Source organism: Glycine soja, chromosome 8 (assembly GCF_004193775.1).
Source record: "Glycine soja cultivar W05 chromosome 8, ASM419377v2, whole genome shotgun sequence".
NCBI lineage: Eukaryota > Viridiplantae > Streptophyta > Magnoliopsida > Fabales > Fabaceae > Glycine > Glycine soja.
In genome coordinates, this window is record NC_041009.1 from 40,975,980 (window position 1) to 41,048,068 (window position 72,089).

General features: G+C 33.2%; 5 protein-coding genes across 14 annotated transcripts in view; 1 reads left to right on the forward strand and 4 right to left on the reverse strand.

Moving 5' to 3' along the window:
- The window catches only part of LOC114423212 (formin-like protein 8), a 3,358-nt gene extending 2,995 nt beyond the window's left edge, over positions 1-363 (forward strand). The window contains exon 2 of the mRNA XM_028389876.1: positions 1-363. This exon is cut by the window's left edge and continues 1,323 nt beyond it. The gene's annotated coding sequence lies outside the window, so the exon portion shown is untranslated.
- Positions 364-875: 512 nt separating this feature from the next.
- LOC114423213 (protein WVD2-like 7) lies at positions 876-6,375 on the reverse strand. Of its 3 annotated transcripts, none has more exons than XM_028389879.1 (9): positions 6,212-6,375; positions 5,456-5,541; positions 4,542-5,219; positions 3,989-4,405; positions 3,818-3,882; positions 2,906-3,002; positions 2,706-2,777; positions 2,432-2,518; positions 876-1,221 (listed from the first exon to the last, which is right to left on the reverse strand). In XM_028389879.1, exons 3-9 carry the CDS (start codon positions 5,217-5,219, stop codon positions 1,192-1,194), a joined length of 1,446 nt encoding a protein of 481 aa, XP_028245680.1. In that variant the 5' UTR covers positions 5,456-5,541; positions 6,212-6,375; the 3' UTR covers positions 876-1,191. The 3 variants fall into 3 exon arrangements, with proteins under 3 accessions (XP_028245680.1, XP_028245679.1, XP_028245678.1); XM_028389878.1 differs by lacking the exon at positions 6,212-6,375 and adding an exon at positions 5,761-6,191; XM_028389877.1 differs by lacking the exon at positions 5,456-5,541 and having other exon boundaries at positions 6,212-6,353.
- Positions 6,376-15,511: 9,136 nt separating this feature from the next.
- Positions 15,512-20,662, reverse strand: LOC114424188. Its single transcript, XM_028391041.1, has 6 exons — positions 20,471-20,662; positions 16,579-16,752; positions 16,384-16,498; positions 16,172-16,239; positions 15,909-15,949; positions 15,512-15,740 (listed from the first exon to the last, which is right to left on the reverse strand). The coding sequence occupies exons 1-6, from the start codon at positions 20,660-20,662 to the stop codon at positions 15,512-15,514; spliced, it is 819 nt and encodes a 272-aa protein (XP_028246842.1).
- Positions 20,663-22,148: 1,486 nt separating this feature from the next.
- Positions 22,149-32,735, reverse strand: LOC114423215 (pyruvate dehydrogenase E1 component subunit alpha, mitochondrial-like). Its single transcript, XM_028389880.1, has 8 exons — positions 31,857-32,735; positions 31,312-31,391; positions 25,568-25,645; positions 25,350-25,445; positions 25,181-25,252; positions 23,480-23,533; positions 23,282-23,347; positions 22,149-22,631 (listed from the first exon to the last, which is right to left on the reverse strand). The coding sequence occupies exons 1-8, from the start codon at positions 32,548-32,550 to the stop codon at positions 22,587-22,589; spliced, it is 1,185 nt and encodes a 394-aa protein (XP_028245681.1). The 5' UTR covers positions 32,551-32,735; the 3' UTR covers positions 22,149-22,586.
- Positions 32,736-44,333: 11,598 nt separating this feature from the next.
- LOC114423216 (paired amphipathic helix protein Sin3-like 4) lies at positions 44,334-56,839 on the reverse strand. Of its 8 annotated transcripts, none has more exons than XR_003668810.1 (27): positions 56,641-56,838; positions 56,460-56,497; positions 56,273-56,358; positions 56,048-56,133; positions 55,335-55,487; positions 55,016-55,202; positions 54,812-54,910; positions 54,535-54,699; positions 54,179-54,455; positions 53,617-53,753; positions 52,316-52,391; positions 52,201-52,230; positions 51,817-52,064; positions 51,550-51,704; positions 51,250-51,377; positions 50,881-51,135; positions 49,835-50,515; positions 49,254-49,324; positions 47,524-48,156; positions 47,298-47,398; positions 47,066-47,204; positions 46,825-46,977; positions 46,551-46,717; positions 46,358-46,463; positions 46,010-46,190; positions 45,586-45,807; positions 44,334-44,649 (listed from the first exon to the last, which is right to left on the reverse strand). XR_003668810.1 is itself a non-coding variant. In XM_028389883.1 (26 exons), the coding sequence occupies exons 4-25, from the start codon at positions 56,119-56,121 to the stop codon at positions 46,038-46,040; spliced, it is 4,188 nt and encodes a 1,395-aa protein (XP_028245684.1). In that variant the 5' UTR covers positions 56,122-56,123; positions 56,273-56,358; positions 56,460-56,497; positions 56,641-56,838; the 3' UTR covers positions 45,365-45,807; positions 46,010-46,037. The 8 variants fall into 8 exon arrangements, 6 of the variants coding, with proteins under 6 accessions (XP_028245684.1, XP_028245687.1, XP_028245682.1 ...); XR_003668811.1 differs by having other exon boundaries at positions 44,334-44,657; XM_028389883.1 differs by lacking the exon at positions 44,334-44,649 and having other exon boundaries at positions 45,365-45,807; positions 56,048-56,123.
- Between the last annotated feature and the right edge of the window lie 15,250 nt (positions 56,840-72,089).

Sequence of the window (72,089 nt, forward strand, 5' to 3'; positions counted from 1 at the left end):
GAGATTTGTTGTTTCATCATTCAAAGTCTGAAGAGTTAAAAGAATGGGCTTCAACTCAAGTCTAGTGTTCCTAAACATTGGATGTTCAGAAATATTGTGGAAGCAAAGCAAGCAGGCTATGCTTTTACAATTCAAAAGCTGAAACCATCTTTATGGCTTTAACATTTTTCCAGTATTAATTAAACGTCCAAATGTACGTGTCAATAGTTCTAAGTAAATTTCAAATCTGATGTATATCATTGTTGGATTCCTTTAGCATGAACTAGAACTTGGTCGTATTCTTCCACCATTTCCTGCTGTATATACTCTATGTAATTTGTAATTTTCGATAAACGAGATTTTATTTAATTTTTTTCCAGATAAGATTCCAAAGTTGACTTCACATAGATCACAGGTCACAAGAGAACAAGTCTAGTGCAAAACAAAAAGTTGACTTCATGAGCCAACGAAAATCATGTCATAAACAATGTTATTTTACTTTTTGCACCAGGAAATTGAATCAGATTGCTACCAACCTCACCAAATCAGATTTGCTGTCAACAACTCCTCTATATGAAACAGTAAATTTGGAATAACCACCCACATCTCCTATATATTCATAAAATAAATTCTAATTCATAATTGCATTTTAGTACATCCAGCAATCCTACACACCTGCACACTCATAAGTCCACGCTGTAGATTTTCTCTTTTAAGTTTATCCATAAAAACAATCAAGAAAACAAAAACACCTGAAACTAAACTCAGATGGAACCAATGTGAGAATTGTGAAGTGTAAAAGTTATTTCTTGTGTAGGTAATCCCCATTTTGTGTTCCCCCCTCTTGGGTCCCAAGAGTATCTCCCTTGATCCCACCCAAAATAAATACAAAGATCTCATAGAATGTAAATGATGCAATTAATTATTAGAAATGCATACATTTCTCATATTAGACATTATAGTTATACAATATTATTTCTCACAAGAAATTTATTATGAATAACTGAAGCTTTAGTCCTTCCTCCTCCTCCTCACATTGTTCATATGCTCCTATAGTCTTATATAACTAGATAATTTTTCCCCTGTTGCAGACTAGAGTCTAAACTAAAATATCATCATAGTGTGACTTGAGTTGTAGCCATAAGCATTTCCTCTGAACATATAGATCTTAGACGCCCACTGATGTATTCAATCCCATCTCTTGATTTTAGGCTACCTCCATTTCTCAATCTTAACATCCCCCTGCACAAGTAGACAAGACAGAATAGCAGTTATTTTAGCAGAGACTTTCTCCAGAGTATGAAAAGATTTAACACGATATGGTTGGTGAACTACAATTTGAATTATTGAGAAAATGCTTCCTTTGCCAAGCTTTATGCTGTTTTTTTTCACTTATTTTTACTGGTAGGTATATTTGAATATAATTATTAATTATTAATATAGTTACAATGAGGGCATATTTTATGAGAGGAAACATCTTATATAAGAGTAAGAGAATTAAATCTAGACCATATAACCATTCATGGAGTGTTAAGATTTAATGTCTAAAACTCACATGACTTTTTAAATGATCATATGACATTAAATTTTGACCGTCCATATTTGGTTATACGGTCCATATTTAATCATTTCACTCTCATAAGATATCTTCATTTGATATGATATATCCTCTAGTTACTGTAGTGATATTTTGAAACTCTCCTAATTAATTTAATCCAAGGGGCTCTAGAGGAATCGACACAAAACATCCCCAAAGAAACATGGATATTATGTTAGGTTTCGCAGCTCATGTAATGGAGCATAATAAATACGATTTTAGAATGGAAAATAGGCTGTAGTCTAAATGACTTATATCAAGGGAAATTTAATCTGAATGGAAAATAACTCCAATGCCTCCCAGATACTCCATTAGATTTTAGATTTGCCATTTGTCACACAATGGCATAGTTTAATTTAAGTATCTGACCCACCTAGGGGGAAAAGACAATTTTTGCTGTACTGAATTTAAGAAAATATAATGGTATTATTAGACAACTTGATGAGAAGGTAAAACATATTACCAAACAAAACATTAATATTCTACAGGTGTAGTCCTTGAAATGATATTAAAATGTGGAACGTGGACCATATGAACTTTCATCATTATCTCTTGTGAGACCCACCACCAACTACTGATCACTATGCTCATTTGGCAGAAAAATAGGTTTGCTTTTTAGAGCAAAATAAGACAGCCAGATTACACTGTTGCTCCCTTACTTTCCTACAATCACCAGACTATTAAGTTGTAGAACACAAGTTGACTTCAAATAAAATTGAAGTATTAAGCATAAAGAAAAAATTCCCAGATAAAGTTTAACAAACTAATATTCATATATGAAAAATTCACTATACTTGGTCTTCACCCTACCTTTTAACCTGGTAATGAGAAAATTTACAGTGCACAGTAGCATACCTTTTCTGGATGACTTTTTGATGCTTTCTGACCCCAGTGAAAAGCTGGCAAGTGTGTGGCTTTGGAAATATGTTTTATCTTTTCCCCCTGTGTCAAGAAAACAATGTTAAGACATGCCGCTTACGTATGTTATATAGCATCAAAAGAGCTCATAACTTATGATAACACCCATTCTATAGAGTTATCATTTGGTTATCTTTAAACAATTATATCTAAATGCACTATAAAATATATTCAGACACACTTAAGCAATGGCAAGAGAAGGAAAGAGTACCTTTGATTTCAGTTGAAGATGCGTTCTTTCTACCTCTTTTGAATTAAATTTTTCATCTATTTTTCTCGGAAACTGATTAAAATACAAAGAAAGAAAGCATATTTTGGTCAGTAAAAATAAAACAGTAGTTTCAAAATCTATGAGAACCCTAGATATCAGGTGCTGGATTGTATAGACATGCAGCAAGAGTCAAGCCACACCTCTTTTCCTTTCTCTGCTTTAACGTCACCTTTTAGGCCGAAAGCAGTTCGAACAGCATTCACACTTCTTCTATCCATACTGTCAACCTTAGGTGACCTATTTAATAATAACGTCAACAGCATCAGCTTACAGGCAATTGAACTCCTTATAAATTCATCAAAATATAGTTTATGGTAAATGTTCTGATAAGGAAGGAAGGAGGGTGGGTGGGTGACAATCAATGGCCTTCTTGAATGAGTATGGTTGATGATTTTCATGTTCTCTCAATCACATAAACCAATTCTCTCCCTTCCCCACTAACAATTCTCCAACCAAGGTTTAATTTGTTCCATATTTTTACTACATTATCAAAGACTCAAAGTTTTACTTAAATAGTCCGAAGAGTGCATAGGTTCAAACTAAGCAATGCAGTCCACAGTCCACACCCCCTTACTTGTGGGGCCTCTAGCAGGATTCCCCTGGACCCATCTTTGTGGACCCTCATTTAGACCGAAAAATTTAAAAAAAAAAAAAAACATATTTTACTTCAACAATATAAATTATGCTATGAAGAATGGTGGAAGGGGAGCCGTGGCATAATGGTTGGAATTGTTGCCTTGTGACCTGAAGGTCACATGTTCCAACAACACTCACATAGTGGGTTCAACTTCTCATATGATGATTAACTATTCGTGCTTCCTCATTTATTCACATGTATTTACTGTTTCCATCATTAACATTCTCTCACCGAAAACCAACAAAAAATTGGTCGCTAATCAGATGATTATTTTAAGCATGCAACCATATTCAAGATCATGTAGAGATTCATTATCAGTATGAAAGAAATTAAAAACAAAGTACCCAAATTACACGGAGGAAATGAAATTGATGCAAATAAGAAACAAATTAATAATGCAGATTCGAAATCTTACTGTCCATCTTCCTTTCTCAAGGTTATAGATGTTGGATTCCTTGACTCTGTCACCTTTGAAGGAACCTGCACCAGAAAAATATAAGCAAATATTCTCAAATGAAAGTCATTTTCTAGTGGTACACATAGCCATTTATCAACAATAAACAGTTATCCATGCTTTTCCAAATACCTTTTCTTTTACCAAAGATTTGTTTTCACCAGAAGTTTTTGGCTGATTGAAATTGTTCTGGAAAGTCTTGAATGCTCGTTTGACTATGTCCTTATCCCCCATTTTCTCCATAATCAAAGATTTCCTCATTGTAGTATGCGAAGCAGGATCAGGTTGGCTTGGAGCCAAGCTAAGGGACATGTGCAAAGATTTATTTGGAACTTTTCTGTTCTCTGAAGTGGAATTAATTTTCCTCCCAGATATGGATGGAGAAATTCCCCTTTTAGTTGAAGAGGCAGATGCCAATGTCTTGGTGGGAGTTGATGTAGGCTTTGAACTTCTAGGGGTAGAAAATTGGGATGCCTTAGGCTTAGAAGTAGATAGCATCGATTTCTTCTTCGCCTTTGTTGCATTGCTTTCTCTGTTCACAGGGGTAACCTGTCCAAAGTAGATGGTGAAAAATAGAATGATGGGAAGCAAAATAACCAAATTTTAAGTGGTGTTAATGATTTAACCACTAAAATTTTCCAATGATCATAAACTTGTTGAATTGAATACAGGAATTAATGCATACCTTCTTAGATACCTTTGGATGATCCAATGTCACATATTTTGCTTCATTTTCTGAAGTCTTTGCAGGCTCATTGTTCACATTGTGTGAAATTTCCTTCACATCTTCAGCTTCAGTGTTAGGACTTTCTTCTTTACTTCCTCCTTGTTCAACGCAGACAACTTCTTCATGTTTATCTATCTGGGAACTACCTAATCTGCTTTCCAGTTCTTCATTCTCTTTCTCTCCCTCAACTGATGAACCTTGATAATCTATTGAAACTGCAACATCCTCCATTAAATTACTCACATCAGTCCTAACAATCTCACCAATTGAATTGGTTTCTTGCTTAACCCCTTCACTAGAACCCTGAGTAGAGGACATATCACATTCTGCATCAGTCCCACAAGTGTTACAACTCAGATCTTCACCATTTTGACGTTGTGATCTAGGAGAATCTTTCTCCATCTGTTTCGCTTGTGCCAGCAATTCGGCTTTCCGAGCCGCAATGTTCTTGTAATGAGCTTCAAAGTAAGCTTTCTTCTGAGCAACTGATCCAGGAGTGGCACACTTCTCAACTTCTTCCAAGTACTTATTTGGGGAGAAAGCAGACCATTTCTCCCAAGACAAGGAATCATTCTCAAATCTACCAAATGAAACAGACACTTGCAAAGCAGGATTGGAAGCTGCTGTCTTCCCCATCTGCTTACACAGCAGAGACAAAAGGAAAAAACAATAAAAAGGCAAGAACAAAAAATTGGGTGCATAAATAAAAGGAGCCAACATAAAGACAATTCACAACAACACCCAAAACACAGGATTTTAACAAGCATAAATTGGGGAAACAATAAATCAGATAGATTTGAAAGAAAAACAATAATAACAATAAAAAGAATCAATCTTTACTCTCAAACAACCTAAAGGACAAATGGGTTTACCTTTTCTTCAAAAATTGATTACAACAACAACAAATTGCTGCTCAGCCAAAAACCCTATATAACCCCCAAAGATACACAGGCATGCCCTGGAAAGAAGCAGCAGTGGGAAAAACAATCATTCTGTGGATCTCAATGGAAATGGAAAGAGGAGTAAAAAAAGGCCACAATGGGACAAAAAGAAGACTTGTAAAAAATTGCAGCAAATGATGAGTAAAGGTATAAGAGGGACATGTGCATGTGGTGTGAGAGTGAGAGAGCACTCATTCTCAGATTCTCTCCTTAACTTCAGTTCCCACCCCACTCACCTTTCCGCAGTAAGGGGCATCATTTATCTGCTTTTTGTACTTTGTGCAAACTCCTAAGTCCTAAATGATAACCCCCAATCATCAAAAGACAAAGCAAGAAAACAAGAGTGATAAAAAGTCCAGGGGTTGTAGATAGATAGATCACACCCACACCACCTGTATCATACTTCAAAAGATCACTTAACTTTTAATGGCATTTAAGTACCACTACTACTCCTTTTCCAGTGAGGGCCAAAGTGGAATGAAGCAGACAGAGTTAAGAGTTAGAGTTCATAAAATAATTGAGAAGGAAGGAAAAGCACAAAAAGAAAAAAGAAAAGACTTCTCAGCAAAAGAATAATTTAATGGGGTTAGCTGGCACAAGTTATGAAGCTTCCACCAAACAAAAAACAAAGTGTGTCCAAACTCCAAACCAAACTTCATTTTCCACTCACTAACTAACTAACCATACCATTACCAATGGACTATGACTTGTGTTGTGTCTCACTGAAGGGTTCAGAGAGAGAGAGCCAAGACGGCAGTGATGATGATGAGATTGAGATTAGATCAACCAATAAGCAATGCATGACATGAAATAGAAGGCAAGGAATTAAGGTCCACGTGAATGCACAGTGTGCTAAGGAGTGTGTGTGGACTGTAGAGGATATATATATATAAGTTTAATGGAATTAGGCTGTACGGTTTTACCAGGTTAGGACAGAAGTTACCTCACAACAAACTAATATAATTTTCACATTCATATTCTTATGAGATAAAAGTTTATTTTTTACCAACAACATCGTTTTCTTGATATGTGGAGGATACATAATACATGTGTCATGGGACGGGTCTGGCTACTAGTATTAATTATCAACCTCACTTGGCTACGTGTGGACCACTACACTATTGGTTTGGTTCACCTATAAGATACATGGGACGTATTTGTAAGGATTAATACATAAACTATTCAATAACTTTGATTTTTTTTAGGAAAATTGTTGAAAATTTTTAAGAGAAAAGGGTTATGCATTTAAAGTATAAAATAATATTATTATATACTCATTCAATTACAATTTATGATATATGATAAGTTTATTAACTTTTTATTAAAATTATCTTAAAGTCATATATACAATTTGTTAATATAATTAATAACATTAAATTTATTGACAATTTGTATTATTTTGTCTAATTAACCTTAAGTTTATTGGACTAATTTTTATATTTTCACTTAATTGCTTTCAGACCTAATTAATTAATGTGTGTTAGTCTTTTTATTGAATTCTTATGAAAGAGATAATGCATTTATCTTTTAAATATATAACACTTATAGTGAATTAATAAAGGATATTTGGATAAATAAAAAAATAATTAATGTTTAAAAGACAATTTGAAAAAAGTCTCATTAAAAGGGATAAATAAAACTGAAAAAATAGTTTTATATTTAGGAACCAAGGGAGTAATTTATATATTGATGTTAAATATATAACACTTATAGTGAAGTAATAAAGGATATTTGGATAAATAAAAAAATAATTAATGTTTAAAAGACAATTTGAAAAAAGTCTCATTAAAAGGACAAATAAAACTGAAAAAATAGTTTTATATTTAGGAACCAAGGGAGTAATTTATATATTGATGTTAAAATTGTCTTTCATGCAATATTTTTTTTTAAAATATGCCATTAACATTAATGGGAGCCTAACCATCTTCTCCAATATTCATAGGATAGAGAAAATGACAATTCAAAGTAGCATTTAGTTAAAGATTAAAATAAATAAGGATATTTTAGTCAATAAATAATTAATGCACAGGAGAGATGAAATAAAGTCTTATAATAAAAAACACAAAAATTTTATGACTATATCTTATAAATAAACACCACATAGTATTTGTAAGGTTTAATACATATCTAGATTCAAGAACTTGTTGATTTTTTATTGTAGGAAACTTGTTGAAAAATCATAAGAGAAAAAAGTTATGTATTGGTTGGGACATATCTAGGAGTGCATCAAATATGAGAATCAATTTTTTTAAATATCTAACTCCTAATAAATAATAAGTTTAACAAAAATATTTATTACCAATTTCATTTATAAAACTAAAGAAATGCTTTATGACTAGAAAAAATTAACTAAATATTAACTTAAAAATTGATTTTTTTCTTATATATTTTCATTTATTCATATTTTTTAATTTACTTTTCCTTTTTTCATATATATATATATATATGGTCCTAAGGGAGAAGGGTTAAGGCCGTGCATGCCCCCTCCTCCTCCCTTAGATCCTTCTATGCTTATTGATAGTGTAAAATAATATTATATATTCACTCAAAGACAATTTATTATGTATGATAAGTTTATTAATTTTTTATAATAACTATCAAAAACTTATATAAATGATAATTTGTGATTAAATGATAATATAAAATTGGTTTAATCGTTAATATATAATCATTAAACTCAATTTTAATAAGAGTTTTAAACTAAAAATATTGTAATCAAATTTTAATCTTATAAAAAAACTTCATTGAATCTCTAAAGTTAATTTATGGTGGCTCGAAACTGAAAAAGAAATGGGGTAGTTTTATTAATTCCAGGACTCAATTATAAAATTTATAAAAATATTAAGAAATTCTGTCAAAAAAATATTAAGAAACCAATTATAATTTTTTTTAGTTTGAAGAACTAACTAAAATTACCTAAATAATTCAGAGACCTCATGATATAGCAAACCTATTTGTAATTGAATTGACCTAGTTCAAATAGAATAGCTCTTATCATTCCCATCACCGAAAAAAAAAAAACATCGTTGAAAACCCAAAAGATTAACACAATGACGTAAGATCAGGTTGAGTGTAAATGAAAATGTCTATTTAGCGAGAGAATGTATATTCAATTTTCATTATGTGTAAAAAAAAATCGATCAACAACAGTCACACACCACAAGTGAAATTAGTTTCTGATGCAGTGAATTAAGATATGTTAGTAGTCTCCTATCCAAGAAAAGAAAAAAAAAGGGTTGCATTGAGAGTGCCGTTACACAAATGGACACCCAATAGTTTTCAAAAAATGTCAAAAATACCCTTTTCGGTTATAAATAACATTTGTTTTTCATTTCTGAAGCACCTTTTTTTTCCGCCAAATCTCACTCCCTTATTGTAAGAGTCTTCCGTTAGCTTACGTTAGGCTCCTTTTCTAAATGTTTTTGGTCTTCAGTGGTGTACGTGCGTTGTTCAGAAGTATACAATGAAGTTGGATCGCTATTCATCGCCGAAGAAGAAGAGGTACGTGAAAATTTTTTAGAAGCATACGGATTGGCAATCCGTATGGTTCATATAGATCAGCAATCCGTATAACCCATACGAATTGTCAATTAGTATGACCATACATATGAGTCATACGGATCAACAATCTGTAGGTTTAAATTTTTTTTAAAATTGTAAATTAAATTTTTTGAATTATATATTTAATTTGTTTTGCAGTGTAATTTTTTTGTAATAGTTTTAGCAATTTTAGAAATTTTGATTTGGTGATATTATTTTATAGTGGTATAGAAAAACTAAAAAAATGTATTTAGTAATTAGATTGGTAAAAAAAATGATAATATATATAAACTTTTAAAAATTGCTAAAACTAACATTAGATTGCTTAAAAATTATTTTAGTAATTAATTGAAAATAATTTAGTAATTAGATTGGTAAAAGTAATATTAGATTGCTAAAACAATTTTGTGTATACATTTAACTGAATTATGTATTTACATGTTTAACTCAATTATGTATTTTAATGTTTATTACAATGATTAATAATTAAACAAATTTGATATTTTATTGAATGATGTATTTATTAGAATTTATATGATATTTATTGAATGATATTTTAATGAAGATATGTAGTAAAAATGTAGTTTGTGGTTATATGATATACAATACATTTTTATTTTATTTTTGTATAGAGTTATATTTGTGTCAACAATAAATGAGGTGATTGTATAATTTTTTTAAGTTGTATTTTTTTTATTATTGAATTTGTTAAAAAAATTTCAAATGGATGAAGAATAGTGGATGTATGATAGTATCATGTCTGAAGAAGTTGATGTGGATGTTGAAAATGAGGAAGATGTTGACGTGAAAGTAGAACATGTTGATTGCTCTGATGCCTTTAATACTTCTCAGGTATTTGTCTAATTTATTGTTGGTACATTAATTATATTACATAAATATTTATTGATCTCAGATCTTTTTTTAATTGTGTTATAGTTGTTTGCTAGTTGTGATGAAGTTTTACATTGGGCTTGATCGGTGGCTCATGACATTGGATTTGTTGTCGTGATAATGAGGTCAGACAACAATACTGGTGTTAGAGGAAGGGCCTCATTTATGTTAATAGCTTGTGAAAGGAATGGTGAGTATAGGCCTAAGAATAATGATTTGGTAAGAACATGCACTGGCAGTAGAAAATGTGAATGCCTATTTAAGTTGTATATGAAGCCAGTTTTGGGAGGAGAAAGACAGACGGTGAAGTTAATTTATGAGGTTCACAACCATTAAATGACAAAGTCATTAATTGGGCATCTATATGCGGGTCGACTGACTAAAGATGAGAAGATTGTTGTTGTTGATATGACGAAGTCCATGGTGAAGCCAATAAATATTCTCTTGCCGTTGAAGGAGCACAATACCAACAGTTATACAACAATCAAACAAATTTACAATGTCAGACATGTTTATTGTTCTTCCATAAGAGGGAGTAACACTGAAATGCAACAGCTCAAGATGCTGGTTGATCGAGATCAATATATTCACTGGCATAGGATGAAGGATGATAATGTTGTACATGACTTGTTCCGGAGTCATCCTGATGCAATAAAATTAACCAATTCTTGTAATTTGATTTTCTTGATTAACAGTACCTACAAAACAAATAGGTACAAACTTTTGTTGCTTGATATTGTTAGTGTTACACCAACAGAAATGACATTCTCCGCTGCTTTTTCTTACTTGGAAGAAGAACGTCTTAATAATGTTGTTTGGGCTCTATAGCGATTTTGGGATCTTTAAATGAAAGTTGATGCACTTCCTGGGGTTATTGTTAACGGCAGAGATTTTTCTTTGATGAATGCAGTGAAAACTGTATTCCCGAATGCTACGAACTTGTTGTGTCGGTTTCACATTGACAAGAATGTAAAGGCAAAGTGCAAACCCCTAGTTGCTCAAAAGAATGCATGGGATTATGTGATGGAGGCTTGGGGGAGTTTGGTTGACTGTCCATGTGAGAGTTCTTTTGATGAATATCTTAAAAACTTTGAAATGACTTGCTCTCCGTGACCTATGTTTATGGACTATGTGTGTCAAACATGGGTGATTTCGTGCAAAGAAAAATTTGTGAAAGCATGAACCAACAAAGTGATGCATGTAGGAAATACAACCACTAACAGGTATGAATATTATTTTTTGTTTGTGTTGATTTGTTTAAGTGTTGACTTAAATGAAAATGTTGTAGTTGTTTATATGTTGTTGTATATTTCATTTTTAGGGTTGAGAGTGCTCATTGATCATTAAAGAGACTCCTACAAAACTCCCTTGGTGACATATGCAGAGTTTGGGAATGAACAACATGATAACACTTCAACACACTCAGATTAAAGCATCTTTTGAGACAAGCATGCACATGGTTGGACATGTGTTTAAAGTTACCTTGTACAAAAAATTACTTGCATGGTATCAAGGTACGCTTTAAATGAAACTGTTGTTGAGTATGAGCATGTACCTTATCCAGGAAAAAACACTTCACGTTGTGGATGTGTCATGAAGAGTACCCACGGTATTCCATGTACATGTGAGTTGTCTAAATATGTTGTTGGCTCCATACCACTAAAGACAATCCACATTTTTTGGCAGAGATTTAGTTTTTCAGATCAAGGGTTATGTGAGGTACAAGTAACCATAACTGAGGAGATGGAAATCATATCGAAACGATTTGAGCATCTCGATGTTTGTGGCAAAGTACATTTGAAGACAAAGCTACAAAAAATTGCTTATCTTGATCTAAACTCCATGTGTCCTCCTCCAGAAAAGGTGAAGACCAAGGGTGCTCCAAAAAAACCGTTGATTAAACAACAAAAGTCAACAAAATGTGATTCGTCTTATTGGGAGTATGTTGATGTGTTACACTCTATGCAAAATAGTAATTTTTCAGTAAAACGTAATGCATCATCATCTGAGAAACCAATACAGAGATAAAATATTCCAATGTTGGATCAATTTCATCTGTGCATCCAGGATTCTATTGAAAACATTATTGATGTCAAAGCGGATAGTAACTGTGGTTATCGGACAATAGCTGCCTTATTGGGTTTGGGTGAAGAATCAAGCTCATTGGTACGCAACCATATGCATAAAGAACTGATAAGCTAGTCGAAATAGTATATCAACCTGCTTGATGGCATAGAGAGATTTGAGGAATTAAAGTGTTCCCTACTTGTTGACGGATTAACTATGGTGCGTAAGTTCATTGTTAAGTCAGTTTTTCTTAAAATAACATTTAAGTAACCACTATTTGTTGTCTTTTACATGTAGGTTACAATGGACAAGTGGATGAATATTACGGATATGAGATATGTCATTGTTTCACGATACAACGTAATCGTTGTTTCTCTTTCACGACAACGAAGCATGACATTTTTTCCTCTTAGAAGTCAGCCACCACCAGATTCTTCTGTGCATCGCGTAATATCCATTAGTCATGTGTATGAGAATCATTTTGTACAGGTAATTGCATAATTATGATGTTAGTATAAGTACAGACAATGTAGTTGGTTATCTTACATTAAATCTATTTGTCATTATGTAACAAGTTTTTTTACTAGACCATTGTCCTTTACCACCATTGGCGTTGTTGTGGAATACATATTGTCATTCTCAGACAAAGTAATGACCCACCCCATACATAGGTAGGATGCAACGTTACACAAATTTGTCTAGGCTGAAAACCGAATTTGTTGATTTAGGTGAAAAATAAACATAAAATATGTTATTACCACTAACATTTGTGTAAATAATTATTTTCTTGACATTCATAATTTTGTTGACAATTCTGTAAATAATAATTTATTTTCAATCATTATTTTTAAAAGGTAAGAAATAATTAAGTACTTTGAAAATAATAAAGATGTGGTTTCATTAACTAATGGACACGAATTTAAACATTATATTAACTTCAACATAGTTGAAACAAACAAAAAATGCATGAAAAACTACAATTAACTAATACTAATTTTGCATTGAATCATGTTGCAACCGAGGCATGTCGTCTTCCATTTTGATTACCTGTTTACTAAAAACAGCTAAAATTTTTATTGAACCAAATTGTTTCCAGTAGTTTTATTGTACTAAGACCATTATCCTTTACCACCATTGGTGTTGTTGTGGAATACACATTGTCATTATCAGGCAAAGCACTGGCTCATCCCATACATAGGTAGAATGCAGCGTTACACAAATTTGTCCAGGTTGAAAACTAAATTTGTTGATTTAGGTGAAGAATGAACATAAAATATGTTATTTCCACTAACATTTGTGTAAATAATTAATTTTTTGACATTCGTAATGTTGTTGACATTTCTGTAAATAATAATTTATTTCCACTAATTATTATAAAAAGTTAATTCATAAGTAAGTACTTTGAAAATAATAAACATACGGTTTCATTAGGTAATGGACACGAATTTAAACATTAGATTAACTTACAACATAGTTGAAACAAATAAAAAATCCATCAAAAAATTCAATTAACTCATACTAATTTTGCATTTAATCATGTTGTGACCGAGACATGTTGTCTTCCATTTTGATTACTAGTTTACTAAAAATAGCTAAAATTTCTATTGGGTCAAATTGTTTCCAGTAATTAGACTATACCAAGACCTTCAACGCCTCATCGTCAGTTTTCGGCTCAATAATTTCAAATTTGATAACTTTTTCCGAATACTCAGAATGACCTAGCTGTCAAAAAAACAATCAGCTTACCGTTTGCGATTCATGAATACCTTAAGGAGGAATCCCTTGAGGTGCAACTTGCTTGATCACATCCTTCAGTCCATCGATGCTACATCCCGATGGAATGTCAAATTTTTTTAGATTTTTTCTAGTGAACGAGTAACCCAAAAAGTCGTGTTTGTGTGGCATGTTTCACCTACCATTGTAATATAGCAGAGCATCATGAGTAGAGTCATAGTGACTTGAAGTAAGTTTAATATATCATCCGGTGTTCTAAGAATGGTACATAATAACTCAATCGGGCCAACACACGGGTATTGATCATTACACATTAATATTGTGTTAACATCATCATCATCATTTTTCAATTGCATAGATTGAAAGCCAAATTGGTTACCTGCATTTGCGAATGGTTGCCAGTAGTAAATTTTATCCAAATGTTGATCGCTGGTTAGTTGAAGGGTATTGTGGATTCTGCTTTTTAGCATTTCAAAACCACGATCATTAGGTACTCGAATGGGTATTGGGGTGGAACTTTGGAAATAAACACCATATTGATTGTGAGTAATCGATCCATTCGGAAAAATAAAATTTAACCTGGAGTTGACAATGGTTTGACTACTTGTTTCTCCCAAAAATGCCATAATTTCTTGTAAAATTTGGTTTCTACGAGAATGTGTGATTTTTGAGAGTGTTGGTGTGGTATATATAAATGTTGTGAGATTGCTTGTGTTATTTTTGTTTAAATAGACCTGTGTCACTTCCTATGTGTTGTCAAGTACAACAATGTTGTGTCATGCTTTTGTAATTATTTCTATGTCAGTATGTACATGTAGTATTCATTTTTTTAAACATATACATGTAATTCACAGTGTGTTGTCAACTTTGAGAATGACTTATGATGCTTCAATGTTACAAAAAACATACATTCATAATTTGTTATGGACGAATTAATTTATTCCTCAAATCAACATTAACGGTTAATTAACGATAAACGAATGACAAACATTTGTATCGCATAATTAAAAGCGTGTCCGTAAGTAAAGCACCAAAATTATAAATTAATCAAATGTTACTGTGAATACATAAATGAACCAAATAAATAAATTATCCAAAAAATTAAAAATGACATATATAAGGCAAAAAAAAAAACAACTTCAATGACCATCCGTATGTTGCCTACACCTCGATTTGTGACCTACAATTGGTTGGCTAATGTAGCTTCATGTGATCCCTAGACATTCTTCAGCAACATTATAGGTTTCTATTCCTTCGGTCAAGATCCTTAGGTTCAGTAGCCTTTCCAACTTATCAGTAATTGTTAAAAAAAAACAACAATTGTTAGAAATAAAATACAAAAGAAAACAACAAACACAAAATACCAAAAAAATATATTATCACTACATGTCGAAGATGATGCACATCAACGTCTGCCTCATCAGGTGTTGTTGCCGCCACCAGTTGCGGATGCACATCTGGTTGAACAAATGTGTCATATTGCTGAACCGACGGAACTCTAGGAGAATCCCCTGGCTGTGCCGAACTCATGAATGAGTGCAAAATCATGTAAAACCAATCCATGTAATCTGACGAACACTGGTCAGGCACTACACAGATTTGCTCTACAAGTGCAATGTAGTCATTGAACTGCATCCATCTATCATCCATTTCTTCAACAGAGACCGAAGACGCAGTAGGATGTGGCGAAATAGTCTGGATGTATCCAAACTGTCATACAACCCTCTCCGATCGGTGAATGACCGTTAAGGGACCCTATCTGAGATGGTCAAAAAATAATGAGATGTCCTGAAATTCTCTAAATGAACGGTGGTCACCATATGGAATCCAGCACACTACTTCAGGGGTCAGTCTGTCTAGATACCTGCAATATGTCGACATGGACAGTGCCTTGCTAGAGGTCCATTGACATGCAGGCGGTCTCCTCTCATCATAATCCTTGGCAGCTAGGGCGGAACCAACGAACAGGAAATGCTCGTAGATCCTACACTAAATATATTTTGCAAACATATTCATTAAAATACACGACAACATATAATAATCAACGCCAATGAAAATAAAACTCGTAACATATGAACTAACCTATAATAGAGTGATATATCTTGCAAGTTGTCTCGTCGTGTTCTTCAACGCCTCATTTAAATTATCATACATGTGCACAAGTGCAGCAGCGTCCAAAGCGTAAGTCCCACTCTGCATCAAGTCACGCAGTGCATCCAAGAATATCACTTGCACGTGTGTGGAACTCTTGTTAGCAAAGAGTATGCATCCAAGCAAATGCAACAAATACGCTCGCGCTGCTACAATCCAGTGACATGCCTCGATCTTCATCTAATACACGTCTCGCAGCCACGATAGTCGAACATAAGAACCATGACACTAAATCGTATCAGCTCTCGCCTATGCAGCACTGACCTCGAGTAATTCCACCAACATATCAACAGCATCATCAACATGAAGTTGCTCAAAGTTGTGGAACGCCCCTACGATAGGCAAATGTAGCAATGGCGCGATGTCATCCAAGGTGATAGTCACTTCTCCAACGGGCAAACGAAAACTACTAGTTTCCTTATGTCAGTGTTCCACAAAAGTAGACATTAGTCCTCGATCGCCGGTATCTAGGGAACATGCGATCAAAGGACTTCGTCTGCTGGCAGCCATAAGGCCTTCAATCTCTGGAGTAGGCCTCCCGAACTTAGTCATCTTCCTTCCATGGGAAGATAGCTTTAGCTCAGGACGTTCCTACAAACAATAATATCGATCATGTAAAAAACATTATTAAGTTGTAAACTACGTGTTTATGTTTTTTAACAATTACATACCTCTCCATTCCAAACTCTCAGAGCAATGTGATGTTCAAAATCTCTCATAACTGATGTGTCATGGGGTTCACCTGAAAAACCCTCAACATCAGTAACAACTTCTTCAACAGGTGCTTCTTGTTGCTCCTTGTTCAATTCCTCTACAGCCGTAGGAAGATCCTCAACAACACGCTCCTGTTGTCATTGCCTACGAGCAGATGCAGTGGGCCTTTATCGTTGGGGGCATCATTGTCACTCGCCTCTCTCCTCCCCAGGGCTTTTCCTATTGCTCGACCTAAAGCACGACCAAGACCTCTAGTTTTAACCGTTATCTGCACAATATTTTTAAAATTATTGTGAATTTTTTTTCAATGTTAAACTATTTTCAATTTTTGTTTCAATCATTTTTTAAAGCTAACTAACAATGTTAAAATATTTTAAATTTTTGTTTCAATTGTTTTTAAAACTAACTAACAATTTTAAAATCTTTTACATTTTTCGTTTAAATCATTTTTGAAAACAAAAAATTTTAATATATTTTAAATTTTGGTTTCAACCATTGTTTTAAGCTAACTAACAATTTTAAATTTTGGTTTCAAAAATTGTTTTAAACTAACTAACAATTTTAAATTATTTTAAATGTTTGTTTCAAATTTTTGTAAAACTAACAAAATTAAATTATTTTAAATATTTTTAAATTTTGGTTTCAATATTTTTTATAACTACCAAATTTAATATATTTTAAAATTTACTTTCAATCATTTATTAAAACTAACAATCTTAATATATTTTAAATTTTGGTTTCAATATTTTTTATAACTAACAAATTTAATATATTCTAAAATTTTATTTCAATCATATTTTAAATTTTAAATTTTGGTTTCATCAAAATTTTTGTATAAATTTTCGTTTCAATCAATTTTTTTAAAACTAACTAACAATTTTAAAATCTTTTAAATTTTCATGTCAATATTTTTATGACTAACAAATTTAATATATTTAAAATTTATTTCAATCATTTTTTATAACTTCCAATTTTTTTATACAATTAAAATATTTGTTTCAATATTTTGTATAACAAATTTAAATAATTTAAAATTTTGGTTTGGATTATTTTTATAACTAACAAATTTAAATTATGTTAAATATTTTTTATGATTTCAATATTTTCATAACAAGCGAATTTAAATATTTGTTTCAATTTTTTTTTAAAGTTAAAAAAATATAATATTACAATATTTTAATTTAATATTTTGGCCAAACTAATCTAATCTTTGTTTTGGAAATCTAATCTAATCTACTCTAATCTTATATTAATATACTTAACAAATAAATCACAAAAATTATCCCCACACAGCATAATATAAAAAGGAAGAGTGACCAAATAAGTCCATACATAATAAAAAAATCAATACATTATCAAATTTCACAAATTATTACAAAACATAATTACACTACAAAACAATTTAAAAAAAATTAAAATTTTTTATTTTCAATTTTAAAAAAATTAAAAAACACCCATACGTATGGTTTTTTTTCCCAAAAAAATTATGTTTCCGCCATTGATGCACTTCAAACAACAACAAACCAATACACTCATTCAATACAAAGCAATGAATCAATCAAAAATGCATGAGAAGTAGATGAATACAAAGCAATGAGTCAACTAACACATTCATACGAAAAAGATAACTTACCTAAAAGAAGATGAACCCAATAAGGAGAAACAACAACCAACACCAAGTAACAACGAAGAAGACGAAGCAGAAGCGGCGTGCAAGAAAAGAAACAACAATGTGCATGATAAACAAGCACCAATGTGCGTGAGAAGAAACAAAGGATCCTTTCACCTAGGATGAAGGGTAATTTAGTCTTTTCACCTAGGGTGCTGAGTGTCTCAACAAAAATACTGGGTGTCTAAAGTAACACCCCTTGACTTGTCTCAAGTCCTTTTCAGTTTGAACCGGACATAGCTACCATCCACCATTTTGGCTCACTCTTTCACTTGATTACATTTTTCCCGCGGCTCTTGCTTTGTCCCCCCAGCATCCTATGCTCTTAAGCTACTCAATCAATAGTCCCACTTACAGATGTCAAGTTTAATTAATATCATCTCCATCAACCAGCCACCTACTCTCTCTCTCTCCTACTTCCGAAATCCATCCATAACATACACATACTACTGTATAAATATCTATTATTTGGCTTGTTACCACAAGAGGTATCTAAAATGAGAACCCATTTTTAGCCTCTTCTACTATTATGCTTCATCCTATACCATACCCATTCTAGCATAAAAATACCTATCGTTTGGCGGGTAAAGGGTATCTAAAATGAGAATCCATTTTGAGCCTCTTCCACTGCTATGCTTCATCATTTACCATATACTAGCATAAAGTACCTATCGTTAGGCGTGTAATCTAAAAGGGTATCTAAAATGAGAATAACCATTATTTTCTATTGGATTAATTAAGTTTTTTTTTTTTTTAGTTTCTAAAAAAATTTGACAAATTTTAGTTTTTCATTAAAAAATTTATCAGTATTTTGAATCCCTTCAAATTTTTTTGTCCATTTTTAGTTCATTAATTTTTATTGCAATTAGTCTCAAATATAAAATGAATGAGGAATTAAAAATGTACAAAAATAGATATTAATTTTGAGCGGTAAAATAAAATGAGAGATTAAAAATGGATAAAAAGTTTTAAAGAGACTAAAATATTGACAGAAAATTAATAAAGGACTAAAATTTATAAAAAAAAAATTGAAAAACTAAAAAATAGAATATGTTGCAAGACTGTTTCACAGCAGATATAGAAAGGATTCAAATTTCAAGGGCTGGCACAAGTCCATCTAATTGGGGGAATGGGATTCTTCCTGCAACTACTTCGTGCTTTATTAATATGTTAAGGCTTATTTAAATATATATCTTTTTTACAAATATTTGATTTAAATAGATTTTTGGTTCTTGTAAGTTCGACTCTTTTCAATCTTTGATTTTTGTAAGTTTTTTTTTTGTTTTTTTTACGTAAGTTTGTACTTTTTAATTTTAATTCCTTTAATAAAAATTTAGTCCTTATGAGTTTACGTTTACTACGACAAAAATTAAAATAAAAAATGCAAAATGAGACGTGTCGGACGAGGCAGATTATTTTAGAGGGAGTGAATAGATCTTCTTAAAACCTTTCTTTATTTTGCAAAACTTTAGGAGATATTCACTCCCTTCTCTTATTAGAAGAACAATTTTAAGAATCAATTAATCAGAGTAATAGATCAATAACCGATTGAAAAACTTTTACAAAGATTTAGAAATCAAGATCAATTGAACAAAGATTCAATTACATGTTATAAATTGTTGAAATAAAAGATAAAGAGTAAGAAAGATGAATGGCACAATTCAATTTATACTGATTCAATTCTGGGACTTACACTCAGACCTTAGTCAAACCTTCCACTATGAATTTTAATGTATACAAGCACATTGCACATGAAAGAAATTAAAAATACTCGTATCTAACTTGAACCCTTCAAGAAGAAAAGAAAGAAAGTTAAACTCCCTTATAGAACCCCTCTATAAGGATCTGAAAAAAATATTTCGGATATCACAGAACAATAATTATGAAGAGAAATAAAGGAAAAAATTCACCAAATCCCAAGTTGCATCAATATTTCACTCGAAATAACCCAAGCTGAGTTTTTTCCAATGAGGCATAGGACTATTTTCAAGCATAGAATCTGAGTTGCTTGACAAAGTTCTAACTGTTTTCTAGTCAGCAAGTGCATGTTTGACATGTAATATGGTATCTCTTGCATTGATGGTCTGACCTTCCCAAAGGCATTGGTTGCGGCTTCTCTACAAACTCCACAATATCATCCCAAACAAGCCTTGATGATGGGAATCTAGAATCTCAAGCACATGAAAGAAAGCCTCCTGAAAGCTATCAAAGCGGAGGGGCAGATCTGCAATGTGACTCCATAAGCCAATATCCCTCCATTCTTGTTCACTGGATTCATAAATAAAGAAAATGTGCCACAAATTTTCCATACCATGTAAACATCTAACACACAATGTTGGATAGTCAACACCCTTTAAATTTCCTTTAGCCATATTCGAACAGGAAGATTGTTCCTACCAAGTTTCCATAAGAAAACCTTGACTTTGGGCGGTATTTTAAGATTTCAAAGCAATGATCAAGAGCTAGGCACCTCCATGTCAAAACAATCCACTATCCCCTCCATTATGATACGGTAGGCCAATTTTACCATTGCTTTCAGTACTTCAGATCCTAGCATCTGTCTCAATAGCATCATACAGTGGAGTATTGGGAACAACTTCCACATTCACCTCCTCAAGGAGATCTATGATAAGTTCCTGGTTCCACATCTTAACACCAGGAGGCATCAAATTCTGCATTTTCACATCAACAAGCTCAAAAATTGGTTCAGTCCAAAGGCTTGGATTATCCTTGGATCTCAGCCAAGATTATGTCCATATATTAATGTAGGAACCATCTCCAATCCTTCATCGAACTCCTTCCTTAAGTAATACTCGAGAAGACCAAACATTATTTGCTAACGATTGTTGACCAAAACTGAATAAGAAATAGCTTTGACACAGAGCATGATCCACTTGATCCATTGTTGACTAAAGCCCATCTTGCAAATCATTGCATCTAGGAGCGCTCCCAATCCATGCCATCGTAAGCTTTGGTAATATCAATCTTGAGGACAACTTCACCTCTACCTCCTTTAGACTTGCATTTAAGATGAGCTTTAACTCTAGAAGCAGACTTTTAAATCAAAAGATTTTTGCTTACGAATGAATAAGACAAAGTATATGCATTGCAATTTTAAAAGAGACAAAAGATTTTGGCTCAAACGTAAAATTGGAAGATGTCATACCACATTTCTAAATTTAAATATATGAGACCAATCATACAAGATGATAGAAAAATTAATGAGAATATCACACATAAGATACAAGCAAGATAACTTAAATGGAAAAAAACACTGAAGCTCATTTATGATAAAAAAGTACCTATCAAACTCAAAGATAAATTTCATCACTATGCATCCAACCATACTATATAGTAGTGAATACTGAACTTTAAAGATACAACATAAGAGAAAAATGAGAATAACAAAAATGAAAATTTAAAAATAGATATATAATCATACAAGAAAAAATAGAATACAAATTAATGTTATACAAGAAAAGATTGATAAAACACCCAATGAAGAAAAGATATCAAAAATCAATTAAAGTGATTTAAACATGTATAAAGAAGACCACACACAAGAAACACTAGTTACAAAATAGATTACATGATTTTTAGCCCAGAAAAAATGAGAAAAGGGATACTAAAAAGAATATTGGAGGAAATTATCAACAAAGATCTTTGACTTAATATTTCTAAAACTTTAACTTTTAACAGTGTTGAATGATGTCATGAAATCTATATAGCCAACCCCACCTAATAAGACTTAGATGTTAAGTTAAAAACATTTCAGGAGGTTGGATAAAAATACATAAAAAGCATTAAAATAAAATCAACAGAATTTCTTTCCTTATAGTAGACATAAACGTAAGGAAGTAAAGAACAGAAAAAGAAAATAACATAATCCAACCTGTATCACCAATTCAATCTGCAATGTACAGGCATCAAATTTTTAACTGTCCAAAGACTCTTATAGCCAAAAAATGGTTTCAATTGGAACACAATCTTGTGAATACCTAAAAATAAAATAATGGCAAAATTTTGCCAATCATGGAGGTTTTGCATAACGAAATCCTCCAAATTTGCAGGACACTAGTTGCATGCTTAATCAATTGAGGTCATATGAGTGTTAGATCCTCCAAAATTACATGGCAAAACATTAATTTCCGCCCCATTGCTACTGAAGAATCAATTTCATATACAATTTGGGGAAAGCTCAACAAATAGGCAGAGATGATCTTCTGAACCTTTTATTCTTCATTATTTTGATCGGTCCAAAACTAAGGAAAAGAAATTCAAAGGAAAAGTTTTCCATCAGGGCAAAATAGCTCTAACTTCTTTCCTATCAGCGCCACAAGCCTGAAATTCAGAAGATCACGAATCAGAGTTGAATAAAACACATCATCTACTAAGTAACACTAATAATTGTTATTTACTTGAATGTAACAGCATCTGCATCTAATTTTCATGTAATTTTAAAAACTTCTGTTTGGGTTGTGTTCACTTTGAGACTTGAACAGCATAGATATTAAATCAACCATCCATTCTAAATTAGTCTTCCCTTCATGATTTCAAATATCTAAACTCTTGTCTAAAGTACCCTCCGTTTCAAAATAATTTTCATTTGAGAGGTCTTAATTGGTTTCAAATTATTTGTGACTTTAAGAAACTAAGGAAGTATCAATGATTTTTCTTTTCAACTTTATCCTCAACTTTTGGTATCTCCATTAAGTGCAATGAGAGAACTAATGGAATGAATGGTAACACAATCAGGTGAGCTTATATTCCTTGAAATTGAGAATATTTCATGACTTTCTTAATCCTTGTGCAAAGAATTAAATAACAATTATTTTGAAACGGAAGGAGTAATATTCTCCCCAATTTAAGCAAAAGAATACTGAATCTTTGATATATCATTTGATTTGCTAATAGCAAAATTCACTTAACATTTGATAATAAAAGAATGAAGAGATATATAAAATAATGAGTAGAGATGAAAATATCACTACCTCGACACCGAAGCCTTTTACATATACATTGGTAAATAAATCAGATGGCTCTGGCATTTGACTTTCCTGGAAATCAGAAATGAATACAGAACTCTGAGATTGTAAATCACATAGGATGATAGGGCAACTGCAGGAGATGAAAATATGTGGATACCATAATTAATATTAGAAGAATAAACAATCAAGATATAGTTTCACCTTTGCTTTGGCAATGGCTTCATCAACTTCTTTTCTTATTTCCTTTTCAATGTCCTGAAAGAAGAAGTGCATAATATTTTAGCACTTGTAAGAGTTAATGGTCTACATTTTTGAAGAACTTAGTTGAGTGAAAATATGTCTTGAGTGTGTTGGTTAGCCCACTCAGCCAAAAGACTTTCATATATATAGACCAAAGGTCTTTGAGTACAAGAGAAGTAAGAGGTCTGATTACAGAGAGAAAAGCAAGATTACACAAGGGAGAAGCCTAAGTGTACTATGTCAGAGTAGAAAAACTAAAACAGCTTTATTACTGTCACTAATACATCAGAAAATATAATATAATCTAACAAGAAAATATAACATAATCTAACAGCACTAAATTCTAATGTTCCATCAAAATTAATGTGATAAGAACTTTGATTTCTATGAAAAACTCAGATTAACATCTTACAGCAGAGGCAGGCCTCTTTAATTCCTCTAAAACAGAAGCACAACAAGAACATACATAAAATAAAAATGGAAAATGGTTACAGGCTGTTCAAGGGGTTTTTCTCCACTGCCTAAAGGTCCCAAACCCTTGCTCAATGTCAAGGAGAGAGGATTGAAAAGGTAATGAAAGGACAAGGAGTAATGCCCACCTGCTCCCAATCACAGGGCCCGGCTCGATCAAAGAATGCAAAGCAACTTTACCCAGCTTACAGCCGAAAAAAAATAACAAAATGAAAAACTACCTTAAATACCAGCCTCCAGCCTCTGTGCTGTATTACAAGTCTTACATGCAACAGACCCCTTTCACAAAGCTAACAAACTGACACCTCACCCTCCTTGTTTTGAGCATTTCCCTTCCTACCCCCTTCTAGTAGATAATAGCCAAAATACCAAATCTTAGGCCCATGACAGTTCTACCACTCTACGTCCTGTTACTTTAATTGGGCCTTTAAACTACTAGGCTCTAACACCCAATCACTGAATGCCTTCCCTATTTCCCTTTCCCTGTTTTCCATGATTTTTGTTAATAGAATTCACATCTCACACCTTCCTCACTCCTCCCTGACACGTGGGAATTCTGTTATGCACATAGTGAATATTCCATTCAGCATCCAGACTATCTACATGTTGGTCAGGTACCTTATGGGCCTTACTCCCTTGCATTTCTAATAGTAATACTACTCCTTGTCTAACATTAATATATATCAGGACACTTGTAAGCTGTTCCGAATGGGCAGAAAATTTGTGGCACTTAGCAAAAATTTAAAGAAAATCATGACACACCATTCATGATAGACAAACAAATCATATCATCCAACACACAGCATAAGTAATTACAGTCAAAATAAAGCTCAAGTATCATAATTAAAGTCTACCAACTCACATGGTAGGTAACCTATGCAGGGACTCGAATTCCATGACAACTATTTTAATATAGCCAAAAATATTATGAAAAAAATATCTGTATACTTTCATTAAAATAGCAATAGGAATTTTATCATTTAAACATAAAATTTACTCATTCCTAGATGACCTGCAACAATATAAAGAAAACTGTTTCTATTCATGAACTTGAAAAGTAAAATACCAAGACGCAAGGAAAAAATTGATCACAGATATCAGGATGAAAGCATCAGTACTTAATACAAAACAAACAGATATATCACATTTTACAATTGAAGTACTGCATGAATTCAAACTTCATTCAATCACCTTTAGCTCCTTTTCAGTAGCAATCTCGTGAGTCAATAGTAGCTTTCTTACTCTCTCAATTGGATCACGCTCCTGTAATCAGATTGGACAGGAGAAAATAAAAGATAGAGTAAACTCCTCAATATTAATTAAACAAATAAGACATTTGATTATGATCATAGTAAGATACCTGTCTCACACCAGAAATCTCATCACGTGTACGGTATGTGCTGCCAGGATCAGACATGGAGTGGCCATGGTATCTGTATGTGTCCATTTCAAGAATCTGGACAAAATAATTAAGATAGAGAAATCAATTATAATATAACAGAGAATAAAAGAATCATTCCTAAAAGCTAAAAAAATTCTTAAAAAATATAAGTACAAATGAGAGGTTAATTTACTTACAATGGGACCATTCTTCAAAGCAAACTCCTTTGCAAATTTACAAGCTTGTTTCACAGCAAGAGCATCCATGCCATCTACCTGCACAAAGTATAAATATTTACTTCCAAAAAAATTTCAAAAAATGTAGTTCACGAAAAGACTACAACACATATTCAATCAGCACATGTATATATCATAGCTATCAATCTTGGATTGCAACCTGCCAAGCTTAAGCTACTGCTAACCAGTAACAAAATTGCTATGGAAGTAGAGCAAACAGTGGAATGGCTGCGATGCCAAAGTTTTAGATAAAACATAAAAATTATTTATTATTTATGATATACATATATACATGCTTACAAGCCCAAAAACAAAAAAGACAATTATAATTGAAAAGATAGACACAACAAGAGAAAGGAGGTTGAATTGTGTTGTGTTATGTTTTTTCTACAGGTCAAAAGCTTTGTATGAAATTCCTTTATAGACTGTTGCAGCGAAAAGGTTTTGGCACCAGATGAATGGATGGATCTTGACATTGTGTTATGAACTAGACGGAAGCAACAATGGACCACCTTAATAGGTGGTCCACCACAGACCATGATTTTTAGCCGTAGGATGAATCTTGTTATTATAGGTCCTTCCACACCAGATCTCTAACCCCCTTCCTGCAGCTTTTCCAACCACCGTTTGCCGTCACCAGAGGTGATTTTCAGCAGCATTTCCTTGCCACCTCTACCTTATCCTCCTTCCTCTCCGACACTGACAACCCTGATGGAGATCGTCATTGCCTCTCCAAACCTCTCGAGAATTTGATAAGGCTCAAAAAATGGGGGCACTAGTTTCCAGTGTATCCTTTGAGTAATTGAATGTTCTTTGGGAGGTCTTGGTTTAAGAAACCCCATTCTCCAATAGGAAAAACATGTGGTTTCTTGTGCTTCTCTGCATATTATTTCATTTAATCCTGAGCCTTGGACAAACAATATTTTAACTGAATAAGTGCCTCATCACAGTCCTTCAAATCCCTTACTAAAGCTTCCACACGTGATTCCCCTTCCACAAACTTAACTAAAGTTGGAGGCTTACAACCATAAACCCCTTTCAAAAGGTGTTGTTTGCGTAGACATGTGATGAGTGGTATTCCACAATTCAGCCCAAGATGGCCAAATGCACTAGTTCTTTAAGCTGCTCCAAGATAAGACTCCAAGCATCAATTGATCACCTTAGTCTGACCATCAAATTTGGGATGGTAAAAGAAACTCATTCTCAGTTTGATGCCCTGCAAGGAGAATAACTCCTGCTGAAAAGTGCTGGTAAAGAGATGATCCCTATTTAATAAGAACAGACAACGACAATTTTTCCCCCTTATTTTTATCAGAATTAAGCTCCTTGACCAAGCTTTTCCTTTAAGGAGAAGAAAAAGCCAAAAATAAGGCCAACGACAATCTAATCCTTGTACATAATACCAAAAAATTCTTCCATTCCACCAGAGAAAGGGGAACATCAACCAATCCGAAGACAAATATAATGTCTTCCTCAAGAAGCAAAACCAATAGACAGTAGTATACACCCTTTGGGTGGGTTGTAATTGTTGGGTGGTTTGCACCCCTTGGGTGTTTGCGGTTGTACACATTGGTGATGTGTGGCTTATGCTTATGCTTATCAATACCCCCGCCTAAAAGACTCACCTTGTCCTCAAGGTGATAAGTCGAAAAAACCTCTTGTAATTTAGCCATAGATTCCCAACTATTTTCACTGGGAGGGAGATTTTTCCACTGAATTAAAACTTTCACGATGCCCGGTTGTAGTTCACAAATATCTAAAACAGAATTTGGATAAGCTTGTAATTCCTGATCCTTAGATAACATAGGTGGTAAAGGTTGGGACTGGAATGAGTCACCAATGGCTTTCTTGAGGAGAGAGACATGAAAGACAGGATGAATTTTAATGTGAGATGGAAAATCCAACTTATAAGCAACAATACCCACCTTATTAAACACCTGGAAAGGACCATAAAACCGAGGGGAGAGTTTTTCATTAATCCTTTTAGCCAAGGATCTTCTCCTGTAAGGTTGCATCTTCAAGAACACCCAATCACCGACTGCATATTCTATGTCCCGACAGCATTTGTTGGTATTTGCTTGCATGATATCTTGAGACTTCAACAAATTTTCTCTTAGAGTAGCCAATAATTCATCCCGAGCAATTGTTAGTTTATTGACTTCTTCAAGGCGGGAAGGAATGGTGGATCCCTTGAGAATGTGATGGGATCATGTCCATACAAAGCTTTGAAAGGAGACATCTTGCTTGAAGCGATATAATTGGTGTTAAACCAGAATTCTGCCCATGGAAGACAAGAGGCCCATTTCTTAGGCTTTGTTCCAGTTATGCATTGTAAACAAACTTCCAAGCATCGGTTGACAACTTCTGTTTGTCCGTCAGTTTGGGGATGATATGTTGAACTAAACTTAAGTTGTGTACCTACTGCTTTAGAAAGGGCTTTCCAGAAGTTGCTTAAAAACAAAGGGTCACAATCTGAAACAATGGAAGACAGAAATCCATGTAATCTTACAATTTCCTGTAGAAAAACTGCGGCCACTTCGGTAGCAGTGAAGGGATGTCCTAATGGTATGAAGTGAGCATACTTAGTGAGTCGGTCAACCACCACCAGGATTGTATCCTTCCCCTTGGATTTGGGCAGTCCTCCAATAAAATCCATAGAAATATCTGTCCATACTTGAGTAGGAATGGGTAATGGCTGTAGCAATCCTGCTGGAGACAAGTTGTCGCTTTTGTTTCTTTGACAGACTTCGCAAGCAACAACGAAATTCTTGATATTGGTTTTCATCCCTTCCCAATACACTAGACTTGCTATTCTTTTGTAAGTTCTGAAGATACCTAAATGTCCTCCTACCAATGATGAATGAAATTCTTTCAAAATGATTGGAATCCAGGAGGAAGATTTGGATAGCACCAATTTCTCCTTGTAAAATAACTTCTGATCCGTCAAAGTATAGCCCATATGAGATGCGGGATCAATAATCAGGTCTTGCATGATTTTTTGTAACTTGTCATCTTGTTTGATCTCTTCTATCCATTCTTCAAAATCGTGAATTTGTAAGATTGTCATGGCACAATAGGAACTTCTCTTGGAAAGGCCATCGGCGGCAAAATTTTCCATCCCTGGCTTGTACTATATTTCAAAATCATATCCTGCCCATTTGAAACTCCATTTGTATTGTTCCTCACCAAGCATCCTGTGTTCTATAAAAAATTTCAAACTTTTTTGGTCAATTTTGATAATAAAATGGTTTCCCAGCAAGTAGTGTCGCCATTTTTGGACCGCTTTCACGATTGCCATCAATTCGCGATCATACACCGATTTCCTTTGGTTTCTTTCGGATATGGTAGTGCACCAAAAGGCTAGGGGTCTTCCTTCTTGCATTAGAACTACTCCGAATCCAGTTCCACAAGCATTAGTTTCAACCACAAAAGGCTTTGAAAAGTCAAATACTGCTAATGTAGGCAAACAAGTCATGGCTTGCTTAAGTTGTTCGAAGGCAGTTTGCGCCTCTGGACTCCATTGGAAGGCATTTTTCTTCAACAGGTTGGTCAATGGCCTTGCTATTTTTCCATAATTATGAACAAACCTCCTGTAATAGCTAGTAAGGCCTAAGAATACCCTTAAGCCGGTGACATACTTGGGCGTAGGCCATAATGTCATTGCTTCCAACTTCTGAGGATCTGTGGATACACCTCCAGCGGACCTTTCGAATTGCTCAATGTACTCTTCCACCGTTTCTTCTTGTTTAAGTGCAAGGAAGGCGACAAAAGGGTTGAGAGTGGCTGAAGTTTGGAATCTTTCAAGAATGGCAACTTTGAAATCGCCCCATCCAATATCAGAATTGCAAGTCTCCCACCATTGAAACCAAGATAGCACCTTTCCATCTAGCGCCACCATAACTGCTTGAATTTTCTCTTCTTCTAGTATATCTCTCATTTGAAAGAAGCGTTCCAATTTATTTATCCAACTATAAACATCAGATTCCCCATCATATATGGGGATTTCCAATTTTCTCCATCGTTTTGTTTTTCCTTCGCCGGTGTGGTTTTTGGGTGTCTCTTCTTTATTGACGGAACCTTTGGGTGTGTCATCATTTGAATGCTTGAATAAATTTTCCATCATGGCTTCTAGGCGCGCAAAACATGTTTCAAGTTGTTGTCGTTCTGCATCTCGGTTTTGTCAGTCCTCCATTAGCATCTCCAAAATTCTCTCCATTGTGTCTGGATTTTCAGAATTGGATCGAGTTGTCACCATTGTTGGAAACAGGAACCGAATCGGTGCTCTGATACCAAATGGATAAGAACAGATCAAAAAGGAACAGATTTGAAAAGATGAAACAAATTTTTTTATAGATAATTAGAGATATTGTATTACACAGGTTTTCGAGAGTCTGTCTCTCCACAATTCAGATTCTTCCTAATTCTAGAGTGTCTTTCCCATTCTAGTTTACTTCTATTTATACTACATCTAATGGACACAACTATTCTAAATGGTTGTGACTGTTCCCAAGGGTCATGCCCCCTTGATTTGCATCTCCTAACCTTACACCCCTTGGGCGGATCATAATGGTTGGTTGTGACTATTCCCAAGGGTCATGTCCCCTTGATTCACATCTTTCAGTTGGTTGTAATTGTTCCCAAGGGTCATGTCCCCTTTCTATTGGTTGTGACTGTTCCCAAGGGTCATGTCCCCTTGATTCACATCTTCTGACCTTGCACCCTTTGGGTGAATCGTAACTATTGGGTGGTTTACACCCTTTGGGTGGGTTGTAACTGTTGGGTGGTTTGCACCCCTTGGGTGTTTGCGGGTGTACACCTTGGTGATATGTGGCTTATGCTTATGCTTATCAATCACCCAAGGGCAGATCCCATCTCTACCAGATTCTAATTCAACTAGAGCTAACTGTTGTATTTGTGCATTTTCTTCAAGATTGATGCCCTACTTCATTCTTCAACCCAACATATGCTCAATTTCATTAATCAACTCCGTCAACATACTTTTCAATCTCAAATACACTGAAATACAATGAGCACAGCTGGACCCATGATTTCTGGTGATCATTGGTTTTCTTCAAAAGCTCCACATAATTGTCCAATGCCTCAGCTTTGGTCTCCATCTCCCCAATGAGTGCGTCCAGCAAGTTGGACCAAAATGTTAGGAATCATCCATTGGAAATGGAGAGAGAAAGATTGTTTAATTGACATTAAACAAGAAGAGAAAGAAGTGAAATACAATGTTTTGAACGTCTCATTTCTACCCTTATTTCCTCTTATTTTTCTAACTGAACCTCCTCTAACTAGTTAACTGCCCTAATTGTTTTTAACTATTTTGACTCCCCTTTATTCTTCCAACCACATCTTACCCTTGTATCCTAACACAATCACCATCGATCTAACTCACAATCAACAACCCAATAACTGGAGTCGTTGCCCAAACAGACATTCAACTATGTGAACAAAGACAAAGTTTGGAAATGAAAAACACAGAAAAAAGAGAGGAAAATATATGAATAGTGAAGGGTGAAGAAAGAACACAACACAGGAATAAATAAATAAACAGCAGAGCCCTCTCCAAACATGACACGAACAGATCATAGACCAAACAGGGTAAATGAACACCAATCAAGCTGCACTATGATGTTTTTAGTGTGAACAGAGTGGCATTGAATATTTATAACACAACAACAGCAGTCAATCTCTCTAACCTTCAATCCAGGAACATAATCCCCACGCTTGTAATAAGCAGGACTCTTAGCAGCTCTCCACTCAGCTGTCCCCATTCCATCTGTCCCACAAACCAAACCAAATTAATCCAAACCCAAATCAACAAAGTCCCTTTTCAAATTATTATTTTCAATAAGCAGTTACAAAAGAATAAAAAATAACAAAGTAGAATAAATTAAGTTTTTATAAATTAGTCTACTGATAAGCTAATTTCAACTTATGAAAGAAGCTCAATTCAGTTTACCTTCTTATTTTCTTCTCCTACAAGTATTAAATGAAGTATCTTGTTAACCCGTGCCCTTAGGGCATTGGTTTGGTTTATGAACTAAAAGAAAAAAACATTTATTGTGAAAAATAATAGGAGGGCTTAAAAAAAAGTCATGGATAACACAATTTTATGCATCCCAATAAAGATCTTTCTCCTTTTAATTTTTTAACCAATGTCATAAAGCCGCTGATTAACAATTGTCTTAAAGGAAAAGTTTATCCAAACAAAGTCTAAAACCACCCCACATTTCATACTCACAGTGATTATTCTCGCAGACCAAAATGGAGGGGAGATCCCAAAGAGCGGAAATGTTAAGCGCCTCGAACAACTGGCCCTGATTGGCAGCACCATCACCGTACATAGAAAACGTAACATTCTCATCTTTACAATACTTCTGAGCAAAAGCCAAGCCACACCCAAGCGGAACCTGCGCCCCAACGATTCCATGGCCACCGTAGAAGCCACCTTCCTTCCTATAAAAGTGCATGGATCCCCCTTTCCCCTTGGAGCAGCCGTCGCGGCGGCCCATGAGCTCGGAGAAGATCTCGATTAGGGTTCCGCCACGGGCGAGGAAGGTGCAATGGTCGCGGTAGGCGGTGATGACGCAGTCCTTGCGCGTGATGGCGGCCTCCATGCCGACGGCGACAGCCTCCTGACCGTCGTAGAGGTGGCAGAAGCCGCGGATCAGCTTCGCCTTGTAGAGCGAGTCCGCCGCGATCTCCATCCGCCGCATCAGCGCCATGTCGTGGAAGAACGCAAAGAGCTCCGCCGAGGAGGTCTCCACGGCGCGTGACGGCGCGTCGCAGTTGTGGGAGGTGAAGGGCACCGAGGTCTCTATCGTGAGTGGGTCTGACGAAGTCGAAACCGAACGGCGTCGTAGTGATAAGTACGACGCTAGGGGTTTCAGAAGATTCGATTGCGACGATTGAGCAACAACGCGCGAGAGAGCCATTTTTTGGATCGAAAAGAAAATTAGGTTAAAAATGAAGAAAGAATCGAATTTGTTTGAAAAAAAGTTGGTTAGTTTAGAAAGAAGGAATGAGAATGATGATGCAAAGAAGAGGAAAAAATGGGTTTTTGTTACTTTGTTTGAGGTTGGAGGGTTAGGTGTGGACTGAGGGGTCAAAAGTGATGATGGATGGTGGGAAAGTGACAGAGACAAAATAAAAATGATTTTTTTATTCGGGGTGCTTCGTAAAAGATTTAGTTAATATAACCTCTTAATATATGTATCGTTTGATCTTCGTCTAGTGGCTCTGGTTGAATTGAGTTAGATTTCACGGGTATTCTGTAACATTATTTCTATGACGTGGAAAACTATGAACCGTTGGATAGAGGTCGAAGAGGCGATTGCATTAATTCTTTAATGCAGCAAATCTGAATCCTAAAAGAATCTGGGATTTTTCATTAGCTCGTTCGCCATAAATTGAAGATTTTGAAGTACTTGAATTTGGAAAGCTTGTTCGTGGAATAAATTCTAGATTTTTGGTGATATTTTTGTACAGACAGATAATTAGGCTAGGACATTTATTAATAATTCAAATGAGAATGATTTATTTTGAGATATATAAAATTATATTATTTATAATTTTTTATATTCTTATATAATTTATATGATAAATATTTTTTATTTAAGTTATTTAATTAATATTTTTACCACACATTGGTTAATAAGATTTGATTAATTAGTGGAGATTTGAACTCATAATATTTTATTTTTTTTATTTCTCTACATCCTTCTCTAAGGGTTGGACTAATCTTATATATAAAGGTTTTAAATTAAACTTTTTAAAGTAGAGATAAGATAAAAATAATAAATAATTAATACAAGGTGAGTGTGTATGATGAATAATATTAACATAATTTATTTATATTTAGAGTCTATTAAAATTAAGTGACAAGTCATTATTATTTGTGTTAAAATTGGTGTATGATGAATAAGATATTTATTAGATTTGATATCATGGAATGCACACTATAAATATATTTATTTTTATGGTTTTTTATTTTTATAGTATTATATTAATAATAAATTTTTATTAAGCTACCTTCTAGGCCGAAAGCAACACACCTATCACTATCAACTTCGTTTGGATATTGGTTCGTGGGAAAGAGACATGTTGCATCCTTCCAGATCGGAAGAGAAGTCACTATCACTACCATGGTCTTTGATCCAACAACTCTCATATTCATATAACAGGTCGTCAACATTGGAGGTTGAGTCATGTTGGTTGTTTGGTGGGCTATTATTGTCACAAATTATGGCAAATAACTCCATGAATGGTAGTGTTGGGTTGTTGTAAAAAATGTTGAACATTTGTCGAGCGTCAGCATCATCTCTCAGAATAAAAGATGTGTATATGTATGGTTGTTGTAGATGCAATTGCCTTTGGTGTTTTGGTGATGATCATGATGATATGATGCAATTAATGCAAATGGACTTTTCAAGATTAAATTCAAGACAATACTTCAAGATTACAAGTCACAACATCAAGATGATCACTAGTATATTAGGAAGGGAATTCCTAATTGAATTAGCAAAAGGTTTGGCCAAATAATTTAAATTAAAAAGTGTTTTTCAAAGGATTTATTCTCTGGTAACCAATTACTAGAGGATGTAATCGATTACTAGTGGCCAAATATGTTTTACAACAGCTACTAAAATTTGAATTTGAATTTTAGACTGTGTAATCGATTACACAATTTTGATAATCGATTACCAGCAGTTAATAAACGTTTTAATTCAAATTTTAAAAGCTGTAATCGATTACACAATTCCTGTAATCGATTACCAGACAAGATTTTCAGAAAAATCTTTCTAAGAGTCACAACTTCTCAAAAGGCTTTTTCATGACCACCAATGGTCTATATATATGTGACTTATAACACGAATTTGCTAAGAGTTTTTTTCAGAACAAAAGTGTTTATCCTCTCAAAGAGCAAAATCATTTTATCCTCTTAAGAATTCCTTGGCCAATTCAATTGCAATTCATTAAGGAATTATTTGAGTGCTCAATCTGTAAAATCTATCTCTTTCTAGAGAGATTCATTCTTCTTCTCCTTCTAATTCGTTAAGGGATTAAGAGACCGAAAATCTCTTGTTGTAAAGGAATTCTAAACACAAAGGAAGGATTGTCCTTGTGTGTTTAGAACTTGTAAAAGGAATAGTAGAACTCTCAAGCGGGTTGCTTGGGGATTGGACGTAGGCACAAGGGTGTGGCCAAACCAGTATAAATCTGAGTTTGCACTTTCTCTTCCCTTAAACTCCTTTGTTTATTATTGCTTTATATTCATATTCAAATTGTTTTTATTTGAATTAATATTTAAGAAGTTCATTGTTAAGGGAATTTATAACTTGAATAGAAAGTGAAATAGATTTTTAATTGGGGAAGTAGTTTGGAATATCTTAATTCAACCCCCCCTTCTTAAGATATTTGAGGCCACTTGTCTAACAGTTGTCCTAACTCAAATATGGGGCATCGGAAGCGGAGTTCTTCAATATATTGGTGTGGTTCAATGTTTATTTTTTGGTGAACAAATTCAACTAATTGCATAAAGGTTATGACCTTGTTGACCAAGAAATTTTGTGTTGTTACTAATGAAGGTAGTGTCCTCATCAGTGTTGCATATTTCACTGTTGTAGTAAACACAAACATATGCAGTTAGGTGACACATTCTTGTAGGGATTGAGATGAATATTTGAAAGTTCTACGAATATCTTTAGTGGTATTTATAGAATTTTTTTATTGCAAGCAGGTAAATGACATGCGAGTATGTTCAACACCTACTTTTTAAACTTTTTACTCATAATTTGAGGTCATTTTTTATAAAACTGTTATACAATATATTTTTTTTGGATTCTTTGACTTGAAGTCTATGAAATAAACTTTCCATGGATTTTTTAATGTATTGGATATAAATTTAAAAAATTGCATAAAATGACCACTTAAACATTGTTTTAAGGGTGGGAAACATATTTTTTTTATTTTTTATTCTTAATTTGAGGTCTTTTTTTATGAAATTGTTACACAATATATATTTTTTAGATTCTTTGATGTGAGGACTATGAAATGAATTTCTCAATAGATATTTTTAATGTATTAGACATAAATTCAAAAAATTGCATGAGATGACCACTTAAACATTTTTTAAGGGTGATAAACATTTTTTTTTTATTCTTAATTTGAGGTCTTTTTTTATGAAACTGTTACACGATATTTTTTTGGATTCTTTGACGTGAAGACTATGAAATAAACTTTCCAGCGGATATTTTTAATGTATTGGACAAATTTAAAAAATTGCATAAGATGACCGCTTAAATATTTTTTTAAGGGTGGGAAACATACTTTTTTAATTTTTTACTCTTAATTTGAGGTCTTTTTTGTTAAATTGTTACATGATATATTTTTTTTATTCTTTGATGTGAGGACCATGAAATAAAATTTTCATGGATGTTTTTAATGTATTGGACATAAATTTAAAAAATTGCATAAGATGACCAATTAAACATTGTTTTAAGGGTAAGAAACATACTTTTTTTTACTCTTAATTTGAGGTCATTTTTTATGAAACCATTATAAGGGTAGTTAAACATAGTTGATCCCATTATCACAACATTTTATACTTCAATGACCAAGATGATGACCAGTCCCACAAGACGGTGGACATCGATTACGTCGCAGATTTCTTCTCTCTTATGTGACTGGTCCTCCCTCATGATGATGATGTTGTTATTTTGTGTCAGTGTATTCATTGTGGGTTATTGTAGCTGAAGAACTTTGTCCTTGCTCTTCAAACGAACATGGTGCATCAAACTGTTGTAAAGAAACCAAATATGATGCCGTAGAATTTGGTGTATTCAAATCCACCAAATAAATTGGTCATCCATTCATGGCTAGTTGCGTTGACTGACTCGCGAGTCTATCCAAAAGTTTGATGAACAGGTGAAGGAGTACAAAACATAGACTGAGGATGTGGAATTTCGAAATGTGTTTGTTCAACACTTGTCCCTACAACATTATGGGTAGTTGTTATGCGTGGATCCTTTAGTTGTTGTGCAACAGACAATAACATAATAGTATTTTTCCTATACCATTCCATATATTTCGGTGTATGTGTCACTATTCCTTCAACCCATTGTCTAGTTAAAACTTCATTGCGTTTGTTCTTCTAGATATTAATTCACTCCGCATGATATTCCATCTAGTCACTGTAATGATTGTCTCGCATGTCAATCTGGTGAAGTCGATCAAGATTCATAGGATCAATAGGGATATCTTGTTGTAGTCCAAATTGTAGCTTGACCCGATTTGTTTGATGTCATTCCAGAATTGAAAACCAAATAATTGCAATACATGCAGACCAAATCTCTTTGTCTCTGTATGCATGTCTCGATAAGTGTTCTTCAAATCCTCTATATGGGATCCAAGAAAACTGAAATATATGTTAATAATGCAACATTAGTAAATGTTAATATGTACATATTGATGGTGCAATTCATGATAATATTATACCTCATGACTCTCCATATGATATATACGAGATTTATACCTGACCAAGTCACCATGAGGTGTGGTCTTATATTCTAATCTACCACCATTCCATTTGAAATGTAAAAGAAACAAAACCACTATTCATTGTAATGTTATAATACGCATCATTGAAATTTAAAATTTAGATTTCACTATATGTAAATAACCTTTTAGAGAATGGATAAGTTGTTTCAGGTCATGGGACTCTTGGTGCAATAAAAGACATGTGGTACCAAGCCCATGACTGCAACAGTATGGCACAACCACCCATAACTCTACCAACCTTCGATGGTGCTCGACACAATTCTCTATATAGGTTTGCTAAACAAGTAGAATCCCAACTATAGTTTTTTATGTTGTTGAAATCACGTAATAGGTTCAAATATATTAGATGAACTCTATTTCCAGATTTATCAGGAATTAAAGCACCACCAATCATGAACATTGTGTAAGTTTTACACCTGCATTGTAATTGGTGTATTGTTGGTTCTTTAGGCAATGATGTGTGCAAGATACTAAGCAACCATGTCAGCTTCAGTGCAGCTCCCTTACTTGCATTTTTTGGAGGGACTTCCCCTAGTAACTCGTCACATAACTCATCTCAATGTAAGAAGCTAGGTCCAATCACAATATGGCCATTGACTCTAATGCCTAGATGAAGTGTAACATCGAGTATGATGGTGCACTCACCCCATGGAAGGCGAAAGGTATGTGTTTCAAGCCTCCATCATTCAACCAATGCAAGATCAATTCTGCACTGTTTGATTAGGGCAATATGTTGAAACCCGATAGACAATAATAATGGTATAATTTGTGGTTCTGGTTCAAGTATTGTATGGTAATATGAAGTGATTAAGTCGTTAATCGTGGTACATGAATGGTGAACGTGTTGATGACGCAATAGAGGTTTATGAGCCATGACAACGATGTTAAATGGTAAACTAGATACAAATGATATAAAGTTTGAAGTTGGGTGATGAAAATGTGGTATTGACATGCACCTCCCATCTATTTATAATATAAACTGTATTAAGATTCCAAAACATATTTACACTTTATCTCATTGTAAGGCCTTGAGATTTCAAAGCACATTTACACTTTGTCTCATTGTAAGGCCTCGAAAGCACATTAACACGACTATGTTAGTGTCACGCATCAAGATTCCAATTCACGTGAACCATGGACCTATGATTGATTGTATATATAAATGCATTATATCACCAAATACTTTGCATAGTTGCATCAAATCAAATTGTCAGAGTAAACAAAAAGAGCAAGCAAAATGAGGTTAGAACCAATTTATGTGTACATTTATATCAATGGTGAAATCATTCAAAGTTCAAGTGCAAATACAATTCTCAGAGGTGACAAGATAAAATCATTATTGTTGAATTCAACAATGATGCTGTCAAACATAATCACCGCAATACAGTCATCAATTAGAGATAATGATGCAATGCCTATAATTACTGCACTTTGGTATCGTTGTCATGTATATCAATTCAATGGTCAAGTTCAATATAGGGCAATTCAAATTATTGACGAAGAAGGTGTTTGGTGCATGCTTGATACATTTGTGAATATGGTAAGTATAATATGTATGGAACTTAAAGTTGATGTTCATAATTCATTATCACCTTCTCAAGTTAATGACCTAAGTTGGGCCAAGATGGAGCAGTTGCACAATTCCCTGAAATTAGAATTAATAATTTAACATATTTTGTTGTTGTATTGCATTTAAGTTTTTCTGAGCCTTTATTTTGTATTTGTAGTTGTTCCATGCTTTGAAGTTTTTTTTTTTCAATTTACTTCAATAATAATAGTCTACATGGATGTTTGTAGAGATGCGGAACAGTGTCGTACCTAACCCTCACATGCACTAAGAACCCCATTAATGTGCAGTGTTGCACACTATTCACTTACATGCACTAGATTGTCGCCTTTAATATGCATTATTGCACATTGTTCACTCACATGCGTACGTTTAGTACATTAACATGGTTCTCAATAATTCGCGTGAGTGTTGGCGGACCAACGTCACCTCCATTGCAATATCACCAACCTAGGTGTCTAGTGGAGTTGAACCTTGACCACCTACCACAATACAATGATCGACACTATTTCATTCAGCAACAAGATAGTGTACAACCACTAACCGGTGCCCTCGAGATTGGCATGACCATCGATGAAAAAACACAATGTATTCGAGTAGTCAAAGAATACAACATCATAAATCATTTTGATAGCAGAATAATATATTTTGACCAGAGAAGGCTAAACTTCCTGTGTAAGTCACATGAAGATGGTTGTACATGAAGCTTAGGCGCATGCAATTCAAAAAGGGATAAGGAATGGATTATCAAGAGTATCAGAGGTGATCACACTTGTCTCGCGCCAATGCTCAAACAAGATCATCGACAACTCGACAAACACGTCATAACACAGATCATCCAACCCATTGTTAGAGCAAACCCAACAGTCTCTATCAAAACGTTGACTGCAGAGATCAAAACATCCATGAATTATGCTCCATCTTACAAAAAGACATGGTTAGCAAAGCAAAGAGCGTTGGAGATGATTCATGGAAGAATCATATGTCAAGTTGGCAAAACTTTTGGGAGCTTTGCAATCTTGTGTTCTCGGGATTGTGATTGCTGCTCAAATAGAATTTGTATTCGTGTTTGAGAGGGGAGAAATTATACCTGGCATTTATGGGAAGTATACTAGCACATCATTGATAGCTACACCACAAGACGGAGCTAACCATTGTAGAAGGGAAACAACTTCAGCGTGGGGTTTTTCCTAAAAAATTTGAGAACGCAAATTAACTTATGGGTTTAGGAAACATCCCATTTGTTCTGCCCTGCATACACTTGAAGAAACAACTCAGCTGGTGAGAATATATTTGATTTCTTCGTTAAACTTTACTTTGAATCAAATTTCATAATGTAATAGATTGATTGAATATTTACATGATACTCATACACAGAGAAGATGCATTGGTGGCATCTTGGTAATATATGTGTGAATAAGCCAAGTGCAACTGAATAGCTTGATTAGCTACCAAAAAAATACTGGGTACAATGCTTTGACGAGGGGAAACATTGAGGACATATAACTACAAATTTGTCTGAGTCGGTTGATTCCATGTTCAAAAAACACAAGACATTTGTCAGTGTCATCGTTGGTTGAAGAGACATACTTAAGACTGCAAAACTCTTTGCTAGTAGATGTCGATAAACCTAGGCAATGATCAACTCCAACTCGCAGTATTCTGAAGTTGTCTTCGAGGCAACGAATAACGGTCATCAAATACGCATTTTTTTTACAAACACAACCACACATTTATTGTAACATAGACCCAAGCCCCACTTCAAACACCAAACCACCTGGAAGGTTTAGGGTCATGTTACAATCCCAAGATTGTGATTGTGGTGAATATCAGGCTAAATACTTACGGTGTTCTCACGTCATGGCTGCCTGTAAATCTGTCAATGTTGATCCCATGAACTATCTACTGCCTTATTCACTTTACAAAACATTTTGCATGTCTATGACAACTTCTTTGGTTTAGTGACACACGATGGTGGAAGAATGTGAAGGAGATTAATGGGTCCTGATCCAAGGAAAATGAAGAGTGCACAGGGTTGTCCGATTTCAAGTCACATTCATATGAGATGGACGTAGAAGAAAATGAACAAAAAAGTAAAAAAAAATTGTGTAATCTACCGGCAACAATGCCATAACAAACAATTATTCCAGCTTACCTACATCTTCAATTTTCCCTTAGACAAGTATTGTTGTTTAATACAATGTAATGTAATGTTCTTTTATAAATAAATTGTTAAACAACAAATATTATCATTTAAAAAAAATTAATAACATACACAAACAAATTATATTTAATGAAATAATAATATTAAAAGTTCTAATTTTTTTACTAAAGCAAAAATATTATTAGACAAAATTCGATTTTTTTAAAAAAATTGTTCACCTAAAAAATGTCATTAGATTTAATATTTTTGCTTTAGTAAAAAAATTCAAATTTTTAATATTATTATTTTACTAAATATAATTTATTTGTTTATGTCATTAGAGTTTTTTAAAAAATGATAATACTTTTTGTTTAATAATTTATTTATAGAAGAACATTATACTACATTATAAATAAAATACTTAAACAATCACATTTGGGCAAGAAAAAATCTAAGATGAAGGCATGTTGGGACAATTGTTTCTATTATAGTCATGTTGTCGGCAAATTCCACATTTTTCTACTTTCCCGTTCATTTTCGTCTTCGTTCATCTCAATATGAATGTGAGTTGAAATCGGACAACCCTTCTCTTTCTCCTTGCATCAGGATCCCACTAATCTCCTTCATATTCTTGTTACATTAATTCGTGTGACAGTAAACCAAATGAGTTGTTATAGACGTGCAAAATGTGTTATAAGGTGAATAGCGGCGGACACATAGTTCATGTGGTCAATATTGACAGATTTACAAGCAGCCATGATGTGAGAACACAAGAAGTGTTTAGCCTAATATTCACCACAATCACACATTTGAGATTGTAACATTATTCTAAACCTTACGGGTGGTCTGTGGTTTGGGTGTTTGAAGTGGGGATTGGGTTTGTTTGTCGAATTCGTATGTGTATTTAATTCTTGCTGACCGTTATTCATTGCCTCAAAGACGACTTCAGAATACTGTGAGTCGGAGTTGAGCACTTAGGCTTATTCGCACGAATGTCCTCAAGATGTCGCCAGTGCATCTTCTACGTGTATGCGTAACCTGTAAATATCCAATCAATCTATTATGTTATGAAATTTTATTGAAAGTAAAGTTTAACGAAAAAATAAAATAGATTATCACTAGTCAACATGAGTGGCTTCTTTAAATGTTTGTCGTTTGAGTTACCGCGAAGAAAGTTTTGTGCAATGAGGTGCAGGTAGAAGAAATGGGATGTGTCCTGAATTCATAAGTTACTTGGGTTGTTGTAGGCACTTATAATCGAGGAGTGTCTATCTGAAATGAGAGAAATGTTAATTTGCAGAGTACCATGTCTTCTCAAATTCTTTAGGAAAAAACCTCATGTTGAAGTTGTCTCTCCTTCTACGATGGCGTAGGCTATCGAGAAGATATGGTTAGCCTCATCTTGGGCTGTAGGTATCAATAATGTGCTAGTATACTCCCCGTAAAGCCATGTACCATTTACTTGTAGGTTTGGTTTGCAACCTGCAAACTCATTAATGCATGAACCAAATGACCAAAAGACACGTTTAAGCATTCTTTTGCCCGGTATGATTTCTCCTCCTTCAAACACATATTTTGTTTGAGCAACGATCACATTCTCAACTTGGCATATGATTCTTCCCGGTTTCCATGAATCATCTCCAACTCTCTTTGCTTTACTAACCATGTCTTTTTTTGTAGGATGGAGTATAATTCATGAACATTTTGATCTCTGCAATCAACATCTTGATGGAGACGATTAAGTTTGTGTTGACAATTGGTTGGGTTTGTTATGTGATGTGTTTGTCGAGTTGTCGATGTTGCGTGAGACAAGTGTGATGATCTCTGATACTCTTGATGATTCATTTCTTATTATGCCTCTTTGAATTACATGAGCCTAAGCTCCATGTATAATCATTCTCATGTGATTTGTACACAAGTTTAGCCTCGTCAGAATATATTATTTTGATTTCTGATACTATATTATGCTCAAATACATTATGCTTCATCAAAGGCCACTGATTAGTTGGTGGTTATAAGTTATGTTGTTGTTGAACTATGTGTCGCCCCTATTCACTTTATAACATATTTTGCATGATAACTCATTTGTTTATTGTCCCACAAATTAATGTGACAAGTAAAATAATAATATTAAAAATTTTAATTTTTTACTAAAGCAAAAATATTATTAGACAAAATTTAAGTTTTTTAAAAAATTATTCACCTAAAAAATCTCTTATATAAATTAAATAATATAAGAAAAATAATTATATTTAATAATATCATTAAATTATTTTAATAAAAAAATATTTTCGAAACTAATTAAAAACATATTTATATAATATAATATTTATATTATTTTAATAATTTAAATTAAAAAAATTAATATACAAAAGTCGGGTGACTAAACCAGACTTTCTTAGATTTGGATTAAAGTGATTCAGTTTGGGAAATTTTTTAAAAAGTTAGGTATTTTATAAAAATATCATATTAAAAAGGTATAGAGTTGGAAAAAATAAAACCAAGTTTATTACGTTGTTTTACAAGTGACAATCCTCAGTCATGGTTTAAATTTCTACACTTGGAAGAATATTGGCAAAATACAACTCACATAGGAATGACCCCATTCAAAGCCCTCTACGGTCGCACCTTCTATCGGCTCTTCCTCACTTGTTTCGGGCTCCGCCTTCAACCTTATTATCAATCATCAGTGCATAGAAGGTCTTCCCATAAGCTGGCCAAAAATGATACATTGGACCCTTTCAAGTTTGCCGGAAATTTGGTTTAGCTGCTATGATCTCGTTGTCCCTTCAAAGTCTACAGTTGACCCCAACCCCAGTGTCTCGTTTTCCCACCTAAAGAGCATAGCCAATGTTCCAGCCACCCCATAATGCTTCACCCCTTAGCCATGTCACCAATTCGTGGCACCTTCCTCCGATGAACCTTGAGGGCAAGGTTTCTTTTGAAGAGGTTGGTAACAGGCCCATCAGAATTTAAAGTTACCCCTAGTTGGGTATATTAAGGCAATGTATTCCTAAGATTCATTATTTATGAATTGTTGAACTATTTTTCTTAGTAGTTGTAGTGTAGTCTTAGTTATGCTTACGGTTATTTAGCTAGTAGCTCTTTATCACAAAGCATATAGACTAAACTAGACTATCTTTCATAAATTTTGAAAAATTACATAAGCATTTCCGATTTTTTTATTCTTGCACTAACTTTCCTTAATTTTTGAAAGGCAAAATTATAAATTTGGTCTCTCTAGTTATCTCTAATTTCGATTTTAGTCCCCGTTTAAATTTATTTATGAATTTTATCCCTCATTTATGTCCAATCCCGCAAACTTGGTTCTCAAGCTCAGATTTTGACGTTGATTGTTACAAATGAACATTGACTGTCACGTGTCACGTTTTAATTGAACCATAAACAGGTGAGTCATTTTAATCGAATGTTGTAAATTTGATCTTCACTAAACTGCAAAAACTCAAACAAAAACAAAATTTGATACACTAATACATCATGCAGTAATCAAATATTCATAACCAAACGGTAAAAAAAGTGCAAACATTAAGACCACGACTGCATTCATTCATATTAGGCTTCTTTTTCTTCTTCATCATCGTCTTCTTCGGAAATGCTGCCGCGAAACAAGTCCTTGTAGGAGAGTCAAAACTTGAGGCCGTCGAAGTCGTGGAAGATTTTGGAGTTGTCGCAGGCAACATTTCGGGAGTCAAAGAAAACTTCACTGGTGGTGTCGAGTGCCGAAAAATCCAAGCAAAAATCTCCCTGTAGTCCTAGAAAAACCAAATTTATAATTTTGCCTATTTGAAAATATACATTACACTAATCCCCTAAAATGTTTAAAAAATATTTCATCAAACTTCCCCTATAAAAGTTGTTATTGTAAATGTTAAAAAATAGAGATTTTTGTATAACTTCACAAATTCATAAATGATTAGTGTAATAGGTTGAATGATTAGCGTAATTTACTTATTATTCTTCTGTTCAAATTCATAATGACATCAATTATTTAAATTTATTAATTATAATACTTTTATATTATTTACATTACCATGTATTTCAATAAAGTACTACAAATAGTTAATTTTTAAAATATTCATGACAATCATTTTATCCTTTAAAAAATTATGGTATTAAATAAAACATGTACAGTTCTATGTTTATGATATTGTTGGTCTTCATACAGTTTCTTCTGTGAATGTAAAACTACGTGCACAATTTGAATGTTACAATTAAAATTAAAATATAGTATATAAAATAAACTCCCCCTCCCCTCTCTGTCATCAATAAACATTATCATCCAACGGCTTCTAAAGCATTTTTTTTATATATAAAAAATGAACCTTAAAATTATCCTAAAAAAGTTACAACTAAAATTAATTCTAGATGTCAAATGAAAAGAGTCATCATATAGATTATACATGCCCCAACATCATTCCCCCAACATTCCATTCCAAGCTAAGTTGTTACACGAGATAAGGAAAACGGGGGCAAGGGGGTAAATATCGGTATAAAGTAAAACTGGTCCATGCACTACAAATTAGAATATGGGGGGGGCCAATTACAGCCACCTAATTTTTCATAAAATCAATAACCTCGAAAAAGTAGCCAGCAAAATTAAGAGAAAAATAATAAAACTTATTACGATAACAACTATTGATGAATGGAAAGAAAATGTCCTTTGGTTTTGTCACAAATTACCTCTATTTACATGATTGAAACTCATCAGTCACCATGTCAAAGTATTATACTACAATCTCTGCCCCATCTCCCTTCTGTGTTGCCTTATTTGGTTGTTGGTATAGAAGATGCGAGGAATGCAAGAAAAATGAATTTCATTAAAACATCCTTTGCTCAACTTCTTGGACGGGATGCCATTTCCATCTGGCACCTCTGCCTGCCATTGATGCATGACCAAAAACACTGATGGACAAAAAAACAGAAATTAATACATAATATGTCATTGACTTTCAGAATTAGCAAAAAGTTTGCTCTAATGGAAGTAAAAAGTCACATTGGCTTATGGAAGTGTCTAGAAATTATCAAATTATATCTACAACAGGTGTTAGATGAAAGTAATTGAGCCCAAAATGCAAAATTCAGCAATAAAAGGAATATCACATACCATCTCGGGCTCAAAATGAATACCATCTTCAAATTGAAAATAATTTGCAGGACCGTTGTGCTCTGCTTGAACAAATGATTGGGGACTTTTCCTGTCCATGGCATGAACTGCTCTGATACAAGGTTCTCCTTTTTCTTCTTGTTTGATGTAAAAAATCTTCAGTATCTAAAACGTATGAAACCTAACATGCAACATGTTCCCAGGAAAATACAATGGAAATTCAGAAACACAATAGGACAAACATCAAATGAATTAACAAAATGAGCAAAAGAGAAAATAGAATTAGTAGGATTCAGGCAAGAATGGTGTATATATTTATAAAATATGCAAATGTAAATTATTAAATACCTTAGATGAACTGCAAGCTATCTTACACTCTAGACCATTGATAATTTGTAGTCCATCCAAGGTCTGGCTTGAATATTCATCACTAATGGCATACTTGCGCTTATTCCTGCAGAAGTACATAAACCAAAATAAATACAAATGTTATCTAAGCATTGGCATGCTAAGGAACCAACAATTCTTATTCATCAAATACCTCTTCAGGTAAATTCCCGACTTCTCCTTTTTGTCAGGGACAACAGATAGGAAGTCATTGTGCAGATAGGCTGAAAAATTAGGGTCCATTGACACTGCAGTCATTTCAGGCTTATCATATCCATAGTCCATCAGTTGAATAGACGACAATTGGGTAGGTGCAGGAGACTGCAATGTGTGAAAGAAAACTAAGTTATAGAACATACCAAACTCTCCATTTAAACTAAAATAAAAATGCTGAACTAAGTTGAGAAGTGGAACAAATAAAAGCTTACACATTCAATACGATATATGTTCTCATCATGGAGAAGAACACGGGCATTTTCGTGATAAACTAAATCAACGAATCTTCCAGGTTTTCTTGAATTTTCATATGCATATAGTTGAAGCAGCTTGTTATCCATCTCTTCGGTGGCAACAACCTGAAGCTGAAATACAAAGGACAAATTTTCAGGATTAGAAAGAACATGGAATGACAAGGTCTAAGTAGAGAAGAATAGGTTTTATGCACGTTACCTGTTTAACAAGTTTATATATCAGCTTGTCTAATGTGAATAAGACATATGACTGAGTTCCAATAATAGCTCGACACTCATCCTCAAATTTTGTACTATCAGAAGAACCATCCAGTAAATTGTAAAGGGCATCCATAAACCTGTAGCAAAAAGGTCACCCCTCAATCTTGCATAGATAATTAAATATTTAAATGCATCTTCAAATTTATACTAGGATGTAACATTATATTTACCTGCCATATTGATCACTAGAGCCTGTATCATTTGAAGCCCTCCACTTCTTTTCAGCAGATGATGAATTAACCTTTGCAGATTGGATCCTCTCATACAATGTCTGTCAAAAATAGCAAAAGAAAATGCAGGATAAGGAAATATATCATAAGGTCTGAATGAAACCACTGGTTAATCCGCAACCATAATCATAAATATATACAAATGTGAAAATAAAAACATTTGTACCTGATGAAGTCTAAACAGCACATAAAAGGAATCATTTCCATAAAAGACTCGAACAGTCCTTTGTTTGTCATGCAACACTGGAGGAACATGTTTTGCCAGAGGCTTTACAGTGACAAGAAAGCGCTCTGAATATGGCAATGAGGCACCATCTCCTTCAACATCATTGGCATCAGTCATTCCTTCTGCTTCACCTTCACTCTCAGCCTTGTTATCATGTTCATGATCTCCATTCTCCTCATGTTCTCGAGAACACTCCTCACCATCGGCAGACTCAGTACCAGAAACATCACCATTTTCAGAAGCATTTTCACTGTCCTCCATTGATCTATGGGGACTTTCTTCGCCTTCGTCATCAGCATCATTTTCTCCTCCAGCTTCACCACGAACTTCTTCCCCATGTCTATTTTGGTATTGTCGACAAATGGTACCATCTTTTCCTTTATGAACTGCCTCCAAACCAGCATGTCCATAAACTTCACAGTTATCCTCTTCAAAGTCTCCACCATTAGGTGATAACTCACCCTCTTCTCTTTCACTTTTGAAGTGTCCAACTTCTTCGTGATATCTGTGAACTTTAGTGTCCTCATTGATGGCCCCATTTGTGGATGTAACTGGTCTTGTAGAATCAGCACCCTAAGTCAGAATAAATAAAATAGAAAATAAGGACATTGTTGCCAATAGTATGCACTGTACAGTCCAATACAACACACAGAATGTGTAACAAAAGCAAGTCTGAGAAGACAGACAATGAAGGAGGAAGAGAAGAACATTGGAGCAGAGACTAATTTTCATTTAGGCCTAAGTTCCAAGAATTACTGGTCTTAAAATGACATAAGCACATTAACACCTAATCTTCAGTTGCATGTAAACACAATCTGTCTTGGTATCATGAAATGAAAATTCAAATTAAAAAGAAAAAAAATAGATGCAAGCCAAACTATTATGTGTTACTGAGAACTTCAGCAGCATGGTAACCACTGAGCCTAAAAACTCAAGTAAAAAGGAAATGGTGCTCTTGATACTCTTTTTTCAAAAAACCAACAGTATATATAGCATTCCGGCTTAACATCTAAGTCATAGTAAGAATATAAATTAAATATGAAGATCAAATTCATCACAGAAAGAGAATCATACTAATCAAATAATAAAGCATCCACATACTACAAGAATAATTATTTGGGCCAACTTGCTTTTTAGAAAATCATCTTAACTAATGCAAGATAAAGAGTCATAAGAATCCAGTTTGCAATACAGAGGCTTCAGATCTATAAGCCCAGCAGCTTTAATTGCTAGTTAAGTGCAAGGCAAAATGTTAATCAGGAGAATGCTATAAAAAGGAGAAACAAAGTCATCTCATTCATATAAAGCCATCAAATTTATGTCCTTCCTAAATCCAGATAATCTGTTTCAATGCACCGTTTTGATTGTCTTACTTGAAATTAGAAATGAAGATATATAATCAAGACAATTATAGACTGTTTATAATGTCTTACTTGGAATTAGAAGTGAAGACATATAATTAAGACAACTATATGCCATCAATAAATTAGAAATTGAGACAACACAGAATATTTAAAGTGTTTGACTCACAGGATTTAACTGGTTTGTTACTTAAGTAAAACTCTACACTAAACACAAATCAAAATTAACCCTCTTAAGAGGAATAATTTCCATATGCACATTAACTTGAAAGTAGATTTACATAAGCTGAAAAGGGAGTTAAGCCATACCTCTAATGAAGGTAAACCAAGTCCTCCCTCACCAGAAATATTACCAGGTCTTGATGGAGTAGCAGTAAGTCCTTGCAGAAAAAAGAGGTAACCCAATACCATTCATGATCACAGAAAAAAAAAGTTGAAAATCAAAGGAAAGGAAACAAATAACAAGATCACGAATTTGAGATAAATACCATAGATATCAATTTTGGATGGTGGCCAAAGCCACAATGCTGAAGATTTAAGACGTGTTAAACAATTTATACTACACATATATATAAATGCTAAATACAACCCAAATTAATGACATTTGTAATTAATGTTCAGAAGTCATAGCCTTCTAAACACACAGGTCAACAACAAAAATCAAAGAATAATTAAGCCTCTAATGCTTAAAATAACTCAATTCACGAACAAAAATGCTTTTGTTTTTCTTTTAGTAGATTCTACTATTGATTTCTTAACATGTTTCCATAGGGTAAGTGTTAATGAAACCCTAATAATAATAATTCTACAAAGATGTAAGAATTAATTATTAAGATAAATGGAACAATAAGAATCAAGTAGTGTCATCATTCTTGAGTCAAGTTGCCAACCTGATGCATTATCCACATTTGTTCTTCTACTAATTAGCTCCATACCCAAGGTCAATGAGACATTAGCATTCACCAACCGTTCAATGGAATGATCTTGCTTATTGGCTCTTGATACTTCATCAGGCGTGGATGCATTTATATGCACTTTACCATGCTGTGTACTACTTCCCAAGGTTTCATTCTTATGTGCCGAGCGTTCTAAATCAAGATGATTATCTTCTTTAACCTTATTATCCCCACTTGTTTGCCATTGTTTGCAGGAATTTGATTGTTCTGATGGAAAGTTCTCATCCCCATTTCTATTAGTGTTTAAATTCTTAGGATTTGTTGCAGGACTACTATCCCCATCATCAATTGCAGTGCCAGTTTTGGCAGAATTATTCTTATTAGCCTTGACAACATCTTCTGTATCTTCTGGACCTTGGGGTCGAGAAGGAACACCAAGCATGGGTTCTAAAAATGTTGTCCAAATCTTCATAGCTTTATCCAACTGTTCAGTTGTACACATTTCTCCACAAGAATATTTTATGAGTTGATACAAATCTTCATGAATCTCCGAATCAGGATACACAAATTCCAAGTGAGGAATAATAGGCTGTCTGTTTCCAGCAGCAATTGCAAGAAGAACATCATCTTCTTTTCTTTTCTTCTCACTAATTTCTTTTATTTCTGCAAGTAAGACTGTAAAATGCACAGCAAAAGCAAGGAGTTACAAGTTAGACCTCAGGAGAATAAAAAACTATGGTATCATGATCACCACATATTTGAATGTTTGAAGTTCCACTGCACTCAAACAATAATAAGTCACTCATTTTGCATGTAGTTATAGAAACTATGTTGTGCTGTAAGCAATACAATCAAAGCAAATGCATGCCCTGGTACATCAGGCAAGGAAGGGGGGTACATAAGCAAGTAGAAGAAAGTAAAAGGAAGATGATATATCACATGGTTAACCTTTTAGAAGCCATAAAAATATTAATTTATTAAAATAGTGGGAAAAAAAACTTAACAATTCAATGTTCTTGCAGGACAACACAATCCTTTACCTTTAGTGCTCAAGCTTTTTGTATCCTGCTGCTTAAAGTAGAAACTACGGTGATCAAGTGATTTGTGATAGTTCTTTGCATATATTTCAGCCCAAACTTTATTAAAATCAGAACGACACCTTGCCCACTCATCCTGTTTCTGCTTCAAGCGGGTTAATATGACTGGCAAAGCTAAAGATGCATTCTTCTTTAGCACATCCATTACATCAAGCCCATGATCACCATATAATCGTTCAATGCACCTAAGATTTAGAGCTAAAAGAACACAGTAAAAAAGTCATATCAGAACATGGAAAACATCAAGAAACTACTTTGTACAGCATATATGTACTTTGAAAATTTTGATTCATCAAATGGAAAGCACATAACCTGTTAAGTGCTCCTCAATACGAATTGGACTATCTCCTTTAATTATATTAGCATTAACCTTTTCTAAGAGCTCTTCAACACGCTTAGTTGCCACATTTACAGACTCTAACAACATATCAAGTTCAAACCTGCCAGCATAAGTTTAAATAATATCAGCAATGTGCAAGCCAAAGAGAACCTGTAGAAATACATCTCTGAACATTTCAGTGACATCAAAACTAACTAAAAAGTAAAAACATGATCACAACCAATAAAATAAGTATTTTAAAGGATAAATATAAATTAATGGTAAGCTCAAACCTGTCATCTTCACATCTAAATAAGCTCTCCTCATACTGATTTTTGCGCATGTGTTTAAAGGAATAGTCCTCACTGCCAGAAGTAACAGAAACCCAATGATCATTCAACACCTCTGCACCAAGTTCTGTTCTCTGGCTAGCTGGTGGTATTGGGTACTGTGTGAGCACAAATAGTACATATATAAAACACAATCAGTGAGAGAATATTAGAGATTTCATTAGGAGTTAGGACATACTTAAAACAAAGAGACAAGTGAAGCAACCATACATTTTTCGGTAGAAGACAGTAACTGGGAGTGCATTGTTCACAGTTCGAAAGATCAAGCTCACTTATAGGTTTCGCTGCATACTTATCCTTGCCGGCGTACAGAGATGTCTTAGGAACCAAAACATCCTTGTTAGCAATTGCATTGGATTTGTCCCTTTCTCGGCATTCGCGGTCCCTTTCTTTCATCCCATCATCCCTATCACGATCTCGATCCCTGTCCTCTACCTTCACTGGTTTTGGTCCGTGTCCTTCATGCCAAAAGGACTTTGATTAATAAGTAACGGTCAGATTTTTTGGGCCACAACAAGAAGCTGAAAATGTTCATGTGGGCCCATGCTACATAATATCCCAAGATAACAGAAGAAAAGAAAACATGATACTTACTTTTTTTCAGGAGACCAGCAAGGAATCCTTCTGTGTGACAAACTTGATTAGAAAGAATAAAAAGAAAAACTAGATTTTGTAGAAAGTGAAAATTTATTTTGAACTTGAACATTACCGTTCTTCTCACATTGAACCAAAAATTCATCAAATCCCTCCATAAGATCTGCATGTTTTCCCAGTAAATTGCCCACCTTGAAGAATAAGCCACTAGATGTTAGCAATTATATGAAGTATACCACAAGATAACAAATTTCACCCCATAAATACAGTCACATCAAGCTGATAGTGATACTAAATTGAATTGAGTGACCTTAACTATCTTCAACAAAAGATAAGCCACTTCACAATATCATTTAACATTTTTATAAAAGCATTCACTCTTTTCAGATTCTCAACATGGAGGATGGTTGGAACTTGAGTGTATTTGGAAAGCTCTTCCTAAAACAGATCAAACAGTAAGTTCTGTTTGGAAATCCAGTTAAGTCAAAGCATAGCAAATTATAAAGTTGAAGTAATTTGTGACATTATTGAAAATTAATCTTTCATGATGCATGAATATGGAGTTGTACAAAATTGTCCTTTGTCTAGTAAATAATGAAAATTAAAACTATGTAAGAAGCCAATGGTCATTTAAGAAATAATTCTATAAAGCATGGACACTTGTCTAGTATGAAGTATAGCAATGTCAGACATGTTTCCGACACTGACACCAACACCATCCCAACACTTGTCTAACACGTGTCAGACAATTCTCGTTAGGTGTCCAATTAAGAAAAATGTTAGCTTCAAAACTTAAGCCAAAAACACCCCTATAAAACTTGAACACTTCAGCCGATACACCTCCATATGGATGGGTGCACACTAACTTTTAAAATAGTTAGCTTAAAATATAATAAAATATTAAAAAATACAGCTCTCAACTTTTTCTATGAGGCTTGTTTTCATAGAAAAAAACTTAGGTTGGTATAAAAATGAGAATGTGAATATACCATCCATTGAAATATTTTGTTGTGTCACTCAAATTTCATTTCATTAGTTTATTTTCTCTCTCTGTTATGTTACTCGTGTGTGTATGCGGTATCCAGGTGTCCTATATTTTAGATTAAGACATTAGCTGTGTCTGAGTGTCCAGGTTGGTTTAGAGTCTGGGCTTCATAAACTATCATAACCTATTATTTAATCTTGGTCATTCACCCTGATAAATAACCATGCTGATAAGCTCCTCTCATTGTAATGATACTCCAAGTCTTTCTGGAAACAAAAACTTAGTGCAGGATTTTTTTCTCTTTTTTCCTATAACTAGTTCTTCATTTCCATCAAATGGCCAATGTTCAATGCCAGCCAAATTAAATTCACAGTATTGATTTCGACAAAACCAGAAAAGAAGCTATTAAAAGTTAAATGTATAAACCATACCAATGATTGCAACTCATGTCGGGCAATTATTTCCTTGCTGTAGATATTTAGGCACTTCAAAAATTCCTGGTAATCCTCAGGATTTCTTAATTTCTCCTTCACTTTGTCAAGGTAACCAAGCACTGGACTATACATACCTGAGATAACAAGGTTTTAAATAATAAAAAGAATCATAAAAGGAAAATAAATGGCTTAAATTACTACAAACATTGGACAAAGGATTTTTCTTCTAAGTTCTAACAAGTAAAACATGGAAAAGATTTTACAGTATATATAGCCTAACAGCCTTGATATTAAATTAAATATAAAATAGATAGCATATCTGAATTATAGATAATCCAATCAACAAAGAGCTCATATTTTTCTACCTTTTACCATTATATATGGCAGAAATATGAAACATTTTTGCATTATATAATATATGTTATTGATTCGGTTCTTTTTCTATTATAGATTGAAGTATATGTTTCCAATGCTATAACGTGCATTAATGTTCATAAACTTTGTTTGAGAAGTAAAAAACATTTCTAAATTTTAAAATTAAAAGTATTGACATACGCACTTTTCAAAGAACTTTTATCCTCACAAGCATATGAGATAGGGTGCATGCCAAAATTTTCATCAGTATCATGCAATGGTTCAGCACCAGAGTCTTCAGCCCTAATACCAGATTTCCGCTTGCGAGATATACCATCATGATCATAATCTCTACTGCCCTTTTCCTTCTCATCATGCCTCCTCTGATCCTTATCGGCCCTAATCAAACATCTGTCAAGTTCTGGATCAGGATGGTCAGCACTGAGGTCACGATCACCATGTGAAGCTATGTTCCTTTCTCTCTAGCATAAAGATAAGTAAAATATCAGCTTAGTGACCAACTATAAAATCACAGGGACATAGGATTACACAGAGATAAACCTTTTCAACATGCATTTGCCTAATTATTGGCATAGCAGAGCTCCTATCGGGAAGGAGAGAATTTCGAGCCAAACCACAGTGATTAGAGGCTGTTCCTGAAGTATCAGGAAGAAAATGAGTAAACTCCCTAAGAAGATCCACATGGTCCTGGAAAAGTGCAGCAACCTGGAGAAATCCAATATATGATTAAAATGAGTGTCTAAAGAATTATAATACTAAAATAACAAATTTTCCTAAGTACTTGATAACATAGCCATAGACACCAGACAGAACTGACCTCCTTGTAAACCTCAGCAATAGACTTGGCTTCCCTTCTGTACATATTTAATATGTCTAGAAATGACTTATAAACACGGTCATTGTCATGAAAACGAGCCTGCATGACAAGAACCCAATCAATCAGATTCAAAAGTTAAGCTGTCCATATGTGTTGAAAGACATTAACCAAATATATCAATTATAAAATTAACAATGTATTTACCTTAATCTTGCCCACAAAATTTATGGCTTCTGCAAATTCAACGGGCTTCTTTTGGGGAGGTTGTTCATCCTCCAATGGAAGTGTAATTTCATATCCCTTTGGCAAGAAGGTGTTAAATCCCAAAATTAGATCTTTGTGCCCTTTAAACAGTTCCTTCACTCTTGCAATGACACCTGATGTATCAATTCTGCAAATGAAGAATTGAGAAACTAATCAATTTAAGCTAACGAAATCCAGATCCTCACTACTAAGAAAATATAATTGACAAAGCAAATAAAAAATCTTGGTGTTGGGAGAATGTAGTACAACATGATCAAACCTTTGAGCCTTGAAATCCTTCATGACTTCCAGAAAGTCATCATACTTTTCCCTCTTATCTTGAAACATGTCCTTTACTGCCTTGAGATATGCCAAGGCATCATCTGTGGTTAGTTTCTGAGCACCGCCACTCGTCATCTGTGGTTGCCCCGAGCTTCATTACAAAAAATTTCAAAAAAAATATTCAAATTATTGGAGAAGTTGACGACTGAGTATTTAGCACATTATGACACCATTCAATTCTGAATGTAGCAGAAGTGTAGAGGATCTACTATAACATGATTGAATCTCAATAGCACAACCTAGAGCAACTGCTTTGGTTTTACAATAATTTTCACCCATGACTTTTCATTGTCTTTATCTTGTTAATGCCTACAGAACATTCTATTCATAATACAATTGAGTTAGCAAAATCTAGAGAATTTAACTCGTATAAGTTTCAATTAACTTGCTGAATAATGCAGATAACTGGAGACATTACAGAATAATCTTCCAACAAAGACCATCTCACCAAGTCAAACCATAAAATAAACACTTGAACCTTCACCAGACACTAAACTTGCATAACAGATGAGAAACACCAAACAATCATTGTAGTGCATTTAAACTGAAGAAGCAAATGTTACATCAACGCAGATAATAAAAATTTAGAAGAAACAAAAAAAAAATTCCACAAAACAAGACAAAAATTTTAAAAAAATAAAGTAAACTTACGGTTCTCCTCTAGAAGACACCATAGGCCGTTTCAGTTGTGAACTCATGTAAACATCATCCCTTGACCTCTTCATTCCTAACAATAACTACAACAACAAAAATTAAAACAATAAACAAAAACACAATAAAAAAAACACATCTTTTCAAACTCAAACACAATTGAAAAATCCAAGAAACCCAACTTTCACATTCGAACAAAAGCAACAAGCAGGAAGCAGATCTAACCGCAGGGAAATTCACAAAAGCATGAAACGCGAGCAAGATTTCCAGCCCCAAAATTGCACACAGATCGCCCTCGTAAGAGCCAAATCCTAACAAAGAGAATCAAGAAAGCAAAATTTGCATTACTTCAATGAAAAGCAACGTGACGATAATTCGCAGCACAAAGAGAGGGTTCAAACAGAAAAATTACAAAGAGTGATTGTGAAGTGCACGAACTGCAGAACAAGCCTTTCAACAAATACACGGAGCACACGAATGATAGAAAGATAAGAAACACGAATAGGAAAAAGAAAACGAAAATAATAAACAAAATAAATAAAAAAAATTGAATCTTCGAGTAAACAGAAGAAAAAAAAAAGCACAATCGCTACCTCAGATGATGATAAGAGAGAACACAGAAAACTTTAGCAGCAGAGTTTCTTTCTCACTTTGAATTGAAAAATTAAAAGAAAGATAAAAAAAAATCGCTTTTATTTTTTTCTGGGTGAAGAAACAGAATGCGGAGAAAAGAATGAAGGTGAGAGAGTTCACAACGTGATATCAATATGCGTATTTATATATGCGACGCGAATGGGATATAACATAACATAACACACAGTCACAAACAGAAACAGAAACACAAAACACTCCCCAAACTATATATATATATATATATATATATATATATATATATATATATATATTAGAGAACCATATTTTTGAACCGTATTTTTACACAAATATGGAAAAAGTACTACTAGTAGTAGTATTTTTTTCTCTCTTTTTTACACATTTTTTTTGTTGCTGATAAAATTCATGAGAAATTCACTAAACAAAGGAATGCTATTTTTTCCACTTGGGAAAATGTAAATGAAATTCATTAAATAAAAATTAAGACGTGTGTGTTTTTTTAATGTAGGTTTGGTGTAGATTTTACCTAATGAAGAATATTTTGGTAGCAATTTTATTTTTTACTTAAATTTATATATATCTTCTAATTTTGGTTTGTTAACTTTGCTATTTTTGTGAACTGGAATTAGGGCTAGACAAGATTCTATGAGGATGGCAATTTGGGTACGAGGATAGGCGGTGATGATCGGAGAGATAACTTAATAAGTTAGCGCAAAAAACAAATTAAAAAAAAATTATGTGAGGGCTTGTGTTGAAAATTAGGTTTACAGGTTTTGGGGATTAGGGTTTGGTCTCGGTGTGATTTCGTGAATAGTTTTGGGTGTGAAAATAATAATTTTGACTGTTGTATTTGTAAATATAACTTTTTATTTTTTATCCCGGTCAGTGATATCCCGATATTGGAAGAAGGGGTAAAATGTATTTTTACTTTTTGTCTTTAAAAATATTTAATACGTTTCAATTTCTAGATTTACTAAAAGTAAATTATGTACCAAAAAAACAAAACTAAATGTATAACTAAAAACTACTTAAAAAAAATTAAAAACCCGAGTTTCCTTTATAAGCTTTCTCTCGTATATACTGCACCAAAAAACTACTAGTGTATGAAACTTATCATATATATATAATTTAAGAATAATTATTAAAAATATATAATTATTAAATACATAATTAATTACATTAATTATATATAATTATTATATATATATATATATATATATATTTAATAATTATTTTTAAATTATATATATAATCCATGACTATTATAAAGAAAATAATCTTATTTGATGTCATCTTTCTTTTAAATATTTTTATTCTTAATTATTATAGACTAGTACAACATTTTATTTTAACTTTCACTAATAGCTATATCTTTTAACACAAGTTACATCCAATTATATATAATTATATATGTATAAGTAACCTCCAAGTGAAAGCATGGAGTGTGCCTTTTTTTTACACTAGTTAAGATAATTGTTGTTGATGTGTCTACAATTTTTTTTAAAACATTAAATTTGATGCATTTAACAGATTCTTTTGTGCTTAAATATATTTAAGTTCATGTAAATAGGCTTCTATGTGGTAGTAGTTGTTGAAAATAAAAGATTAAATTAGTTTTTTATTCTCTAATTTATTTTTTAGGTTGGTTCTTTATTTTTTTTGGATTTAATTTAATCCTATCATCTAAATTGATTCAATGGTGTTACAAAATTGCAGTTTGTGACAATTTAAAATAGTTATTAATTGATTTTAAACCATCATAAAATATACATTTTTTAACACCATCAGTCTAGTTTAGACAATATGACCAAATTGAATGGATTTTGAAAATTAAAATATGAAATTAAATCCAAAAAAATAGATGAACAAATCAAACCTAAAAAATAAATTAGAGAAATAAAAAACTAATTTAACCAAAAAAAATTGTTGATTTTAGATCCTTAACATTTTCTTGGTATTCTTTTTAGTCCTTATCATAATTATAGTTAGTCTAGTGCTAATATGACTAACAAAATGAAGAATATTAATTAATTAATTAATTAATTAAGATAATTAAGGCAATAAAAATATTTTAAATTAATATAATTGTATTACTTTTAAGTGCATAATTTAATTCAGTAATGTATATATTATTGATTGTTGTATATAAATAAGGTAATTACATATAATTTATTTTAATGTTTAGAGTGTATTTGAAAAGTTGTTTTGACTAACTTATAAGCTACTTTAACCAAGATATTTTTATTGCTTATAATATTATTCTTACTTTCAATTCACTAATTTACTTTTAATATTATACTTTTTAAAAAATTATAATTTACGTTTTTGGGGTTATCATGTGATTGATCGAATCCGTTACAAAAAATGTAATTGATCAAAGTATTTACTTGTTTTATTTAGCGGTAGATAAGCGGGTCGGTCTGCCCTGCGTAAGGCTCATCCGCATAAGCCCGCATTGGTAGCGGACCAGTCAAATCCGCCCTACTTCTTACACGGACCAAATAAATTGGTCCGCCCCCGCCCCGTGGACCCCGCGGGTCAAACGGGCCGGTTCGCGGGCCTAGTTTTAAAAGAATTTTAATTTTAACAAAAATATAATACAATCAAATTAAGTTCAATACAAATGTAAATAAAATTTCAATAATTAGTCAATTACATCAATAAAATAAATAATATCTTAACAAAAGAAAATTCAAGCAATAAATCTAAAATATGAAATTTAAACATCTCCAACAACAAATGATTTCATATTTGAAGTAGTTTGAACCTTCTTTATCTCTATATCTTCATCTTCTTTTCCTAAAGCTCAAAATAATAATAAATATTAGAATAAAATCAAGTTAAGTTATTAAAAGACAATAATTATTACATATTATTTATCCTGCATATCAAATACTAGTAACCAATTTTTAGTATATATTATCAATAAGAAGCCTAGTTCGATATTTGTTAAACACACGTGAGGAGAAAAAATGTCCTTAGCCTGCTACAACTACTAAATATGATATGAGCTATTTTTTATAATAAAAATATATCAAAATATCTTTAAAATATTTATTTAACAATTATTTTTGGCTTAAATGATAAGAATTGATATTTTTATTATTTATGACTTTCAGATATGAAAATGATAGATTAAAAGAGAAAAAGATCGAGAAAATATCAAAAAGAAGATTTTTAGCAGATTATCACTTATCTTTTTTATCTTAATCTTTTATTTTTCTTATCTTATCCTTTTTTATCTTTATCATCTTTTAATTTAAATCTTTTATTTTTATCTTTATATCTTTATCTTATCTAATATATTTCTTTATCTATTATTTTTTTTAAAAGTTTAAAGTGAAAAAGAGAAAATCAAACCTAATATAATTGGGTCAGTATCACACAAATTAAACCTAATGCGGACTACGGGCAACCTGCATACTCCGCAGGCCAAACCCGCATAGTCCACGGATTAAGCGGGGTGGGTCCAAAAATATGACATAACCATGGACCATTTAATAGAAGTGGTCCGTAACCCGCGCGGACCCCGCGGGTCAGTCCATGGACCTGGGTCCGTTTACCCACCCCTAGTTTTATTAATGACTGTTTTGGTCGAAAAATCTGACTAACTATATTTAATGGGGATTTCTCATTTTTAATCATATTTTTTCTGCAAATTATAATATACTTTTAATATATTACTTTTGATATTTCAGATTAATTTTTATTGTTTGTAATATAATTTATTTTTTAATATATCACAAGCAATGATTGTTTGTAGTAAAGTAGCGAATTAAAAATTAAGAACAATATTAAAAGTAATAAAAATAATTATTCAATAATATTAAAATAAAAATTTATAAAATTAATTATATATAATTACATTATTTATATAAAATCATAAACACCATACTTAATTAAAAGGACACCTAATTATCTTAATTAAAATATTCTTCATTACCTTAATTATTTTAAATAATAATTTTCATTCATTAACTATGTTAACACTAAACTAACTAGAGTTAATGGTAAGGATTAAAAAAGAAGACTATGTAAATGTCCTGGGCCTTAATTTCTAGCCAAAGGTTTCTCTTCTCAAGTTGGCTTGTATGGTGGGATTGGTCCTAAAAGATTCAAGGACAGTTGTTCTAGGCATCGATTTCTATCTGCCATAATTCTTAGTTGCAATGCACAAAGTATTGAGGTGATCAATCTCAATATTTCATGTCAAAACAAATTATTTAAAGTATGATAGACAATCAACACACTAAACTAATCTAACTATATTGTCAGAACATACCATCTAATCCAATGATACTAACCACAGTCCAATCTTAATCGAACTACTTTGATACCAAAACATAACACCCAGAGAATGTTACCATTTTCTTGCTTGTATCTCTAAATTATGGAAATTTAGCACATAAGAATATCAGAGTCTACTATGTTGGAAAAAAATTTGAGCTTATATTACATAAATGAGATCTAGTACAAAGCTTTTGGCACTTATATGTGGTACAAAACATAAGAAAGATACATAAACATAAACTAACTCCAAGCATTGGGAGGTACAAACTATATTAGTCCTCTTCTAAGCATGCAACTCCATGCTCCAAGCTTCTCCTATGAGGCGCCCATATGCTAACCTGTAAAAATATAAGACTAAAAGGGATAAGACATAATGTCTCAATGAGTGCTCTAAAGACTTTAGGTTGACTCTCTATTCTAGAGGTCCTCTACTTAAATCTCATGATTTCTTTTTTCTTTTCTTGATATTAACATTCTCAACATTTACCCTATCACATCAACATTACTAATTACTAAGGTCTAACCTTAACCTTTACTTAGACTCTTAGAGTTGGCCTCATATGCCCAATCTAAGACTAATAGTGCATCAAGGCATCTAAACATCATTATTCTACTCTTGCCCACTCATTGGGTCTACTTTACTAAAGCATTGGATAGGCTTGCATCACCCCCTGTGTGAGGCATAACATCTTGATCACCGCTCTAGGTAGCCTACATAAATTTTCTACAGGTATAACCCCTCTTTTACTTTTAAGGGTAGTATCCAACTACGCACATCCTCATCTAATATATAGATTTACCTTTCATCACTTGCCAAACAACTAGGCTCATGACTCCTCATATATTCTAACACAAAAAACATACAAACATCCATCATGCACTTTGTAAAATAAAATCATATATAACAATTACTTCATTAATAAAATACCTAACTTTAATCTCGTATGTTTAACCTTTAATTATTTATGGCCTCGTATTATCCTCCTTTGGCCCAAAGAGTTGACTATGTTGACTATACTTGTTTGCTTATCTTATACAAATGTTATTTACTTTCTTGTACACAAAAATAAAACCTTTTTTGTGAACCTTTCAAAAACCTTATCTCACCTTAGTGACAAGAGGGATCCTTATCCCTTTTACACACTGTGATACACAACTCTTGGACATGGTTGGTGTCAAGTAAGGATTCTACCCTATGTCACCGTGGGAATTTCCTTTCTAAAAATATTTCTTGAAACTATAACTTTGCTTAAAAAGCTTTTTTAAAACTAAGGAGAAACACCCCACCTTGTTGAGAGGCATAAGCATAGTCATAAGTGTTTTATGTATCTTTTATTAAAAAGGGCTTATCGTAACATGCATTCCTAGGCGTATGCAACAAACACATGATAACAACACCTATGGCTACACAACTTCATTCAAGAATGCAAGTACAACATCACAAGAATCAAGCTATACATATTCGAGGATACAAGTACAACATCACAAGGATTAAGCTATACATATTCAAGGATACAATCTTTTATAATCCAAAAACAACATAAGCAATAAGGAATCCAAGCAATAACATGTAATAATTTTCTATTAAAAGCTTTGATTAACTCTGCAATAGTGGTCTGAATGTTTTGGACTTAGAAGGTCAAGTGCTCCATCAGTTTTGGAGTTGAAAGGCCAAATTTTGAATGACATCAATGGGTGGTAATGACTACTAAAAGCATTCTTGATGGTAGAATGACTATATATAGCACATGTGTTTGGTCACTGAGCTCACATCTTTCATTTTTGTCTAATACACCATCTACAGAGAGAGTGAAAGCTTGGAAGAACCAAACAAAGTCGTTCTTTCATGCAATGGCTGGAGGTATATTTTGATTATGTTTTATGCATTTGTTAACGACCTGTGTTTCATTTTGTTGTTTGTGACATGATAAGTTTGATATTTTAGTCTTACATAACAATTATCCCAAGATTAAACATAGCTTCAAATCCTCATTCTAATTAGGGGTAAGAATAAGATAGGTTCAAGCCAAGAATAATGAATCCGTTGAAAATTGAAGCTTACAAAATGAGGCTCATTACCATCCATTTAGTCTTCAAATTAAATCAGGTTTGGATTGAATGGTATTCAGGCGAGTGTGGGTGGGTTAGTTTGGGTAAACCTTTCCACAAACTTTCATAGATTTGAGCACTCCTATTGAGAAGCTCATGAAGATGGAGGTGAACTACTGCAATTATGATGTAGTGGAGCATCGTTGTTGATGGAGTCAGAGATGAAAGGAAAAATGTGACAATAGGGGAGAATGAAGATCTAGAAAATTAAGGTGGATAAAATGGATCTTAGATTATTGCAAGAAAAGAAGATAAGTTAGACTTAAGAGCAAAAATGAGGAGTGAAATATGAAACCATTTATTTTCACGATAAATCTAAATATGATAGGATAGTTGCCCATTGCATTTTTATTTTATGTGAATCGTGAATAAAAAAGTGTAGATAGTAAATATAACATAATTTGAAAAGTGAAGGTATTGCCCACTAGACACTACAATATGTCAAATCTCTTTTAACATCCACTGCATCACGCTTACTTAGTCTGCAAAAGTCATAATAAAAGTTAATTATAGTGTCAAGAGGAAGACACACACATCTACTACTATTAACTTTGACAACATGATTAGGTGTTGGTTTCTTTGTATTTTCTTTTTCTAATCTGCACCCGCTCGAGCTTACCCATTTTTAATCGATTTTTTATTTAATTCAACCTTTACATTTTAATTCGCCTGAAAAGCATATTTTCACTCTGATTCTACAGGTTGAGGATGGGTCGATAAATTATGTTCACCCCTAATTCTAATACTCTCACACTCAGCCTAAGGTATTTCCATGCTCAAATGAAGTTTAGAAACTCAAGCCCCCTCCATGCCTCCCTCACACCCAACACGAGGAAGTCCCACCCTCAACCTAAAGTCTCACACCCTACCTCAACAATCCTACGTCTTGCCTGGAACCTTTTAAACTAACACCCTAACATGGTTGTCTCTAGGACTGTGCATGGATCTGATATCCAAAAAAATCAACCCAAACCAAACTGAATCGGTTTAACAGGTTTGGGTTTTAATCCAAACAACTAACCCACTTTACCGAACTGGTTATAAATTGAACTCGTTAGTTAAACTGGTTTTTAACATTGAACAAGTTTTGAAATCCAATTTGGTTTCATAAACTGGTATTAAAACCAGTTTTTTTTTATTGTTTTCCACTTTTACATCTTTTTTGTAGAATTTTTTCATCTTACATTCATTTTCACTCATCAATAAAAAAATATACATTTTTCATAAAGTATTTCACTTTCATTTAATTCTACATTTCATCCTACATTATAAAATAAATCACAGCTTACCAATGCTTTCAAACGTGACAAGAACTAAAGCAAACATAAAAAGAGACCTACCAGAACAACCAACTTATCCAATGCAATATGTGAAATTCATAGATAAGAGCCTCTAACTATGATACTCAAAAGATACCTACTAGAACAACCGACTTCAATTTAATTACAAAGTACTCAAAATAAGCATGCACCATGGTTGAATCTCTAGAGTTAAATAGAAAATAGATATATAATAATCCTAATAACAAAAAGAAGCAATTGTTAAACAAGTGACCTCAATAACTTAAGAGGGGAGTGAATGTTTAGAAAATTTCCCCTAATAAATTTTAATTCTCTCTTTAAATGGAATGTGCAGAATTAATAGAAAAAAAGTAAAGAAAAATTCAATTGATACTTCTTTGAAATATGCAAAGTAAAATTAAAATGCAATAAATTAAATGAGTTTAAGGAAGAGAGAATTACAAACTCAATTTTATACTGGTTCGGCCACGCCCTGTGCCTACGTCCAGTCCTCAAGTAACCCACTTGAGATTTCCACTAACTTGTAAATCCTTTTACAAATTTTGGGCCACCGAGGGATACCCTTCCTTTGTGTTCAGAGAACTTTACAAATCAAGAGACCCACTGTCTCTTGATTAACAATTGATCGCTTTGAAGTACAGAAGAAAGTTTCTTTCTTTTAGAGAAGAATGATACAAGTTGAAGAACTTATAAGAATCCTTAATGATTTTGCAAGTGTTTGGCCAAAGGTTTTCTTATGAAAGGATAGGACAATGAATGTTCTAAAAAACTATGAAGAATTTCGAACACAAGTCACATATTTATAGGCCTTTGGTGGCCTTTCAAAAACTTGTGAACAATTGTGACTTTTCAGAGTTATTTTCAAAATTTCCTCACTAGTAATCGATTACAAATGCGTGGTAATCGATTACACAGTTAATTTTGAGGAGTTACAACTCTTCAGTTTGAATTTCAAATTTTTTGTGACTGGTAATCGATTACATAATTGTTGTAATCAATTACATATTTAAAATTCAAATTCAAAACTTTTTAAAAGTTGTTTTATAACAGTTTTGTCTCTCGTAATCGATTACAGCCTCTTGGTAATCGATTACACATTTAAAATTCAAATTCAAATGTTTTTTGAAAATTGTTTAAAACTATTCTTGCTTCTGGTAATTGATTACTAGAGAGAAAAATATATTTTTTTCAAAATTGAAATTTACTTAAAAACTTTGTAAGGTGTTTGAAAGATTAACATATAAAAGACTAATTGTTAATCGTTTCTCTTGATTTCTTGATTTTGACTTGGATCAACATTGAAATAGCTTTCATCTATTTGGCATCATCAAAAGCTTCATACATCATATGCACCTACAATCTCTCCCTTTTTGATGATGACAACAATATGAAAGCAAGATAAACGATATACGATTTGCAATGCGTGCACTCATCCTTACTCCTCCTTAAAATTGTAGTTTATTGCCTTGTTTTTAGATAAGATCTACCCTTAGTTTCTCTCCCCCTTTGGAAAAAGCCAAAAAGACCGGAGAAACTATCAAATCCAGAAAATAACCAGAGCAAGTAGCTTAACTCATCCAAAAACTTAATCAACCACAAACTAAATATCCAAAGCAAATTATAAGCCAAGCAAAGTCTAAATATCCAAACCAAAGCATAAGCCAAGCAAAGGCTAAATATGCAAACCAAAGCAGATCACAAACTAAATATCCAAAGCAAAAAGCAATCAAAAACAAAATATCCAAAAGTTAACCAAAGTACTAAATAACTAAAGCCAAAACACAAGGCAAAATAGTAAAAATGTCTAGAGAATGAATGACATAGAATACTAGAAACATCTAAGAATCGACAGATGGATCAAAGCAACACTGGATGAAACTCATATTGTCTTGAAGACGTGTGATACGAAAGTCCATTGCATCAAAGCGATCGCCGACAAAAACTCTAAGATCCCGTAGCTCAGTGAGGACTTCAGTCAATAGGGAGGAAGAGGTATCTCGTTGCGGTGGTGGAGACGGTGTACGTTCATCGGGAATGAGAGGTGGCAGGTCTTGCATATGTACCCACTGGCCATCCATATCTTTCCGATATCTGAAAGAAGTAACAGCACCAACACCAATAGCGAAAGATCGTTTAACCTTAACAAAAGGTTCATCTTCTAAAGGTTCATCTTTCCGATATTCAACAAAGAACATAATGCATCATGCGACACTCAAAGGTAAATGACCCAACAAGCAATCTTCCGGTCATATCAGCATGGTCATTGCAGACCATTTTACGAGCATCATGACTTGAATAAACATATTTCCGGTCATCAACTAGAGTGCCCTCAAAAGGAACACCTTGACTGCTCAATTTAGTCAATGAATAAAATAAGGATTGATCAACAATAATAGGAATTTGATGCACCTCAGAAAAATAACTTCATCCTGAATTTTCAGATTATTGTAAAAGACTCTAACTAATTCAGGATAATAAGGCAATTTTAGAGACATAAATTCAACCAATTCAGAATTTTGAAACACTTGGTAGCAATCAAATGTTTCACCATCAAAGAATTCAACATCTAAGTACTTAGGGTCAAGAATGACACGATTGGAGAATTTAAAATAATACCTCTGATGCTGGTCATCGGAAGAGAACAGAGTTAATGACCTGGGAGATGAAAAGGAAGGAGGATTTGGTGCTGGTGGGTCACTGAATGTTTCGTGGCGGCGATGGCCTGCAGCGGTGGTGGTGGAGGAGGATCCCTTTCGTTTCTTCTAGGATTATTCCATTTAAGCTTGTTTCAGTCAATTTTGATTGGTGGGCTTTGTAGAGAATTGAAAAAGAAGAAGTTTGAGCTTTGTTTGAAGTGATTTGACCAAGAAATGAGAAAGTTATAAAGATTTGAAGTAAGTTTGGGCGCCATCAAGGAGAAGAGGGAAGTGAAGGTTCTGCGCAAGGAGAGAGAAAATGAGGTATTTATAGATAGGGAGGATATGTAATCGATTATAGCCTCTGATAATCAATTACATGCTTATCCTGTAACTAACCAAGCCCTCTGGCAATCGATTACAATTTGTTGTAATTGATTACATGGTGGTGTTCTATGGTAATCGATTACAGCGAGTGGTAATCGATTACCAGACCCTAAAACATAGCTTTTGCATAAAAACTAACTATAGTTCACTCATAAATCCTACACACTTAGTGTAACCATTATTAACAACAATCAAAGATCAAAGTAGACAAAAAAACAAGCATCACAAACTTCTCAAACACAAGAACAATCAAAAGTGCAAAAACAATTATCAACACTGATAATCATCAAAACACAAACAAAGACAATCATTAATCCACACTCAACAATCATCATGACTATCACAACACAAACTTAGACAATCAAAGACAATCATTAATCCACAAGCAACAATAATCATCAAAAGCAATCTTAATTATTAAGAAAAATAAAAAATTAACAATCAGAAGGATAGTAAATAATAATCAACCAAATTAACTATTTATCTAAGTCATTGATATCTGAAAGTCCTAATTCTCTTCTAATAGCAAAAAATGTTTCTTTGGGGAGAGGTTTTGTAAAGATATCAGCTAACTGATTCTTTGTGTCAACAAATTTTAGTACACAATCCTTTTTTTGAACATGATCTCTCAAGAAATGATGCCTAATCTCAATATGCTTGGTTCTTGAGTGCAAAACAGGATTTTTAGATAGGTTTATTGCACTCGTGTTATCACATCGAATGGGAATATGATCAAGAATTATTCTATAGTCAGAAAGTTGTTGTTTCATCCAAAGTATCTGTGTACAACAACTGCCAGCAAAAATGTATTCCGCCTCAGCAGTGGATAAAGTAACACTATTATGTTTCTTACTATGCCATGAAACTAGAGCGGATCCAATGAAATGACAGGTTCCACTAGTACTCTTTCTATCAGTTTTGCAACCGGCAAAATCAGAATAAGAGTATCCTATTAGATTGCAAGTGGAATTTTTAGGATACCATAATCCTAAATTAATAGTGCCTAATAGATATCTCATGATTCTCTTAACTGCACTAAGATGTGATTCTTTGGAATTTGCTTGAAATCTAGCACACATACAAACACTAAACATGATATCAGGTCTGCTAGCAGATAAATAAAGAAGAGATCCAATCATACATCAATATTTCTTAATGTCTATTGACTGACCAATTTCATCTTTATCCAAATAGCAAACAGTACTCATTAGAGTAGCCATGTGTTTAGCATTTTCCATCCCATATCTGTGAATCAGGTCTTTGCTATATTTTGATTGATTGATAAATATTCCATTCTTTGTTTGCTTGATTTGCAGACCAAGAAAAAAGTTTAACTCACCCATCATTGACATTTCAAATTCATTTTGCATATCTTGAGAGAATTCTTTGCAAAGAGAATCATTAGTGGACCCAAAAATGATATCATCAACATAGATTTGTACTAAGAGTATATCATTCAACTTTTTTTTAATAAAAAGAGTAGTATCAACCTGACCTCTTGAAAAGCCCTTTTCTAAAAGGAATTTACTCAGATGTTCATACCAAGCCCTAGGGGTTTGTTTTAAGCCATATAAAACCTTTTTCAATTTAAAAACATGATTAGGCTTTTCTTGGTTTTCAAAGCCAGAGGGTTGATCTACATATACTTCTTCTTGGATAAAGCCATTCAAAAATGCACTCTTTACATCCATTTGGTAAATTTTAAAATCCATTATGGATGCAAAGGCTACTAACATTATAATGGCTTCTAATCTGACTACTAGATCATATGTTTCCTCATAATCTATTCCTTCTTCCTGATTGTATCCTTTGGCTACTAACCTAGCCTTATTTCTAATTACTATCTCATGTTCATCTAATTTGTTTCTAAATACCCATTTTGTTTCTATAACTGGATGATTATCAGGTTTCTCAACTAATTCCCAAACTTTATTTCTTTCAAATTGATTCAACTCTTCTTGCATAATTGTGATCCAGTGTTCATCAATTATGGCTTCTTTTAAATTTTTAGGTTCAATCAAAGAAACAAAACCTATATTATTGCAAATATCTTTGAGAGAGTATCTAGTTGTTACCCCTTTATATATATCACCGATGATGTTGTCAAGAGGATGGTATCTAGAAGTTCTCCACTCTCGTGGAAGGTCTGCACTTGTTTTTGTTTCATCAATTTGAAAATCTTCATCATTTCTTTTTCCTTTGCCTTTGTGATCTTCACCATGAATATGCATTCCTTCTAAAGAATTTGAAATATCATCTAGAGTATCCTTTCTTGGCAAAATTGGATTAGTTTCATCAAAAGAAACATGGATGGATTCTTCAATAATCATAGTTCTTTTGTTATAAATTCTAAATGCTTTAATGTGCAAGGAATAACCAAGGAATATACTTTCATCAGATTTTGCATCAAATTTACCTAAGTTATCTTTGTCGTTGTTTAGCACAAAACATTTACATCCAAACACATGAAGATGTGAAATGTTTGGTTTTCTTCCGTTATATAATTCATATGGAGTTTTCTTCAAGATTTGTCTAATTAAAGCTCTATTCATGATGTAACATGCAATATTTACAGCTTTGGCCCAGAAATATTTGGGAAGAATTGTATCATTAAGCATAGTTCTGGCTATTTCTTCTAAAAATCTATTTTTCCTCTCAACAACTTCATTTCGTTGAGAGGTTCTAGGTGCAAAAAAATTGTGTTCAATGTCATGTTCATCACAAAATGATTCAAAATCTTTATTTTCAAATTCTCCTCCATGATCACTCCTAATAGATGCAATTTTGAGATTTTTCTTATTTTGAATAATTTTAGCAAGTTTCTTGAAAGCATGAAAAACATCTCTTTTATGAGTTAGAAATAATGTCCATGTAAATCTGGAGTAATCATCAACTATAACAAGAGCATAATAGTTTCCTCCAAAACTCATAGTTCTAGAGGGACCAAAAAGATCCATATGCAAAAGTTGCAAGGGTTGAGTTGTAGACACAATATTCTTTGATTTGAAATAAACCCTTACTTGTTTTCCTTTCTGACAAGCATCACACAATCTATCTTTTTCAAATTTAAGTTTTGGTAAACCAATAACTAAATCTTTAGAAATTAGTTTATTTAAATGTTCCATGTTTATATGGGCAATTCTTCTATGCCATAACCAAGGATCGTCATCTTTACTGAGAAAACATTGATCATGATTTGGTGTTTTATATAAATTTATCATGTAAACATGATTTGATCCATAACCTATATGCTTTATATTTCTATCATGTTTGTTTTTAATGACATAGTTATGAGAGTCAAATGATACTAGATAGCCTTTATCACATAATTGACTAACACTTAGCAAACTGTGCTTAAGACCGTCAACAAGTAGAACATTCTCAATGGAGGTAGATGAATTCATACCTATTTTTCCGACTCTAAGAATTCTACCTTTATTGTTATCGCCATAAGTCACATGTCCACTTTTCTTGAGAGAAATATGAGTGAACTTTGATGCATCTCCCGTCATGTGTTTAGAGCATCCGCTATCTATGTACCAACTCTTCTTCACAAAAACCTATATGATCATGTTTATGACTTAGGTACCCAAACTTTCTTGGGTCCTTGTGTGTCAGTTTTGATAAAAGATCCTTTTGGAACCCATATCATTTTAATATTATTACTATTTTTCTTAAAATAGCATGTAGATGCACCATGTCCTTTCTTTCCACAGTAAAAACAAGTTAAGTAAGGAGAATTATTCTTTTGTGTGGATGCAAATAAATTTTTAAAATTTTTTTGTTGTTTATTAGGTTTATATCTTAATCCAGCCTTATCAAAAACACATCTTTGCTTTCCTAATATAATATCTAAATTATTTTTGCCAATAGAAAATTTGGCAAGAGAATTTTTCAGATTCTTGATTTCGTCTATAAACTTGTTACAACAATTACAAGAGCTAGATGTTTCTTTATTATCATGTATTACTTTTATGGTGGAAGATTGATTTGTGTCAATTGTTTTTAAAGTTATGACTTCAATTCTAAGATTTTCTGATTCTTCATTTAATTTTAAAACTTCTTTTTCTAAGTTTGAAATAGTTTTCTTAGAAAATGAAACTAGTTTTACAAATTTGATTGATTCTTTATGTAAATCAGTGAATGCATCTTGTAATTCATCAAATGAAATAGATAAGTTATTGTCAGAAGATGTTACCTCTTCATCGCTTTCATAATTTTTGGCCATCAGACTCAAGTTCACAACTTCATTTTCTGAATCTTCAGATGAGTCCATATCGTTGTCTTCCCAAGTGATATAGGCCTTCTTTGCTTTCTTATCATTGAAAGATTTCTTTTTAGATCTTTCTATTCTTTTTTTGAAACTTGGGCAATCAACTCTCAGATGTTCTGGTTGATTGCATTCATAACATTTTGGAAGAGTGGATGAATCTTCTGCTCTTTTCTTTGATTTAAAATTTGATCTTCTTTGATTTCCTTTGTTTTTTAGAAATTTGTTGAACCTTTTTACAAAGAAATTGAAATCATCATATTCATCTATTTCATTCAAATCTTCTTTATCACTTCCTTCTTGAATTGAGGATGAAGCTTTAAGTGCAATTCCTTTCTTTTTCTTATCATTCTCCTCATGCTGATTCAGTCTTATTAGTTCCATTTCATGTTCCTGTAACTTTCTAAATAAAGTTGCAAGAGACATGTTAGAAAGAT

Bases quoted from the DNA above. Each gene is read 5' to 3' on its own strand.
- LOC114423213 (XM_028389877.1), bottom strand. The intron at 2,778-2,905 runs GTGTGGCTTGAC...TATTTTAATCAG, and splicing joins AAGCAGAGAAAGGAAAAGAG to TTTCCGAGAAAAATAGATGA. The intron at 1,222-2,431 runs GTATGCTACTGT...CTACTTGTGCAG, and splicing joins CAAAAAGTCATCCAGAAAAG to GGGGATGTTAAGATTGAGAA.
- LOC114424188 (XM_028391041.1), bottom strand. From the start codon at position 20,662: ATGGCTAAAGGAAATTTAAAGGGTGTTGACTATCCAACATTGTGTGTT. The intron at 16,240-16,383 runs GTTCCCTAGATA...TGCCTATCGTAG, and splicing joins ACGAAGTCCTTTGATCGCAT to GGGCGTTCCACAACTTTGAG. The intron at 15,741-15,908 runs GTATGATAATTT...TATTTAGTGTAG, and splicing joins GCTGCTGCACTTGTGCACAT to GATCTACGAGCATTTCCTGT.
- LOC114423215 (XM_028389880.1), bottom strand. From the start codon at position 32,550: ATGGCTCTCTCGCGCGTTGTTGCTCAATCGTCGCAATCGAATCTTCTG. The intron at 31,392-31,856 runs GTGAGTATGAAA...TTTGTGGGACAG, and splicing joins GGTCTGCGAGAATAATCACT to ATGGAATGGGGACAGCTGAG. The intron at 25,253-25,349 runs GTATCTTACTAT...ATCTGATTACAG, and splicing joins AGATTTCTGGTGTGAGACAG to GAGCGTGATCCAATTGAGAG.
- LOC114423216 (XM_028389885.1), bottom strand. From the start codon at position 56,121: ATGAAGAGGTCAAGGGATGATGTTTACATGAGTTCACAACTGAAACGG. The intron at 54,456-54,534 runs GTTTATCTCTGT...TCTTTATGCTAG, and splicing joins GGCAAATGCATGTTGAAAAG to AGAGAAAGGAACATAGCTTC. The intron at 46,978-47,065 runs GTAACGTGCATA...TTTGTATTTCAG, and splicing joins TATATAAACTTGTTAAACAG to CTTCAGGTTGTTGCCACCGA.